This window comes from Procambarus clarkii, chromosome 69 (genome assembly GCF_040958095.1).
Source record: "Procambarus clarkii isolate CNS0578487 chromosome 69, FALCON_Pclarkii_2.0, whole genome shotgun sequence".
Classification (NCBI taxonomy): domain Eukaryota; kingdom Metazoa; phylum Arthropoda; class Malacostraca; order Decapoda; family Cambaridae; genus Procambarus; species Procambarus clarkii.
The window spans coordinates 5948168-6020256 of NC_091218.1; the positions used below are offsets into that span (position 1 = coordinate 5948168).

Sequence of the window (72089 nt, forward strand, 5' to 3'; positions counted from 1 at the left end):
AAATGTGATGAGGACCCTAGGAGTCCTTAAAGTGTTTCAAGCATTGAGGAGATTTCAATGATCAACATGGACCAGGACCAGGTGAGGCTAGTCTGAGAAGAGATCCTCAAGGACTCTAACTCGACCTTGCTCCCAGGCCTTGTACAGTTGCTCTCGTATTTTCTCTGATTCCGACAGCTTCGTGAAGCGTCTGCCACATGTACATTGGCGACGTCCGCATTGCATTCGGGAAAGCAAAATAGAAAAGATTTTTCATCAAATGGGCCCCACATTGTGACTGTCTCCTCTGTATTTGAGGTGAACCTTTGGTCAAAACTGTACATATATCTTATGTACGTGATCATTTGATGTATCAAATGTGGTGATCTCACAGATGTTAACAACTACAGACCTATATCAATCCTGCCTAATTTGTCAAAAATATTTGAAAAACTAATCTACAAGCAGCTTTACTCTTTTCTAGCCAAACACAATATACTTAGCTCTTGTCAATATGGCTTCAGACCCCCAAAAAGCACTAACGATGCACTTATTAGTATGATTAACTTGATTCACGCAGCTCTTGATAAAAAGGAGTTCCCTGTTGGGTTATTTGTGGACCTGCGTAAGGCTTTTGACACTGTCAACCACCAAAACCTTCTTCTTAAATTACATCATTATGAAGTCAGAGGACACTCCCTGCAATACCTCAAATCTTACCTTACTGACAGGCTCCAGTATGTTTCTGTGAATAATACAATTTCTCCCACCCTACCCATCAACATTGGTGTTCCTCAGGGCAGCATACTTGGCCCTCTCCTCTTTCTCATCTACATTAATGACCTTCCAAATGCCTCCCAACACCTCAAACCAATTCTGTTTGCTGACGACACAACCTTCATTTTCTCCAGTCCTGACCCCCTTGCCCTAAATGCCACAGTAAATACTGAGCTAAATAAAGTCCATCTTTGGCTAACTGCCAACAAACTCACCCTTAACATTGACAAAACGTTCTATATTCTGTTTGGCAATAAATCCTCTAATCAAATAAATCTCAAAATAAACAATACCCAAATTTGTAACAAATTAGATGGCAAATTCCCTGGCGTTCTCATCGACCACAAGCTGAATTTCCAGGGACACATTCTAAATATATCAAAAAAAGTTTCAAAAACTGTTGGCATTCTTTCTAAGATCAGATATTATGTACCCCGCCCTGCCCTGGTGACTCTCTATTACTCCCTCATCTATCCATATCTCAACTATGGTATTTGCGCTTGGGGCTCTACTACCCAAAATCATTTACGTCCTCTAATTACTCAACACAAAGCTGCTATTAGGACAATATCCAACTCTGACCCCAGACATCACTCGGTACCCCTACTCAAATCTCAGAATATGTTAGATATTAAGTCACTGCACATTCTCTCATGTGTATTATACATATATAAAACGCTGAACTGTAATGCCAATCCTGACCTCAAAAGATTCATTGAAGGTTGTAACAGAACCCATGAGCTCCACACCAGAAATAAATACAGTTTTGATATTCCAAGAGTACGACTTAATCAAACTAGAAATGCTCTACAAATCAAGGGACCCAGAATGTGGAATGACCTTCCCAACCATGTTAAAGACTGTACCTCTCTCAACCAGTTTAAGATAAAAACGAAGCACTACCTAATAAATTCCCTGTAACCTACCTTACCCCTCTGTTGTCAACCCATGTCTCTTTTGTTTTTTTTCAAAACAACGCTGTTTGAATGTAATTGTCTGTAATAATTTGTAATTGTATTTGTGCTGCATTTTCAGCCATGTTCCCCCCTCTTTTACCTCTATTTTTATTTGTTCTCAACACATTTTATTCTTTATACCCATTAGTATTAAGCTTTAGTCATTAATGTTTTTCCTGCCCGAAACGCTTTGCGTAATAGTAGCTTTGGGCATTGTATGTACTAGCTCTATCTATAAATCCATCATTCTTTGTAAAATCTCTTGTATGTATGTGCCTTACCTAAATAAACATTTATTATTTATTATTATTATTATTATTATTATTATTATTATTATTATGTGTTCAATATCTTCACCATATGATATTCACTACCTGGCCAAAACTGTACATACAACTAATGTCCCCATGAGCTCAATATCTTCACCACATAACCTTCACTTCCTGGGCAAAAATAGTTACCAATAAATCAACATATGGTCAAACACTCCACATAATGTACAACAATAAATGGGTACACTAACTTGCACATATATGTCTAATATTGGTAAGTCCCTTGACGATTGTTCATCAATAACATTCCCTGAGGTAATTATGATCAGTCATTCTCGACACCAAGACAAAAGAATATTACATGCATGGAAAGGTATGAGCAGTTGGTCATAGGAGACACTGCTAACGACCCGTTGAGTGCCTTAAACACTCCACTGGGATGTTGGGGCAATGTTTACACTGATGCATCTGGCAGCGTGGCGCCTCCCTTGCTGGTTGAGACCCAGTAACAGTCTGGGCTTCACACTCTCCTCCAAATATATCAACCCAGTCTCTTGTTTACACACTGCTTTTGTAACTGTGTGCACCTGTGTACTGCTTTTGTAACTGTGCACATGTGTACTGCTGTGTAACTGTGTGCACCTGTGTACTGCTGTGTAACTATGTGCACCTGTGTACTGCTGTGTAACTATGTGCACCTGTGTACTGCTTTTGTAACTATGTGCACCTGTGTACTGCTGTGTAACTATGTGCACCTGTGTACTGCTGTGTAACTATATGCACCTGTGTACTGCCGTGTAACTATGTGCACCTGTGTACTGCTGTGTAACTATGTTCACCTGTGTACTGCTGTGTAACTATGTGCACCTGTGTACTGCTGTGTAACTATGTGCACCTGTGTACTGCTGTGTAACTATGTGCACCTGTGTACTGCTGTGTAACTATGTGCACCTGTGTACTGCTGTGGGAGTGGACGGGATTATAGGGAAAGACCCAGCTTAAAAAAGGTGAAACGTATAAGAGTCAATATCTTCACTAGTTTATAATCACATCTCCACCATTCTAGTTCTCTTCACACAATGTGACTTTCCACCTGCAGAGTTCAGTATGGTCATCCCATGCAATTGGTGTTTGCCAGAGATGAAGTTATAATAATCTGACCCCATTAACACTCCTATATCTTTGATACGGTCGGATTTGTTTTATGGGTCAGCTAATTTGACTCGCTGCTGTTTTAAATGTTTAATTGTGATCCCTAGACCTGGTATATGTAGGTCAGATGGGATTGTGTCCACGACTATAGAGAATACAGGTCTGAGGTAACCACCCAAGGGAGTGTAGGGTTTGACTACATTTAGATCCACTGTTGGATAAAAACCCAAGTATATTCAGGGTGACCTGCATGACTGGTTTGAATTCCATTTGTTCTGCCGCCCTCTGTGTGACAAAGGTTTTCTGGGAACCCTCATAAAACAGCCCCTGACTAGTAGTTTCCTTTTCCCCTGAGACAGAGTTAACATGGCTGTTGATAGGGTTGCAGCAGTGTTGGTTTGGGTCAGCATAGCCCCTGTACTGCCTTCCACTTGACAGTCGTTGTCTGCTGCAGTAGTTTAGGGTTTAACGCCGGGTGACGATGGAGTTGGTCTCCTACCGTCACCCCTTCACATTCCTGCCCGTTGTTGACGTGAGGAGGCTTGGTGGGCTGCTGTCAGAGTGTGATGCTCCATGGGACAGCATTTCCTCTGTCCTTTAGTAGCCTTATGCTTCTAAAGGACATTTCCCATTGTCCTTTCGTGATAGGGGCTTAGTGGGCAGCAGTCAGGGTGTGATGCTCCATGGGACAGTCCTCTACCGTCTTCACTAATCATGCTGGATGCTATTTCCTCTTCCTTATGTTTCGTTTTGCCTTCCCTCTCTTTTTCTTTCTAATTTTCATTTCCCGCCGATCTTTTGCATGCTTCATTATTCTTTCGAACATCTGTTTTGACGCCTGGATGTTTGGGGAGGCACACTTTCACCCGTAGAACTGTGGTACCCGACGTTGTGAGAGAGGAGACGCTTTTATTGTCAATCCTCGCCTGCGTTGCTGAACCCGATTTTGACGGACTGACGGTTCTTAAGGTGATGATTGCGGGGAGTATACTCATGATACACCCCTGGAATAGGGGGGGGGGGGTGGGGGGCCATCTTGCCGGGTGTTCTATCTTCTAATTGTGGCTCCATGGTGGGTATGGGAGTTTATTCGTAAATTAAATTATTTCCTGCTCATTCCTGTGCCACTGAATGATCCTCTTATAACTTCCCCAGGCTTGTGGGGTGGACGACCAAGCCCCCGAGGCGGACTGTGTTGGAAGATTGGGCTCTTTAGCCCCCGCTACATTGGGCCCAGACCAAGCTACTCCTTTGACCCTCATGATTAACCCCCTCCGGTCCCCTCCCACCTCTGTGGTAGGGTTGAGCTCTACGACCTCAGGGATGACCACCTCATCACTTTTAACCCCCCCTCTCTTACTTGGGGTATTTCGTTCAACCCCCCCCCCCCCCCCCCCACAGCTGCATTTTGCATGATTCCTGCCAGTGCTAATATGTTCCACACCTTGTTAGGCCCTGCTACGTGGACTAAATACTTTCATCTTAACCATCTGGATTCTACACAGCCTGATGATTTCTTCCTCCATAAGCACCTCGTTGATTCAGTGGATACCTCTGTTTCTTTTAACCTCACCCGTACTGGTTCATGTGTCATTGCTGCTCCTTCTCAGGAAGCAGCTGCCCACTTAGCCATATTGTCCAGCATTGGGGAGACCCCTGTTGGGATCTCCAAAAATGCCAGGTTAAATATCAGTATTGGCACTGTTATCCGCCCGCACTATGTTGCGGCTGGTGTTAGGGACCTGAAAGACTGCCACGAAGATATTAAACATATCCTTGCAGCCCAAGACCATTCTGTCCTCAAGGTTGATACGTTCACCCAATCCTTTCGTGGTCGTCACCAGCCTCTTCGCAACCATGCAAACCATGCTCTGAAACTCTCCCTGAACAGATGTAATAGGACCCATTATCACCACACCAGAAACAAATATCTCTTTGATATCCCCAGGGTCAAACTTAATCTGTGTAAACACTCTATGCAAATTAAGGGACCTAGTCTATGGAACCCACTCCCTAGTGAATTGAAAAGCTGTAAAACTTTTGCGTCATTTAAAAACAAAAACAAAAAGTACCTAATTTCATCTTCGTAGTTTCCTACATTGAGCTTTAAATTTGCTCTGTATCTAGTGTTACCCAATCTCCCAATCTTTATGTACTTAATCCAAACAACTTTATAATTGTGTTCATTGCTGTCTTCTTTTATGTGCTAGCCATTGGCTGTATTGTGCCTGCTAAGTTTTGTTAATCTACCATTCAAGCTGTCATTGCAGTCAATCTGAGCTACCTATGTGCCTTAATATGCCTACAATTTTCTCTCAATTTTTATTTTTTTTCTTGCTATGTAACTGTTATAATTTTTATAATTTTTGCAAATATTTACCTACTTAAAATTTTCTTAGATTAAGGACCTGCCCGAAACGCTGCGCGTACTAGTGGCTTTACAAGAATGTAATTACTATGCTATGTATCCGCACAATCCCAATGTACCTTCTTGTATATATATAAATAAATAAATAAATAAATAAATAAATAAATAAATAAATAATTTGTGAAGATCACTTTTGATAGTAGGACCCTTCTGCTTTCTATAATTCTTGCTGATGCCAGATGCCAGATACTCCATTCAGGAGTACATTCCCTCTCCTAGACTTTACAATAGGTTATCTTGAGGTTATTTTGAGATGATTTCGAGGCTTAGCGTCCTCGTAGCCCAGTCCTCGACCAGGCCTCCTTATTGTTCCACACCCCCAGGAAGCAACCTGTAGCAGCTGTCTAACTCCCAAGTACTTATTTACTGCTAGGTAACAGGGGCATTAGGGTGAAAGAAACATTTTGCCCATTTGTCTCCTTCTATCTTCTATTCCAACTTCTACCCAGTTATTCATTCCTCAATCCTTGCCCGTTGGCAGGGTCGTTTGTCTTCTGTTACCGGTAAAATAAGTAAAGTAAAGTAAATTTTATTCAGGAAAGTACATAAATAGTTGATTTACAAACATAATGTTGGATTTATAAATAGAGCTAGTACATACAATACCTAAAGCCACTAGTACGCATAGCGCTTCAAGCAAGGTATGGGAAAAAAACTTAGAATAAAACTTAATAGTAATTGGGATTTGGTATAAATTATGTTGAAAAAAGGAATAAAAAATACAAAAAAGGGGGGGGGGGGAACATGGCAGAAATCAGAAATTGTACAAGTTCGTGAACAAACAGCATTGTTCAAAAAAAAAATAGCAAGACATGGGGTTGACATATAGGGGTTAAGGTAGGTTACATGGAGTTAATTAGGTAGTACTTGCTTTTACTCTTAAACTGGTTGAGGGAGGTACAGTCTTTGACATGATTGGGAAGGTCATTCCACGTTCTGGGTCCCTTGAATTGTAGAGCATTTCTAGTTTGGTTAAGTCGCACTCTTGGAATATCAAATAGGTATTTGTTTCTGATGCGATGCCCATGAGTTCTGTTACAACCTTCTAGGAAGCTTCTAAGGTCAGGATTAACATTGCAGTTCAGAGTTTTAAATATATTGAGTACACATGAGAGGATGTGCAGTGACTTATTATCTAACATATTTAAAGATTTGAGTAAGGGTACCGAGTGCTGTCTGGGGCCAGAGTTAGATATTGTTCTAATAGCAGCTTCTTGTTGAGTAATTAGAGGACGTAAATGATTTTGTGTAGTAGAACCCCAAGCACAAATACCATAGTTGAGATATGGATAGATGAGGGAGTAATAGAGAGTCACCAGGGCAGGGCGGGGTACATAATATCTGATATTAGAAAGAATGCCAACAGTTTTTGAAACTTTTTTTAATATATTTAGAATGTGACCCTGGAAATTCAGCTTTGTTTCTATGAGAACACCAAGGAATTTGCCATCTACTTTGTTACAAATTTGGATACTGTTTATCCTGAGATTAATTTGATTTGAGGATTTATTGCCAAACAAAATATAGAAAGTTTTGTCAATGTTGAGGGTGAGTTTGTTGGCAGTTAGCCAGAGATGGACTTTATTTAGTTCAGTATTCACTGTGACATTTAGAGTAAGAGGGTCAGGACTGGAGAAAATGAAGGTTGTGTCGTCAGCAAATAGAATTGGTTTGAGGTGTTGGGAGGCATTTGGAAGGTCATTAATGTAGATGAGAAAGAGGAGAGGGCCAAGTATGCTGCCCTGAGGAACACCAATGTTGATGGGTAGGGTGGGAGAAATTGAATTATTCACAGAAACATACTGAAGCCTGTCAGTAAGGTAAGATTGAAGGTATTACAGGAAGTGACCTCTGACTTCATAATGATGTAATTTAAGAAGAAGGTTTTGGTGGTTGACATTGTCAAAAGCCTTATGCAGGTCCACAAACAACCCAACAGGGAGCTTATTTTTATCAAGAGCTGCATATATCAAGTTTTATCAAGAGCCGCATGTATCAAGTTAAGTGCATCGTTAATACTTTTTTGGGGGGTCTGAAGCCATATTAACAAGAGCTAAGTATATTGTGTTTGGCTAGATAAGAGTAAAGCTGCTTGTAGATTAGTTTTTCAAATACTTTTGACAAGCTTGGCAGAATTGATATAGGTCTGAAGTTGTTGACAGCAGTGAGATCACCACATTTATGGACTGGGGTTACTCTCGCTTTTTTTTAGAATATCTGGAAAAGTTTGGAGTTCAAGTGACTTGTAGAGCAATGCAATGGCATGGGCTAAAGATCTGGAGTTTTTTTTGTAGATTAGAGTTGGTATCTCAGCAAGGGCACTAGATTTGGTCTTAAGGGAAATGATTATGTCAGTAACATCAGTGTAATTAGCGGGCGTTAGGTACAGAGACTGTGGGTAGTTACCTGTAAGATAGTCCTGAACATCAGTACTGGAAGATGGAATATCATTTGCAAGGTTGACCCAATGGATGAGAAGAATCAATTGAATTCAATAGCAGTATCAGAGGCTGAAAGCAGATCATCGTTATTGGACAGGATTATTGGTACAGTGTTCTGTATATTGTACGGGGTGCTGTATAGTGTACAGGGCTCTGTATACTGTACACTGTTCTGTATACTGCACGAGGTTCTGTATACTCTACTGTTTTGTATACTGTACGAGGTTCTGTATACTGTACACTGTTCTGTATACTGTAAGCTGTTCTGTATACTGTACGCTGTTCTGTATACTGTATGGGGTTCTGTATATTGTATTCTGTTCTGTATACTGTACACTGTTCTGTATACTGTATACTGTACACTGTTCTGTATACTTACACTGTTCTGTATACTGTACACTGTTCTGTATACTTACACTGTTCTGTATACTGTACACTGTTCTGTAAACTGTACACTGTTCTGTATACTTACACTGTTCTGTATACTGTACACTGTTCTGTATACTGTACACTGTTCTGTATACTTACACTGTTCTGTATACTGTACACTGTTCTGTATACTTACACTGTTCTGTATACTGTACACTGTTCTGTAAACTGTACACTGTTCTGTATACTTACACTGTTCTGTATACTGTACACTGTTCTGTATACTGTACACTGTTCTGTATACTTACACTGTTCTGTATACTGTACACTGTTCTGTATACTTACACTGTTCTGTATACTGTACACTGTTCTGTATACTTACACTGTTCTGTATACTGTACACTGTTCTGTATACTGTACACTGTTCTGTATACTTACACTGTTCTGTATACTGTACACTGTTCTGTATACCTACACTGTTCTGTATACTGTACACTGTTCTGTATACTGTACACTGTTCTGTATACTGTACACTGTTCTGTATATTTACACTGTTCTGTATACTTACACTGTTCTGTATACTGTACACTGTTCTGTATACTGTACACTGTTCTGTATACTTACACTGTTCTGTATACTGTACACTGTTCTGAATACTGTACACTGTTCTGTATACTTACACTGTTCTGTATACTGTACACTGTTCTGTATACTTACACTGTTCTGTATACTTACACTGTTCTGTATACTTTACACTGTTCTGTATACTGTACACTGTTCTGTATACTTACACTGTTCTGTATACTTACACTGTTCTGTATACTTACACTGTTCTGTATATTGTACACTGTTCTGTATACTTACACTGTTCTGTATACTGTACACTGTTCTGTATACTGTACACTGTTCTGTATACTTACACTGTTGTGTATACTTACACTATTCTGTATACTGTACACTGTTCTGTATACTTACACTGTTCTGTATACTGTACACTGTTCTGTATACTGTACACTGTTCTGTATGCTGTACATTGTTCTGTATACTGTACACTGTTCTGTATACTGTACGCTGTTCTGTATACTTACACTGTTCTGTATACTGTATGCTGTTATGTATACTGTACGGAGTTCTGTATAATTTACACTGCTCTGTATACTCTACACTGTTCTGTATACTGTACACTGTTCTGTATACTGTACACTGCTCTGTATACTGTACACTGCTCTGTATACTGTACACTGTTCTGTATACTCTACACTGTTCTGTATACTCTACACTGTTCTGTGTACTGTATGCTGTTATGTATACTGTACGGAGTTCTGTATACTGTACACTGCTCTGTATACTGTACACTGCTCTGTATACTGTACACTGTTCTGTATACTCTACACTGTTCTGTATACTGTACAGGGTTCTGTATACTGTATGCTGTTCTGTATACTGTACACTGTTCTGTACACTGTACACTGTTCTGTATACTGTTCTGTATACTGTACACTGTTCTGTATACTTTACGCTGTTCTGTATACTGTACAGAGCTCTGTATACTGTACACTGTTCTGTATACTGTACACTGTTCTGTATACTGTACACTGTTCTGTATACTGTACACTGTTCTGTATACTGTATGCTGTTCTGTATACTGTACACTGTTCTGTACACTGTACACTGTTCTGTATACTGTTCTGTATACTGTACACTGTTCTGTATACTTTACGCTGTTCTGTATACTGTACAGAGCTCTGTATACTGTACACTGTTCTGTATACTGTACACTGTTCTGTATACTGTACACTGTTCTGTATACTGTACACTGTTCTGTATCCTGTACAGGGTTCTGTATACTGTACACTGTTCTGTATACTGTACACTGTTCTGTATACTGTATACTGTACACTGTTCTGTATACTGTACACTGTTCTGTATACTGTACACTCTTCTGTATACTGTACGGGGTTCTGTATACTGTATGCTGTTCTGTATACTGTATACTGTTCTGTACACTGTAATCTGTTCTGTATACTGTACCCTGTTCCATACACTGTATGCTGTTCTGTATACTGTACTGCTGTTCTGTATACTGTACACTCTTCTGTATACTGTTCGGGGCTCTTTATTATGTACACTGTTCTGTATACTCTGGCTTGCTGTGTTAGTCCTGGGGCCCTCAACCGTTCCTGGTATGGGAGCCGCCATGCCCCGTCTGGCTTGCTGTGTTAGTCCTGGGGCCCTCAACCGTTCCTGGTATGGGAGCCACCATGCCCCGTCTGGCTTGCTGTGTTAGTCCTGGGGCCCTCAACCGTTCCTGGTATGGGAGCCACCATGCCCCGTCTGGCTTGCTGTGTTAGTCCTGGGGCCCTCAACCGTTCCTGGTATGGGAGCCACCATGCCCCTTCTGGCTTGCTGTGTTAGTCCTGGGGCCCTCAACCGTTCCTGGTATGGGAGCCACCATGCCCCGTCTGGCTTGCTGTGTTAGTCCTGGGGCCCTCAACCGTTCCTGGTATGGGAGCCACCATGCCCCGTCTGGCTTGCTGTGTTAGTCCTGGGGCCCTCAACCGTTCCTGGTATGGGAGCCGATTTACTTCTGAGATGCTTTTTGTCGCTCTGTGTTGTACTCTCTCTAAAGCAGATATGTTCTGAAGCTGAGGCCTCTATGCTTGATACAGCAGTCCAAATGTGGCCGCACCAGAGATGTTTACAGTTCAATAACTTTATTTTCCTTGAAAATAAAGTTGACTTTCTTACTTGAGTTCCCAATTGTTGTGCAACTTTCAATGACTGGTCCCCGTGCATGCAGTCCCCGTGGCGCAGTGGTGAAACCCTAGCCCCAGCACTTCGCGAACAGTATAGTCTGGGTTCGTATCCTGGCCGGGGAGGATTGACTGGGTTCCAATCCTTAACAATACGCCTCTCTTCACCCTGCAGTGAAACGAGTTGACGGGTCGTATTCAGGAGTTATTAATTAAGATTAATATTAATCTTAGGAATTAGTCATATTAGGATAAAGGACCTGCCCGAAACGCTATGCGTGCTAGTGGCTTTACAAGAATGTAAAAACTGGTGGACCATCCAAGTAGTAGGCGTCCATCTGTCTCAGGAGACTATGGAGTTGCGCTCTGGTTGTCGGTCTGGAGTGGCCTCTCCAGGGCGTAAAGCCAGGGTAGGTTGATAAGGGGGAGAAGCTGTCACCCATGCAGCAGGTCCCCCTCTCCACAGCACCGAACGTCTCAATTGGAAAGGCAAACGCCAATAAGATTGGTTCCAGCGCCGTCGCAGGAACTGTCAGAACGAGGTTGAAGGCAACAAGGAACTGCCCCCCAGGGGGCTCCAGCTCCGGAGTTAACCTCGAAGTTGGTACAAGAAGGCACAGGGACTCCAACCCCAGAGTCATTTTTGTTGTTGTTACTCTTTTTTGTGGGGGGAAAGGAGGATAATTAGGGAATAAAAAAAATGGAGGAAACTTAAGAAAAATGGGGGAACCATTGACAAGCTGCCGGCTTCCCGTCTCCGTCGTGACCACTAGACACAAGGTTACCTTAGGTATTAGGACACTATAGGAATTATCATCATCAGGAAAAGATCATCAAGGCAAATGGGGGGACCTTCGACAAACCACCGGCCTCCTGTCCCGATCGAGGCCACTATAAGTAACTCTCAAGTAAACTCAGATAATTATTACACTTCGATATCTAAGTAATTCCGCCTTATTACAAATTTGTTTAGTACGTTCCTCGAGCCTCCGTGGCACAATTGGTTAGCGCGTTCGGCTGTTAACCGAAAGGTTGGTGGTTCGAGCCCACCCGGGGGCGATTATTTAGGCCAACTCTAGGGGTTGACCTCAGACAAGACCGACATAACACACTTGACAGCGATGTCACACTTGGCCCCGTGATCCAGCCCGTCCTCCTCAAGTCTCCCAACGTCAACAAACTCTCGCGCGTAAGTGACCTTATCCTAACACAACAGAGAACGGCACAGTATGTCAACGTCGCGACCCATCCTCCTGTTTACACAGTAGTTGTTGTATATGCTCCATAGTACAAACGTTGACGTACTAAGTCATTACATAATAGAACTTACTGATCACTTTATAGTCTGAAGTCTTAATTATAGTCTTAATTATAGACTGTCTTTATTGTCTGAAGTGAAGTATATAGTTCTTATCACTTTATAGTCTGAACAAAAAAGGCTAAAAAAAATATATATATTCCAAGGTCTAGTATAGCACACATATATGTACGATATTAGGCCTCAGATAGAGTGTATTAGGCCTAGGAAGGTTCAGTTAGTTAAGGTTGTCTTTGCAATATAAATTCAAAACCTTTTCCGGTTTGTCTAAATTCAATAGTTCAGATTTCTACTTTGTAATAGCGTTGTACGTCGATATGTGTACTTTGGTCCTCATCGTTACTATAAGTACTACCAACACAAGAGGATGGGCTGCAGTTTCACGAGCCGCTACCATTTTCTAGTACGACAATTAATTGTTGGTCTCGGGAAGAGTATTCGTCAAAATGCCCGAAACGCTTTAGTGCCCGAAACGCTTTGCGTAATAGTGGCTTTAGGCATTGTATGTACTAGCTCTACCTATAAGTCTACCAATCCTTGTAAAAATTTATTGTATGTATGTACCTTACCTAAATAAAATTGTATTGTATTGTATAAAAGGCGCCGTTCTATTAGGAGGACGGGTTGAACATCTACATACCGAGTTTTGGCGGCATAACATAACAATTTAGAAAATAATATATAATTATAAACAGCCTCCCAGTCCTTCGGAGCTCATCAACTGTTTAATATGTGTAAAGTCGCCAAAGATTGAGATAACATGTTCGTAAGTACTTGCGTAACTGACTGATGAATCCAGGTCCAGACACTAAATATAATTCTTATGCTTGGAATGTTTACATGCAAGAAGAGTTGCTATAGACCTCAACAAACACGACAGATCAGCCTCAAGGGCTGAGTGGATCCTATACTTATCCTGTAGACCCCATGTATACCTATCCTGTGAGCGTTAGTGCCTCCAATACTTGTCCTGTTCATGAGTGGTAGTGAACCCATACCCATCGTGTGCAGCAGTGATCACATACCCATGCTATGATGTATGTCATACACAGCTGGCTGTGGCCAGTAACCATGATGTGCGCATCCCATGCGTAAGATCAGTACGTACTGGTGCGTTACTGCGCAGAAACACTGATACTTTTATTTATGAAGAAAATATTACCAATTATAATATTATAAAAGATCTATAAAATGTATCATCCAAATAACACCAGCAGCAGAGTGGCGCAGTGGAAGCGTGCTGGGCCCATAACCCAGAGGTCCGTAGATCGAAACTACGCTCTGCTACAGTCTAATTTTCTCCTACCATAACAAACCAAAAGAAATGTTTATATCTTTAATGAATACAATCCATCCTCCTGTACATTTTGTAACTATGTAGAACATCGTACATATAAATTAAATATTGACGTAATGGACAATTACATAGTAGAACTTGGTACTATTCACCTTATAGTCTGGAAAAAATACAGCTAAAACCAAACATATATATTCCTAGGCCTAGTATAACATATATATGTACTATATTTGGCCTCAGTTAGCATGTATTAGACCTTGGATGGAAAGTTAGGTTAGGTTTTATGAGAAACAAATACAAAGGTTCGGGCCAACCTTGCCCGAAACGCTTGGCGTAATAGTGGCTTTAGACACTGTATGTACAAGCTCTATCTATAAATCCCACAACATGTTTGTATCTCACCATGTATGTATGTACTTTACCTGAATAAACATTTGATTTGATTTGACAAAACCTTTGCCGGTTTATACAAATTCAATAATACCAAATTCTACTATCCCATTGTCCATTACATCAATATATGCACAATGGAGGATGGATGTGTTGCTTATAGGCACTGCTATTAATATATCATAAGCTCCTACATAGATTACACACAGAAATCACAATAGCGTGATGCATCAAATGAACAAATCCACAAGGGCCGTGACGAGGGTTCAAACCTACGTCCGAGAGGATCCCAGACGCTGCCTTAATCGACTGAGCTACGACATGGTAAAAGAATTGCAACCAGAAGTTCTTCTGACTTTACTTGGATCCTGCAGCCTCTCCGAGACACATACCAGGATTTTACACAATTCCCCCCATGCACCCGAGCTCTGTCAATAAGCCGTTCTACCTCTTCGCCCTTATTTTATTTTGTAATGAAGTAAGGGAAGTAATATAAATGCCGATATTTCTTAAAGTATTACAATTCGGCGGACACCGACTAGGCTATGACGCTCCCCTACCCAACATTACTCATCTTGGAAAGCTGGGCGAGGCTAGTCCCACCAAGTGTCTGGTCACCAACCTCGGATAAACATATTCTATTTTATAGATATAGGTTATATAAATATATAGGGGGTACCATCTTTGGTTGAGTTTGTAGGGACCCTAATTCTAAATGTAGTTATTGTCCTTGTATATAAGTCACCGGAGGCAAACCCTCAGCAGTTTAAAGACCAACTAATGAAAATAGAACACTGCTTGGAAAACCTCACAAATCCAGCTCCGAACATCATCCTGCTTGGGGACTTCAACCTACGGCACCTGAAATGGAAGCAACTGGCTAATACAGTAATATCAGAAAGAATACCAGGAAGTAGCCTAAATGAACAGGCACATGCAAATGACCTGCTACGGATGCGCGACAGGTTTGCCTTAAACCAGCAAATAGTAGAACCAACTAGGAAGGAGAACACGCTGGACCTCATTTTCACTAATAATGATGAATTGATCAGGAACATAATGATTACAAATACCTGTTACTCAGATCACAACTTAATTGAAGTTATGACAACCATGGGGAGTAGACCTTCAAAACCAGTCCAGATTCCCGGTGGAGATTTCAGCAAATTCAACTTCAATAATAAACAGATAAACTGGGAGCGAATAAACCAGGACTTCACAGAAATAAACTGGGAAGAACAGCTAGGAAATGCAAACCTGAACCAGTGCCTGGAAAAAATAAGCTCAGTAGCACTAGAAATATGATCAAACCGCATACCTCTAAGAAAAAAGTGGAAGAGATGCAGATTGGAACGGGAACGTCGTTCCCTATATAGGCGAAGAAAACGAATCGCGGAACAACTTGAGAGTCGCACCCTATCTCAAGAACGGCGAAGAAGGTTAGGTAGAGAAATAGAAACAATTGAACGGAAGCTACAAGAATCATGCAGAACCCAGGAGAGGCAAAGAGAGCAAAAGGCCATCAGTGAAATAGAAAGAAATCCGATATATTTTTTCTCCTATGCAAAATCAAGATAAAAAAACACATCTAGTATCGGGCCCCTGCGAAAGGGAGATGGAACTTTCACCGATGACAACAAAGAAATGAGCGAGCTACTGAGGACGCAGTACGACTCTGTTTTCAGCGAGCCATTAAACACACTAAAGATTGATAACCCAAATGAATTTTTCATGGATACGATACCAACATCAAATCATATATCAGACGTCACCCTATCCCCACTGGATTTTGAAGAAGCCATAAACAGTATGCCTATGCACTCTGCACCAGGCCCGGATTCTTGGAACTCCATATTCATAAAGAACTGTAAAAAACCACTATCGCAGGCCCTCCACATTCTGTGGAGACAAAGCCTAGATACTGGCGTTATTCCTGATATACTAAAAACAGCAGAGATAGCACCACTTCATAAAGGAGGAAATAAGGCAGAGGCAAAAAATTACAGACCGATAGCGCTAACATCGCACATCATAAAAAATTTTGAGAGAGTGCTAAGAAGTAAAATCACAAAATACATGGAATCACAGCAACTCCATAACCCCGGACAACATGGTTCCAGAACAGGGCGCTCTTGCCTGTCGCAGTTGCTGGACCACTATGATATGGCATTAGATGCTATGGAAGACAAACATAACGCGGATGTAATTTACACAGATTTCGCAAAAGCTTTTGATAAATGTGACCATGGTGTTATTGCACATAAAATGCGTTCAAAAGGAATTACCGGAAAAATAGGCAGATGGATCTACAATTTCCTGACCAACAGAACCCAATGTGTAATAGTCAACAAAATAAAATCCAGCCCATCAACCGTGAAGAGCTCAGTCCCCCAGGGTACTGTGCTTGCTCCAGTACTTTTTCTCATCCTCATTTCGGACATAGACAAGAACACAACCTATAGCACTGTATCATCCTTTGCAGATGACACTAGGATCTTCATGAGAGTTGGCAACATAGAGGACACGGCGAACCTCCAGTCAGATGTAGATCAGGTCTTTCTATGGGCTACAGAAATTATATGGTGTTTAACGAAGATAAGTTCCAGCTCATGCGCTATGGAAAAAATGAAAATATAAAAACGGAAACCACGTACAAAACTCAGGCAAATCATAACATAGAACGAAAAGGCAATGTAAAGGATCTGGGTGTACTCATGTCGGAAGACCTTACCTTTAAAGAACACAATACAGTAGCCGTCACAACTGCAAGAAAAATGACATGTTGGATAACAAGAACTTTTCACACTAGAGATGCTATACCGATGATGATACTTTTCAAAACGCTTGTGCTCTCTAGAGTGGAGTACTGCTGCACAATGACAGCACCTTTCAAAGCTGGAGAAATTACTGACCTGGAGAGCGTGCAGAGATCCTTTACTGCTAGAATCCACTCAGTAAAACGTCTAAACTATTGGGACCGACTAAAGAGCCTAAAACTGTACTCCCTTGAGCGCAGGCGGGAGAGGTACATAATAATTTACACGTGGAAAATATTAGAGGGGCTGGTCCCAAACCTGCACACAGAAATAACATCACATGAGACCAGAAGACATGGCAGGATGTGCAGAATACCCCCGTTGAAAAACAGAGGTGCAACTGGTACTCTGAGAGAGAACTCTGTCAACATCAGAGGTCCGAGACTGTTCAACACGCTTCCACTACACATAAGGGGCATAACTGGCCGACCCCTCACAGTGTTCAAGAGAGAACTGAATAAGCACCTCCAAAGGATACCTGATCAACCAGGCTGTGATTCGTACGTCAGGCTGCGAGCAGCCGCGTCCAACAGCCTGGTTGATCAGTCCGGCAACCAGGAGGCCTGGTCGACGACCGGGCCGCGGGGACGCTAAGCCCCGGAAGCACCTCAAGGTAACCTCAAGGTAACCCTCGACCTCGAAGAAGACGACATGCAGCATCCAGGGAAGCCTTGTGGGGCACCCGCGTACACAAATTGTCTTTTCATACCATCCCCTATATTTCTTATTTTGTCATTTTATTTTATTTAAAATTTCATTACACAAAAAGTTACAACATTTGTTACATTCAAAGTACAAGACTTCTTATTACAGGTTGTAGAGTTCCTCCAATATATAGTTTTGTGTTAACTAATACTATTACATATATATTATTACCTATATCTTCTAGTCGTAGTAGTAGCAGACATTCATCAGTCTCAGGAGACTATGGAGTTGCGCTCTGGTTGTCGGTCTGGAGTGGCCTCTCCAGGGCACAAAGCCAGGGTAGGTTGATACGGGGAAGAAGCTGTCAACCATGCAGCAGGTCCCCCCTCTCCACGGCGCCGAAAGTCTCCAATGGAAAGGCAAACGCCAATACGATTGGTTCCAGCGCCGTCGCAGGAACTGTGAGCTCTAGAGGTGACCTCGAAGCTGGTGAAGGGACTCATAACCCGGAGACCGTCGTGGTCGGGGCCGGAGAAGAACCACCCCAGCAAGTGCAAGAACGACCCCAGCCTCCTGAAGCAGAGCCTGGGGCTGCTATAGCCCTCAAAAATTTTTTGAGAGAGTGCTAAGAAGTAAAATCACAAAATACATGGAATCACAGCATCTGCATAACCCCGGTCAACATGGTTTCAGAACAGGGCGCTCTTGCCTGTCGCAGTTGCTGGACCACTATGATATGGCATTAGATGCTATGGAAGACAAACATAACGCGGATGTAATTTACACAGATTTCGCAAAAGCTTTTGATAAATGTGACCATGGTGTTATTGCACATAAAATGCGTTCAAAAGGAATTACCGGAAAAATAGGCAGATGGATCTACAATTTCCTGACCAACAAAACCCAATGTGTAATAGTCAACAAAATAAAATCCAGCCCATCAACCGTGAAGAACTCAATCCCCCAGGGTACTATGCTTGCTCCAGTACTTTTTCTCATCCTCATTTCGGACATAGACAAGAACACAACCTATAGCACTGTATCATCCTTTGCAGATGACACTAGGATCTTCATGAGAGTAGGCAACATAGAGGACACGGCGAACCTCCAGTCAGATGTAGATCAGGTCTTTCTATGGGCTACAGAAAATAATATGGTGTTTAACGAAGATAAGTTCCAGCTCATGCGCTATGGAAAAAATGAAAATATAAAAACGGAAGCCACGTACAAAACTCAGGCAAATCATAACATAGAACGAAAAGGCAATGTAAAGGATCTGGGTGTACTCATGTCGGAAGACCTTACCTTTAAAGAACACAATAAAGTAGCCGTCACAGCTGCAAGAAAAATGACAGGTTGGATAACAAGAACATTTCACACTAGAGATGCTATACCGATGATGATACTTTTCAAAACGCTTGTGCTCTCTAGAGTGGAGTACTGCTGCATAATGACAGCACCTTTCAAAGCTGGAGAAATTACTGACCTGGAGAGCGTGCAGAGATCCTTTACTGCTAGAATCCACTCAGTAAAACATCTAAACTATTGGGACCGACTAAAGAGCCTAAAACTGTATTGAGCGAAGGCGGGAGAGGTACATAATAATTTACATATGGAAAATATTAGAAGGGCTGGTCCCAAACTTGCACACAGAAATAACATCACATGAGACCAGAAGACATGGCAGGATGTGCAGAATACCCCCGTTGAAAAACAGAGGTGCAACTGGTACTCTGAGAGAGTACTCTATCAACATCAGAGGTCCGAGACTGTTCAACACGCTTTCTCTACACATAAGGGGCATAACTGGCCGACCCCTCACAGTGTTCAAGAGAGAACTGGATAAGCACCTCCAAAGGATACCTGATCAACCAGGCTGTGACTCGTACGTCAGGCTGCGAGCAGCCGCGTCCAACAACCTGGTTGATCAGTCCGGCAACCAGGAGGCCTGGTCGACGACCGGGCCGCGGGGACGCTAAGCCCCGGAAGCACCTCAAGGTAACCTCAAGGTAGGAACCCAAGGAGGAGGACTACAGAGTCCCGCACCTACGGGTTCCAGGCGTAGTTCAATAACTGATAAACATAACTTTAATACTGATTCATTAACTAAGTTCAATAACTAATTGATAAACCTTAAAGAACTGGTGAGAACAACTGTGTACACTTCAGTTTGCTGAAATTTATTAGAACTGTGCTGCTTATAAAATACGTTTGTGTTCGATCCCCGATGGTCCCAGTGCTTGATGGGCACCGTTACTCCACTCCGTCCTCTCGCTTCTTGCAAGGTTCACGTTCGATCCCCGATGACCCAAGTGTTAGCTTTCCATTCCTTCACTTCGTCCTTATATATCCCAGATGATCTTAATATCCCTTCCAAGTGCTATATAATCATACTGGCCTAGTACTTTCACCTCATAATTACCTTACCTTACCTCGCTTCCTCAGATACTTTTCCTTCCCGACTTTCTCCTTCACACGCCTCAGTTGTCCGTTGATGATGTATGATGAAGTGGATGAATGTATGACTGTTGAGTTCTTCATTAAGCAGGAAGAGTCGTGGCCAGACTGGGAGGTCGGACCCGGTGTTCACGCGGTCACCAGTTGGACCCGGTGTTCACGCGGTCACCAGTTGGACCCGGTGTTCACGGTGTTAACACCGGGGTGTTCAGGATGTTAACACCGGGGTGTTCAGTGTGTTAACACCGGGGTGTTCAGGGTGTTAACACCGGGGTGTTCAGGGTGTTAACACCGGGGTGTTCAGAGTGTTAACACCGGGGTGTTCAGGGTGTTAACACCGGGGTGTTAACACCGGGGTGCTCAGGGTGTTAACACCGGGGTGTTCGGGGTGTTAACACCGGGGTGTTCAGGGTGTTAACACCGGGGTGTTCAGGGTGTTAACACCGGGGTGTTCAGGGTGTCAACACCGGGGTGTTAACTGCCGACAGTTCGAACTCCCGGTTTAATCTTCATTTTCCCATATATTGGCTACAAGATACTTTAGTGTTAGTTCAATAATATTTGTCATCTATTTAATCATATTTTATATTTTCAATCACGTTTTATATATCGATTCTTGCAACTTTCATATATTATAATATTTATTATTATTATAATATTATAAAACAGTAATAATATGTTGTGAGTGTTGCAATACAACAATAACATTGTGAGTGTTGCAATACAACAATAACATTGTGAGTGTTGCAATACAACAATAACATTGTGAGTGTTGCAGTACAACAGTAACATTGTGAGTGTTGCAATACAACAATAACATTGTGAGTGTTGCAATACAACAATAACATTGTGAGTGTTGCAATACAACAATAACATTGTGAGTGTTGCAATACAACAATAACATTGTGAGTGTTGCAATCCAACAATAACATTGTGAGTGTTGCAATACAACAATAACATTGTGAGTGTTGCAATCCAACAATAACATTGTATGTTGCAAAACATAAATAACTTGTTGTCTGCGTTACAACTAAGAAATAATGTATAGCAAGTATTTCAGGACAGAAATAACGTGTTGTGAGTTTTGCATCACAGAAAAAATATGATGCAACACTCACTCACAACACGGTAATTATGTGTTACAATAAATTATTCCATACTGGTGCAACACTCACAACACGTTATTCTTGTGTTGCAACGTTGTGACACCTACAACATGTTATTACTGTGTTGCAGTACTCACAATACATTATTCTGGGTTATAACTCTCAAAATACGTTATTTTCTTTGTTGCAAAACAAAGATTTGTTATTTCTGCAGTTGAACAATCACAATATTTTATTTCTGTGTTGCATCACTCACAACACGTTATTTATATTTTGCAACACTCACAATTTGATATTTCTGTGTTGCAACACTCACAACACTTCATTCCTGTGATGTAACACTCACAACACTTCATTCCTGTGATGTAACACTCACAACACTTCATTCCTGTGATGTATCACTCACAACACTTCATTCCTGTGATGTATCACTCATAACACGGTATTCCTTTACGTTGCAACACTTATATTTGCATTCGTGTTATGTCTGTATTTTTCCTTCTCTATATATGGACTGTCATTTACAGCAAGGTTGTCATTCAGGATTCTTTCCTCTCTAACATCAGTAAAGAAATATAACGAAAAATATGTTAAAAGCCGTAACATATTGAAAGGAATTTACCATAATTACCTTAACTATAACATCTTATTCCTGTGTTGCAACACCCAAAACATGCCGTTCCTGAGCGTTGCAACACTAACAACATGTCTGTGTGCATTCGTTTTAAATCTGTGTATTTTGGATATGAATATGACAAGTTTTAACTTCAGTCCTGTTTTCATTCACGATTCTTTAATTTCTTGGGTCAATAAAGTTATGTAATCAAAAACATTTTAACTGTCGTAAGATATTGACAGCAACAGGATAATTACCTTCACGAATACTATAATACTACCATAATTACCTGAACTATTACTATAATATTACCATAATTACCTGAACTATTACTATAATATTACCATAATTACCTGAACTATTACTATAATATTACCATAATTACCTGAACTATTACTATAATATTACCATAATTACCTGAACTATTACTATAATATTACCATAATTACCTGAACTATTACTATAATATTACCATAATTATCTGAACTATTACTATAATATTACCATAATTACCTGAACTATTACTATAATATTACCATAATTACCTGAACTATTACTATAATATTACCATAATTACCTGAACTATTACTATAATATTACCATAATTACCTGAACTATTACTATAATATTACCATAATTACTTGTATGTCCATAAACAACCAATGTAAACATAATATTTGTTAATTAAATAAATACAAAGTAGAATATCTCCTGGTTGAATATTTATTTACCTTAATAAATGTGAGAAAATAACTTCGAATAGTTCGCTTTGTTTAACTTTATTGAGATCTATGATGTCTATAAAATATGTTTTCTGTTCGATCCCCGATGGTCAAAGTGATTAGGCACCGTTTTTCCTCTCCATACTTTTGCTTCTTGCAGGGTCGGCGTTCGATCCCGATGGTGCAAGTGGTTGAGCACCGTTTCTTCACTCCGTCCTCACATCCCAGCCCATCCTAATGTCCCTTCCAAGTGTTATATATTCATACTGGCCTGGCGCTTTCACCTCATCATTTCCTTACCTTACATCCTCTTCTCATAAAGATTAATTTTCCTTCCCGACTTTCTCCTTCACACGCCTCAATTGTCAGTTGATGATGTATGATGAAGTGGATGAATGTATGACTGTTGAGTTCTTCATTAAGCAGGAAGAGTCGTGGCCAGACTTGGAGGTCGGACCCGGTGTTCACGCGGTCACCAGTTGGACCCGGTGTTCACGCGGTCACCAGTTGGACCCGGTGTCCACGCGGTCACCAGTTGGACCCGGTGTTCACGCGGTCACCAGTTGGACCCGGTGTTCACGCGGTCAATAGTTGGACCTGGTGTTCACGCGGTCACCAGTTGGACCCGGTGTTCACGCGGTCACCAGTTGGACCCGGTGTTCACGCGGTCACCAGTTGGACCCGGTGTTCACGCGGTCACCAGTTGGACCCGGTGTTCACGCGGTCACCAGTTGGACCCGGTGTTCACGCGGTCACCAGTTCCAACTCCATGAATCCTTTCTTCCTTTTTTCATATATTGCCTAAAAAATACTTTAATTGGAATTATTGGGTTCTATTTTTTTCATCTATTTAATCTCCTTTAATATTTATTCACTTTTTATAGATCTATTCCAGCACCTTTTACATATCTATTTATCACATTTAAATTAATTCTTTAATCATCATGTACTTATTATTCCATTCACATTTTTACATACCTAATCACTTGTATTTATACACTTAACCATCTTCAATAACTATTTATTTGCATATATTTAATTTATTCTTTCATGTTTTATTTGTTTAATTATTTAATATTTATCTATTTATAACTTTGTTATTTTTCAATCACCTTTTTTCTATCTTTTCAATCTCTTATCATTTGTAATTTACATATTAGCAATGAACAATTAATATGGTGCAAGAATACAACGTTTAACGCTTGATGGGAAAACGAGTTGAGTGTTGCATCACATTGCTAACGTCTTATGAGTGTTGAAACACAGCAATAACATGTTATGAGTGATGCAGCGATGCAACACAGGAATAACGTGTTGTGAGTGTTACAACACATAAATGACATTTTGTGAGTACTGCAACACTGAAATGACGTTCTGTAAGTGTTGCACGCATACATTATAGATTGGGAGTGTTGCGTTACATCATTGCAACACAAGATTAGCGTGTTGTGAGAGTTTCAACGCACAAATAATCCGTTGTGAGTGTTACAACTCAGGGGTGATATGTTGTGAGTGTTGCACCCCAGAACAGAAGTGCTGTGAATAATGCAACGCAGAAATAAAGTATTATGAACGCTGCAACACAGTAATAATGTGTTGTGAATGTTGCAATGTTGTAATACAAGAATAACGTATCGTGAATGTTGCAGCGGACAGGAATAACGTGTTTTGAATGTTACGTGCAACGGACAGGAATGTTGCGTGCAATAACGTGTTGCAACACAGAAATAATGGGGTGTGAATGATGCAAAACAGGGATATTATGCGGTGAGTGTTGCACCATTCCAACACAGGGATTTTATGCGGTGAGTGTTGCACCATTCCAACACAGGGATATTATGTGGTGAGTGTTGCACCATTGCAACAGTTATATTTTGTGGTGAGCGTTGCACCATTGCAACAGTGATATTTTGTGGTGAGCGTTGCACCATTGCAACAATGATATTATGTGGTGAGTGTTGCACCATTGCAACACAGAGATATTATGTGGTGAGTGTTGCACCATTGCAACACAGAGATATTATGTGGTGAGTGTTGCACCATTGCAACAATGATATTATGTGGTGAGCGTTGCACCAATGCAACGCAGAAATAACGTGATGCTACTCTCACAGTATATTATTTTATGTTGCAATGTTCACAACAAATATGTTAGTCATGTGTTGCAACACTCACAACACATTATTTCTGTGTTGCAACAATAACAACTCACTCCTGTATTGCAACGCTCACAACACTCTATTCCGTTGCTGTTGTGAAGCTCACAACATGTGTGAATGTCTCAATATATGTTGTTTGTGTGCAAGTAGATTTTCGTTCATAGTTTTCGATAATATTTAACACTGATAACTAGGGTGAGTACATCTAGGTGAGCACATCTAGGTGAGAACACCTAGGTGAGCACATCTAGGAAAGTACATCTAGGTGAGCACATCTAGGTGAGCACATCTAGGAAAGTACATCTAGGTGAACACATCTAGGTGAGCACAACGAGGTGAGCACATCTAGGTGAGCACACCTAGGTGAGCACATCTAGGTGAGCACGCCTAGGTGAGCACATCTAGGTGAGCACATCTAGGAAAGTACATCTAGGTGAGTACATCTAGGTGAGCACATCTAGGTGAGCACATCTAGGTGAGCACATCTAGGTGAGCACATCTAGGTGAGCACATCTAGGTGAGCACACCTAGGTGAGCACATCTAGGTGAGCACATCTAGGAAAGTACATCTAGGTAAGCACATCTAGGTGAGCACATCTAGGAAAGTACATCTAGGTGAGCACATCTAGGTGAGCACATCTAGGAAAGTACATCTAGGTGAGCACATCTAGGTGAGCACGCCTAGGTGAGCACATCTAGGTGAGCACATCTAGGAAAGTACATCTAGGTGAGCACACCTAGGTGAGCACATCTAGGTGAGCACAACGAGGTGAGCACATCTAGGTGAGCACACCTAGGTGAACACATCTAGGTGAGCACAACGAGGTGAGCACATCTAGGTGAGCACACCTAGGTGAGCACATCTAGGTGAGCACGCCTAGGTGAGCACATCTAGGTGAGCACATCTAGGAAAGTACATCTAGGTGAGTACATCTAGGTGAGCACATCTAGGTGAGCACATCTAGGTGAGCACATCTAGGTGAGCACATCTAGGTGAGCACATCTAGGTGAGCACACCTAGGTGAGCACACCTAGGTGAGCACATCTAGGTGAGCACATCTAGGTGAGCACATCTAGGAAAGTACATCTAGGTAAGCACATCTAGGTGAGCACATCTAGGAAAGTACATCTAGGTGAGCACATCTAGGTGAGCACATCTAGGAAAGTACATCTAGGTGAGCACATCTAGGTGAGCACGCCTAGGTGAGCACATCTAGGTGAGCACATCTAGGAAAGTACATCTAGGTGAGCACACCTAGGTGAGCACATCTAGGTGAGCACATCTAGGTGAGCACATCTAGGTGAGCACATCTAGGTGAGCACACCTAGGTGAGCAAACCTAGGTGAGCACATCTAGGTGAGCACATCTAGGTGAGCACACCTAGGTGAGCACACCTAGGTGAGCACATCTAGGTGAGCACATCTAGGTGAGTACATCTAGGTGAGCACATCTAGGAAAGTACATCTAGGTGAGCACATCTAGGTGAGCACATCTAGGTGAGCACATCTAGGAAAGTACATCTAGGTGAGCACATCTAGGTGAGCACATCTAGGTGAGCACATCTAGGCGAGTACATCTAGGTGAGCACATCTAGGAAAGTACATCTAGGTGAGCACATCTAGGTGAGCACATCTAGGTGAGCAGATCTAGGTGAGCACATCTAGGAAAGTACATCTAGGTGAGCACATCTAGGTGAGCACATCAATGCCATTAAACAACCTGTCCTGATATTTTTATATTTATTAAGTACTAAGTATATACCTTGATATACCTTATAGAATTACAGAGAACAACTGTGTAGAGTTTCCTTCGATTAAATATATTCAGATCCTTGATGTTTATAAAATATGTTTTTGTTCGATTCCCGAAGTGGAAGTAGTTGGGCAGCGTTCCTTCACTCCGTCCTCACATCTCAGCTCATCTTAATGATCCTTCCAAGTGATATATAAGCATACTGGCCTAGCGCTTTCACCTCATAATTACCTTGCCTTACCTTATATATTTTTCTTATAGTTTTTCCTCATGGATTTTTGCTTCTCAGGCCTCAACTGTCAACTGATGATGTATGATGAAGTGGATGAACATATGAGTGTTGAGTTCTTCATTAGGCAGGAAGAGTCGTGGCCAGACTGGGAGGTCGGACCCGGTGTTCACGCGGTCACGAGTTCCAACTCTATATATGACATGTTAGCTGCCGTTTTTTCCATATATTACGCAGATAAAACTTTAGTTTTAATCTAAAACTTTTTTCATCTATTTAATCAAATTTTACAAATTCAATCACGTTATATTTACGAATTCCAGTAACTTTTATATATATTATAAAATCTGTTATTATTATAGCATTACGAAACACTTAAACTTGGGGTGAGTGTTGCAACACAGTAACAACGTAGTGTGAGTGTTGCAACACAGTAACAACGTAGTGTGAGTGTTGCAACACAGTAACAACGTAGTGTGAGTGTTGCAACACAGTAACAACGTGTTGTGAGTGTTGCAACACAGTAACAACGTGTTGTGGGTGTTGCAACACAGTAACAACGTAGTGTGAGTGTTGCAACACAGTAACAACGTAGTGTGAGTGTTGCAACACAGCAACAACGTAGTGTGAGTGTTGCAACACAGCAACAACGCAGTGTGAGTGTTGCAACACAGCAACAACGTAGTGTGAGTGTTGCAACACACCAACAACGTAGTGTGAGTGTTGCAACACAGTAACAACGTAGTGTGAGTGTTGCAACACAGTAACAACGTAGTGTGAGTGTTGCAACACAGCAACAACGTAGTGTGAGTGTTGCAACACACCAACAACGTAGTGTGAGTGTTGCAACACAGCAACAACGTATTGTGAGTGTTGCAACACAGCAACAACGTGTTGTGGGTGTTGCAACACAGCAACAACGTGTTGAGAGTGTTGCAACACAGCAACAACGTGTTGTGGGTGTTGCAACACAGTAACAACGTAGTGTGAGTGTTGCAACACAGCAACAACGTAGTGTGAGTGTTGCAACACACCAACAACGTAGTGTGAGTGTTGCAACACAGCAACAACGTATTGTGAGTGTTGCAACACAGCAACAACGTGTTGTGGGTGTTGCAACACAGCAACAACGTATTGTGAGTGTTGCAACACAGCAACAACGTGTTGTGGGTGTTGCAACACAGCAACAACGTAGTGTGAGTGTTGCAACACAGCAACAACGTAGTGTGAGTGTTGCAACAACGTAGTGTGAGTGTTGCAACACAGCAACAACGTAGTGTGAGTGTTGCAACACAGCAACAACGTAGTGTGAGTGTTGCAACACAGCAACAACGTGTTGAGAGTGTTGCAACACAGCAACAACGTAGTGTGAGTGTTGCAACACAGCAACAACGTAGTGTGAGTGTTGCAACACAGCAACAACGTGTTGTGAGTGTTGCAACACAGCAACAACGTAGTGTGAGTGTTGCAACACAGCAACAACGTGTTGTGAGTGTTGCAACACAGCAACAACGTAGTGTGAGTGTTGCAACACAGCAACAACGTGTTGTGAGTGTTGCAACACAGCAACAACGTGTTGTGAGTGTTGCAACACAGCAACAACGTAGTGTGAGTGTTGCAACACAACAACAACGTGTTGTGAGTGTTGCAACACAGCAACAACGTAGTGTAAGTGTTGCAACACAGCAACAACGTAGTGTGAGTGTTGCAACACAGCAACAACGTGTTGTGAGTGTTGCAACACAGCAACAACGTAGTGTAAGTGTTGCAACACAGCAACAACGTGTTGTGAGTGTTGCAACACAGCAACAACGTGTTGTGAGTGTTGCAACACAGCAACAACGTAGTGTGAGTGTTGCAACACAGCAACAACGTGTTGTGAGTGTTGCAACACAGCAACAACGTGTTGTGAGTGTTGCAACACAGCAACAACGTAGTGTGAGTGTTGCAACACAGCAACAACGTAGTGTGAGTGTTGCAACACAGCAACAACGTGTTGTGAGTGTTGCAACACAGCAACAACGTAGTGTGAGTGTTGCAACACAGCAACAACGTAGTGTGAGTGTTGCAACACACCAACAACGTAGTGTGAGTGATGCGAAAATAAATAGCGTGTTGTGAGCCTTGCAACTCAAAAATGACATACTGTGAATATGTCAAAAAAATACCATATTGCGATTGTTATAACGCAGAACAATGTGTTGTGAGTACTGCAACATACTAATAACATGTTATAGGTGTTATAGGTATATGTGCAACGTTACAACACAGGAATAACGTGTTGTGAGTGTTTCACCAGTCAGGAATACCTTATTGCAACCACAGAATTTCCATAATATCAGAGAGTGTTCCAAAATGTTTTTTTCTGTGTTACAACACTCACAACTCCTCATTTCTGTGTTGCAACACTCACAACTCCTCATTTCTGTGTTACAACACTCACAACTCCTCATTTCTGTGTTGCAACACTCACAACTCCTCATTTCTGTGTTACAACACTCACAACTCCTCATTTCTGTGTTACAACACTCACAACTCCTCATTTCTGTGTTACAACACTCACAACTCCTCATTTCTGTGTTGCAACACTCACAGAACGCCATTCACATATGTTGCAAAACTCACAACATGTGCGTATGCATTCGTGTATGCTAAATAAAAGAAAAATCTTAACCTAATCTATTAGTCATATATACTGATGTATACCAGTCTTCTCTCATCTTTCAACTGGGGTTCCTACCTTGCGATCATTACTAAAACAAACATGAACATTTCAAAATCAGCTTAAGGTATCAGTAATACTTAAGTAATAAACAAGATGAAAGACTGATAATTAGAGTGAGAACAACTAAATGAGCACATGAAGGTACTCATCTATTTGTGCTTGCGGTAGTGTACAGGTGCCTGAGCCTATTGAGCTCTATCATATCTACACTTGAAACTGTGTATGGAGTCTGCCTCCACCAAATTACTTCCTAATGCATTCCAGTTGTCAACCACTCTGACACAAAATAATCACTACACACGACCGTGGTATGATATGTGATCACGTCTAGGTGACCACATCTAGGTGAGCACATCTAGGTGACCACATCTAGGGGATCATCTATACCTATAAACAGTAAGATTATAGGCATAGTTTATGTGTTCACCTAGATGTGCTCACCTAGATGTGCTCACCTAGATGTGCTCACATAGATGTGTTCACCTAGATGTGCTCACCTAGATGTGCTCACATAGATGTGCTCACCTAGATGTGCTCACATAGATGTGCTCACATAGATGTGTTCACCTTGATGTGCTCACCTGGATGTGCTCACATAGATGTGTTCACCTTGATGTGCTCACCTAGATGTGCTCACCTAGATGTGCTCACCTAGATGTGTTCACCTAGATGTGCTCACCTAGATGTGCTCACCTTGATGTGCTCACTTGGATGTGCTCACATAGATGTGCTCACCTAGATGTGTTCACCTTGATGTGCTCACCTAGATGTGTTCACCTAGATGTGCTCACCTAGATGTGCTCACCTTGATGTGCTCACCTTGATGTGCTCACCTAGATGTGCTCACCTAGATGTGCTCACCGTGATGTGCTCACCTGGATGTGCTCACATAGATGTTCTCACATAGATGTGTTCACCTTGATGTGCTCACCTAGATGTGCTCACCTAGATGTGCTCACCTAGATGTGCTCACCTAGATGGGCTCACCTAGATGTGTTCACCTAGATGTGTTCACCTGGATGTGCTCACATAGATGTGCTCACATAGATGTGTTCACCTTGATGTGCTCACCTAGATGTGTTCACCTAGATGTGCTCACCTAGATGTGCTCACCTTGATGTGCTCACCTAGATGTGCTCACATAGATGTGCTCACATAGATGTGTTAACCTAGATGTGCTCACCTAGATGTGCTCACCTAGATGTGTTCACCTTCATGTGCTCACCAGTAAGACACATGGTGGTGATGTACCATGGGAGAGTGTGCCTGTAAGACACATGGTGGTGATGTACCATGGGAGAGTGTGCCTGTAAGACACATAGTGGTGATGTACCATGGGAGAGTGTGCCTGTAAGACACATGGTGGTGATGTACCATGGGAGAGTGTGCCTGTAAGACACATGGTGGTGATGTACCATGGGAGAGTGTGCCTGTAAGACACATGGTAGTGATGTACCATGGGAGAGTGTGCCTGTAAGACACATGGTGGTGATGTACCATGGGAGAGTGTACCTGTAAGACACATATGGTAGTGATGTACCATGGGAGAGTGTGCCTGTAAGTCACATGGTGGGGATGTACCATGGGAGAGTGTGCCTGTAAGATACATGGTGGTGATGTACCATGGGAGAGTGTGCCTGTAAGACATTGTGGTGATGTACCATGGGAGAGTGTGCCTGTAAGACACATGGTGGTGATGTACCATGGGAGAGTGTGCCTGTAAGACACATTGTGGTGATGTACCATGGGAGTGAGAGCCTGTAAGACACATGGTGGTGATGTACCATGGGAGAGTGTGCCTGTAAGACACATGGTGGTGATGTACCATGGGAGAGTGTGCCTGTAAGACATTGTGGTGATGTACCATGGGAGAGAGAGCTTGTAAGACACATGGTGGTGATGTACCATGGGAGAGTGTGCCTGTAAGACACATGGTGGTGATGTACCATGGGAGAGTGTGCCTGTAACACACATGGTGGTGATGTACCACGGGAGAGTGTGCCTGTAAGACGCGTGGTGGTGATGTACCATGGGAGAGTGTGCCTGTAAGACACATGGTGGTGATGTACCATGGGAGAGTGTGCCTGTAAGACACATGGTGGTGATGTACCATGGGAGAGTGTGCCTGTAAGACACATGGTGGTGATGTACCATGGGAGAGTGTGCCTGTAAGACACATGGTGGTGATGTACCATGGGAGAGAGAGCCTGTAAGACACATGGTGGTGATGTACCATGGGAGAGTGTGCCTGTAAGACACATGGTGGTGATGTACCATGGGAGAGTGTGCCTGTAAGACACATGGTGGTGATGTACCATGGGAGAGTGTACCTGTAAGACACATGGTAGTGATGTACCATGGGAGAGTGTGCCTGTAAGACACATGGTGGGGATGTACCATGGGAGAGTGTGCCTGTAAGATACATGGTGGTGATGTACCATGGGAGAGTGTGCCTGTAAGACATTGTGGTGATGTACCATGGGAGAGTGTGCCTGTAAGACACATGGTGGTGATGTACCATGGGAGAGTGTGCCTGAAAGACATTGTGGTGATGTACCATGGGAGAGAGAGCCTGTAAGACATATGGTGGTGATGTACCATGAGAGAGTGTGCCTGTAAGACACATGGTGGTGATGTACCATGGGAGAGTGTGCCTGTAAGACACATGGTGGTGATGTACCATGGGAGAGTGTGCCTGTAAGACACATGGTGGTGATGTACCATGGGAGAGTGTACCTGTAAGACACATGGTGGTGATGTACCATGGGAGAGTGTGCCTGTAAGACACATGGTAGTGATGTACCATGGGAGAGTGTGCCTGTAAGACACATGGTAGTGATGTACCATGGGAGAGTGTGCCTGTAAGACACATGGTGGGGATGTACCATGGGAGAGTGTGCCTGTAAGACACATGGTGGTGATATACCATGGGAGAGTGTGCCTGTAAGACATTGTGGTGATGTACCATGGGAGAGTGTGCCTGTAAGACACATGGTGGTGATGTACCATGGGAGAGTGTGCCTATAAGACACATGGTGGTGATGTACCATGGGAGAGTGTGCCTGTAAGACACATGGTGGTGATGTACCATGGGAGAGTGTGCCTGTAAGACACATGGTGGTGATGTACCATGGGAGAGTGTGCCTGTAAGACACATGGTGGTGATGTACCATGGGAGAGAGAGCCTGTAAGACACATGGTGGTGATGTACCATGGGAGAGTGTGCCTGTAAGACACATGGTGGTGATGTACCATGGGAGAGTGTGCCTGTAAGACACATGGTGGTGATGTACCATGGGAGAGTGTACCTGTAAGACACATGGTAGTGATGTACCATGGGAGAGTGTGCCTGTAAGACACATGGTGGGGATGTACCATGGGAGAGTGTGCCTGTAAGATACATGGTGGTGATGTACCATGGGAGAGTGTGCCTGTAAGACATTGTGGTGATGTACCATGGGAGAGTGTGCCTGTAAGACACATGGTGGTGATGTACCATGGGAGAGTGTGCCTGAAAGACATTGTGGTGATGTACCATGGGAGAGAGAGCCTGTAAGACATATGGTGGTGATGTACCATGAGAGAGTGTGCCTGTAAGACACATGGTGGTGATGTACCATGGGAGAGTGTGCCTGTAAGACACATGGTGGTGATGTACCATGGGAGAGTGTGCCTGTAAGACACATGGTGGTGATGTACCATGGGAGAGTGTGCCTGTAAGACACATGGTGGTGATGTACCATGGGAGAGTGTGCCTGTAAGACACATGGTAGTGATGTACCATGGGAGAGTGTGCCTGTAAGACACATGGTAGTGATGTACCATGGGAGAGTGTGCCTGTAAGACACATGGTGGGGATGTACCATGGGAGAGTGTGCCTGTAAGACACATGGTGGTGATATACCATGGGAGAGTGTGCCTGTAAGACATTGTGGTGATGTACCATGGGAGAGTGTGCCTGTAAGACACATGGTGGTGATGTACCATGGGAGAGTGTGCCTATAAGACACATGGTGGTGATGTACCATGGGAGAGTGTGCCTGTAAGACATTGTGGTGATGTACCATGGGAGAGAGAGCCTGTAAGACACATGGTGGTGATGTACCATGGGAGAGTGTGCCTGTAAGACATATGGTGGTGATGTACCATGGGAGAGTGTGCCTGTAAGACACATGGTGGTGATGTACCATGGGAGAGTGTGCCTGTAAGACACATGGTGGTGATGTACCATGGGAGAGTGTGCCTGTAAGACACATGGTGGTGATGTACCATGGGAGAGTGTGCCTGTAAGACACGTGGTGATGATGTACCATGGGAGAGTGTGCCTGTAAGACACATGGTGGTGATGGACCATGGGAGAGTGTGCATGTAAGACACATGGTGGTGATGTACCATGGGAGAGTGTGCCTGTAAGACACATGGTGGTGATGTACCATGGGAGAGTGTGTCTGTAAGACACATGGTGGTGATGTACCATGGGAGAGTGTGCCTGTAAGACACATGGTGGTGATGTACCATGGGAGAGAGAGCCTGTAAGACACATGGTGGTGATGTACCATGGGAGAGAGAGCCTGTAAGACACATGGTGGTGATGTACCATGGGAGAGTGTGCCTGTAAGACACATGGTGGTGATGTACCATGGGAGAGTGTGCCTGTAAGACACATGGTGGTGATGTACCATGGGAGAGTGTACATGTAAGACACATTGTGGTGATGTACCATGGGAGAGTGTGCCTGTAAGACACATGGTGGTGATGTACCATGGGAGAGTGTGCCTGAAAGACATTGTGGTGATGTACCATGGGAGAGAGAGCCTGTAAGACATATGGTGGTGATGTACCATGAGAGAGTGTGCCTGTAAGACACATGGTGGTGATGTACCATGGGAGAGTGTGCCTGTAAGACACATGGTGGTGATGTACCATGGGAGAGTGTGCCTGTAAGACACATGGTGGTGATGTACCATGGGAGAGTGTGCCTGTAAGACACATGGTGGTGATGTACCATGGGAGAGTGTGCCTGTAAGACACATGGTAGTGATGTACCATGGGAGAGTGTGCCTGTAAGACACATGGTAGTGATGTACCATGGGAGAGTGTGCCTGTAAGACACATGGTGGGGATGTACCATGGGAGAGTGTGCCTGTAAGACACATGGTGGTGATATACCATGGGAGAGTGTGCCTGTAAGACATTGTGGTGATGTACCATGGGAGAGTGTGCCTGTAAGACACATGGTGGTGATGTACCATGGGAGAGTGTGCCTATAAGACACATGGTGGTGATGTACCATGGGAGAGTGTGCCTGTAAGACATTGTGGTGATGTACCATGGGAGAGAGAGCCTGTAAGACACATGGTGGTGATGTACCATGGGAGAGTGTGCCTGTAAGACATATGGTGGTGATGTACCATGGGAGAGTGTGCCTGTAAGACACATGGTGGTGATGTACCATGGGAGAGTGTGCCTGTAAGACACATGGTGGTGATGTACCATGGGAGAGTGTGCCTGTAAGACACATGGTGGTGATGTACCATGGGAGAGTGTGCCTGTAAGACACGTGGTGATGATGTACCATGGGAGAGTGTGCCTGTAAGACACATGGTGGTGATGGACCATGGGAGAGTGTGCATGTAAGACACATGGTGGTGATGTACCATGGGAGAGTGTGCCTGTAAGACACATGGTGGTGATGTACCATGGGAGAGTGTGTCTGTAAGACACATGGTGGTGATGTACCATGGGAGAGTGTGCCTGTAAGACACATGGTGGTGATGTACCATGGGAGAGAGAGCCTGTAAGACACATGGTGGTGATGTACCATGGGAGAGAGAGCCTGTAAGACACATGGTGGTGATGTACCATGGGAGAGTGTGCCTGTAAGACACATGGTGGTGATGTACCATGGGAGAGTGTGCCTGTAAGACACATGGTGGTGATGTACCATGGGAGAGTGTACATGTAAGACACATGGTGGTGATGTACCATGGGAGAGTGTGCCTGTAAGATACGTGGTGGTGATGTACCATGGGAGAGTGTGCGGGTAAGACACATGGTGGTGATGTACCATGGGAGAGTGTGCCTGTAAGACACATGGTGGTGATGTACCATGGGAGAGTGTGCCTGTAAGACACATGGTGGTGATGTACCATGGGAGAGTGTGCCTGTAAGACACATGGTGGTGATGTACCATGGGAGAGTGTGCCTGTAAGACACATGGTGGTGATGTACCATGGGAGAGTGTTCCTGTAAGACACATGGTGGTGATGTACCATGGGGGAGAGAGCCTGTAAGACACATGGTGGTGATGTACCATGGGAGAGAGAGCCTGTAAGACACATGGTGGTGATGTACCATGGGAGAGTGTGCCTGTAAGACACATGGTGGTGATGTACCATGGGAGAGTGTGCCTGTAAGACACATGGTGGTGATGTACCATGGGAGAGTGTGCCTGTAAGACATTGTGGTGATGTACCATGGGAGAGAGAGCCTGTAAGACACATGGTGGTGATGTACCATGGGAGAGTGTGCCTGTAAGACACATGGTGGTGATGTACCATGGGAGAGTGTGCCTGTAAGACACATAGTGGTGATGTACCATGGGAGAGTGTGCCTGTAAGACACATGGTGGTGATGTACCATGGGAGAGTGTGCCTGTAAGACACATGGTGGTGATGTACCATGGGAGAGTGTGCCTGTAAGACACGTGGTGGTGATGTACCTTGGGAGAGTGTGCCTGTAAGACACATGGTGGTGATGTACCATGGGAGAGTGTGTCTGTAAGACACATGGTGGTGATGTACCGTGGGAGAGTGTGCCTGTAAGACACATGGTGGTGATGTACCATGGGAGAGAGAGCCTGTAAGACACATGGTGGTGATGTACCATGGGAGAGAGAGCCTGTAAGACACATGGTGGTGATGTACCATGGGAGAGTGTGCCTGTAAGACACATGGTGGTGATGTACCATGGGAGAGTGTACATGTAAGACACTTGGTGGTGATGTACCATGGGAGAGTGTGCCTGTAAGATACGTGGTGGTGATGTACCATGGGAGAGTGTGCGGGTAAGACACATGGTGGTGATGTACCATGGGAGAGTGTGCCTGTAAGACACATGGTGGTGATGTACCATGGGAGAGTGTGCCTGTAAGACACATGGTGGTGATGTACCATGGGAGAGTGTGCCTGTAAGACACATGGTGGTGATGTACCATGGGAGAGTGTGCCTGTAAGACACATGGTGGTGATGTACCATGGGAGAGTGTGCCTGTAAGACACTTAGTGGTGATGTACCATGGGAGAGTGTGCCTGTAAGACACGTGGTGGTGATGTACCATGGGAGTGTGCCTGTAAGACACGTGGTGGTGATGTACCATGGGAGAGTGTGTCTGTAAGACACGTGGTGGTGATGTACCATGGGAGAGTGTGCCAGTAAGACACATGGTGGTGATGTACCATGGGAGAGTGTGCCTGTAAGACACATGGTGGTGATGTACCATGGGAGAGTGTGCCTGTAAGACCCAGGGTGGTGATGTACCTTGGGAGAGTGTGCCTGTAAGACACATGGTGGTGATGTACCATGGGAGAGTGTGTCTGTAAGACACATGGTGGTGATGTACCGTGGGAGAGTGTGCCTGTAAGACACATGGTGGTGATGTACCATGGGAGAGAGAGCCTGTAAGACACATGGTGGTGATGTACCATGGGAGAGAGAGCCTGTAAGACACATGGTGGTGATGTACCATGGGAGAGTGTGCCTGTAAGACACATGGTGGTGATGTACCATGGGAGAGTGTACATGTAAGACACTTGGTGGTGATGTACCATGGGAGAGTGTGCCTGTAAGATACGTGGTGGTGATGTACCATGGGAGAGTGTGCGGGTAAGACACATGGTGGTGATGTACCATGGGAGAGTGTGCCTGTAAGACACATGGTGGTGATGTACCATGGGAGAGTGTGCCTGTAAGACACATGGTGGTGATGTACCATGGGAGAGTGTGCCTGTAAGACACATGGTGGTGATGTACCATGGGAGAGTGTGCCTGTAAGACACATGGTGGTGATGTACCATGGGAGAGTGTGCCTGTAAGACACTTAGTGGTGATGTACCATGGGAGAGTGTGCCTGTAAGACACGTGGTGGTGATGTACCATGGGAGAGTGTGCCTGTAAGACACGTGGTGGTGATGTACCATGGGAGAGTGTGTCTGTAAGACACGTGGTGGTGATGTACCATGGGAGAGTGTGCCAGTAAGACACATGGTGGTGATGTACCATGGGAGAGTGTGCCTGTAAGACACATGGTGGTGATGTACCATGGGAGAGTGTGCCTGTAAGACCCAGGGTGGTGATGTACCATGGGAGAGTGTGCCTGTAAGACACATGGTGGTGATGTACCATGGGAGAGTGTGCCTGTAAGACACATGGTGGTGATGTACCATGGGAGAGTGTGCCTGTAAGACACATGGTGGTGATGTACCATGGGAGAGTGTGCCTGTAAGACACATGGTGGTGATGTACCATGGGAGAGTGTGCCTGTAAGACACATGGTGGTGATGTACCATGGGAGAGTGTGCCTGTAAGACACATGGTGGTGATGTACCATGGGAGAGTGTGCCTGTAAGACACGTGGTGGTGATGTACCATGGGTGAGTGTGCCTGTAAAACACGTGGTGGTGATGTACCATGGGAGAGTGTGCCTGTAAGACACATGGTGGTGAAGTACCATGGGAGAGTGTGCCTGTAAGACACATGGTGGTGATGTACCATGGGAGAGTGTGCCTGTAAGACACATGGTGGTGATGTACCATGGGAGAGTGTGCCTGTAAGACACATGGTGGTGATGTACCATGGGAGAGTGTGCCTGTAAGACACATGGTGGTGATGTACCATGGGAGAGAGAGCCTGTAAGACACATGGTGGTGATGTACCATGGGAGAGAGAGCCTGTAAGACACATGGTGGTGATGTACCATGGGAGAGTGTGCCTGTAAGACACATAGTGGTGATGTACCATGGGAGAGTGTGCCTGTAAGACACATGGTGGTGATGTACCATGGGAGAGTGTGCCTGTAAGACATTGTAGTGATGTACCATGGGAGAGAGAGCCTGTAAGACACATGGTGATGATGTACCATGGGAGAGTGTGCCTGTAAGACACATGGTGGTGATGTACCATGGGAGAGTGTGCCTGTAAGACACATAGTGGTGATGTACCATGGGAGAGTGTGCCTGTAAGACACATGGTGGTGATGTACTATGGGAGAGTGTGCCTGTAAGACACATGGTGGTGATGTACCATGGGAGAGTGTGCCTGTAAGACACGTGGTGGTGATGTACCTTGGGAGAGTGTGCCTGTAAGACACATGGTGGTGATGTACCATGGGAGAGTGTGTCTGTAAGACACATGGTGGTGATGTACCGTGGGAGAGTGTGCCTGTAAGACACATGGTGGTGATGTACCATGGGAGAGATGAGCCTGTAAGACACATGGTGGTGATGTACCATGGGAGAGAGAGCCTGTAAGACACATGGTGGTGATGTACCATGGGAGAGTGTGCCTGTAAGACACATGGTGGTGATGTACCATGGGAGAGTGTACATGTAAGACACATGGTGGTGATGTACCATGGGAGAGTGTGCCTGTAAGATACATGGTGGTGATGTACCATGGGAGAGTGTGCTGGTAAGACACATGGTGGTGATGTACCATGGGAGAGTGTGCCTGTAAGACACATGGTGGTGATGTACCATGGGAGAGTGTGCCTGTAAGACACATGGTGGTGATGTACCATGGGAGAGTGTGCCTGTAAGACACATGGTGGTGATGTACCATGGGAGAGTGTGCCTGTAAGACACATGGTGGTGATGTACCATGGGAGAGTGTGCCTGTAAGACACATGGTGGTGATGTACCATGGGAGAGTGTGCCTGTAAGACACATGGTGGTGATGTACCATGGGAGAGTGTGCCTGTAAGACACATGGTGGTGATGTACCATGGGAGAGTGTGCCTGTAAGACACATGGTGGTGATGTACCATGGGAGAGTGTGCCTGTAAGACACAGTGGTGGATGATGTACCATGGGAGAGTGTGCCTGTAAGACACATGGTGGTGATGTACCATGGGAGAGTGTGCCTGTAAGACACATGGTGGTGATGTACCATGGGAGAGTATGCCTGTAAGACACATGGTGGTGATGTACCATGGGAGAGTGTAGCCTGTAAGACACATGGTGGTGATGTACCATGGGAGAGTGTGCCTGTAAGACACATGGTGGTGATGTACCATGGGAGAGTGTAGCATGTAAGACACATGGTGGTGATGTACCATGGGAGAGTGTGCCTGTAAGACACATGGTGGTGATGTACCATGGGAGAGTGTGCCTGGTAAGACACATGGTGGTGATGTACCATGGGAGAGTGTGCCTGTAAGACACATGGTGGTGATGTACCATGGGAGAGTGTGCCTGTAAGACACATGGTGGTGATGTACCATGGGAGAGTGTGCCTGTAAGACACATGGTGGTGATGTACCATGGGAGAGTGTGCCTGTAAGACACATGGTGGTGATGTACCATGGGAGAGTGTGCCTGTAAGACACTTAGTGGTGATGTACCATGGGAGAGTGTGCCTGTAAGACACGTGGTGGTGATGTACCATGGGAGAGTGTGCCTGTAAGACACGTGGTGGTGATGTACCATGGGAGAGTGTGTCCTGTAAGACACGTGGTGGTGATGTACCATGGGAGAGTGTGCCTGTAAGACACATGGTGGTGATGTACCATGGGAGAGTGTGCCTGTAAGACACATGGTGGTGATGTACCATGGGAGAGTGTGCCTGTAAGACCCATGGTGGTGATGTACCATGGGAGAGTGTGCCTGTAAGACACATGGTGGTGATGTACCATGGGAGAGTGTGCCTGTAAGACACATGGTGGTGATGTACCATGGGAGAGTGTGCCTGTAAGACACATGGTGGTGATGTACCATGGGAGAGTGTGCCTGTAAGACACATGGTGGTGATGTACCATGGGAGAGTGTGCCTGTAAGACACATGGGGGTGATGTACCATGGGAGAGTGTGCCTGTAAGACACGTGGTGGTGATGTACCATGGGAGAGTGTGCCTGTAAGACACGTGGTGGTGATGTACCATGGGTGAGTGTGCCTGTAAGACACGTGGTGGTGATGTACCATGGGAGAGTGTGCCTGTAAGACACATGGTGGTGAAGTACCATGGGAGAGTGTGCCTGTAAGACACATGGTGGTGATGTACCATGGGAGAGTGTGCCTGTAAGACACATGGTGGTGATGTACCATGGGAGAGTGTGCCTGTAAGACACATGGTGGTGATGTACCATGGGAGAGTGTGCCTGTAAGACACATGGTGGTGATGTACCATGGGAGAGAGAGCCTGTAAGACACATGGTGGTGATGTACCATGGGAGAGAGAGCCTGTAACACACATGGTGGTGATGTACCATGGGAGAGTGTGCCTGTAAGACACATGGTGGTGATGTACCATGGGAGAGTGTGCCTGTAAGACACATGGTGGTGATGTACCATAGGAGAGTGTGCCTGTAAGACATTGTAGTGATGTACCATGGGAGAGAGAGCCTGTAAGACACATGGTGGTGATGTACCATGGGAGAGTGTGCCTGTAAGACACATGGTGGTGATGTACCATGGGAGAGTGTGCCTGTAAGACACATAGTGGTGATGTACCATGGGAGACTGTGCCTGTAAGACACATGGTGGTGATGTACCATGGGAGAGTGTGCCTGTAAGACACATGGTGGTGATGTACCATGGGAGAGTGTGCCTGTAAGACACGTGGTGGTGATGTACCTTGGGAGAGTGTGCCTGTAAGACACATGGTGGTGATGTACCATGGGAGAGTGTGTCTGTAAGACACATGGTGGTGATGTACCGTGGGAGAGTGTGCCTGTAAGACACATGGTGGTGATGTACCATGGGAGAGAGAGCCTGTAAGACACATGGTGGTGATGTACCATGGGAGAGAGAGCCTGTAAGACACATGGTGGTGATGTACCATGGGAGAGTGTGCCTGTAAGACACATGGTGGTGATGTACCATGGGAGAGTGTACATGTAAGACACATGGTGGTGATGTACCATGGGAGAGTGTGCCTGTAAGATACGTGGTGGTGATGTACCATGGGAGAGTGTGCGGGTATGACACATGGTGGTGATGTACCATGGGAGAGTGTGCCTGTAAGACACATGGTGGTGATGTTCCATGGGAGATTGTGCCTGTAAGACACATGGTGGTGATGTACCATGGGAGAGTGTGCCTGTAAGACACATGGTGGTGATGTACCATGGGAGAGTGTGCCTGTAAGACACATGGTGGTGATGTACCATGGGAGAGTGTGCCTGTAAGACACTTGGTGGTGATGTACCATGGGAGAGTGTGCCTGTAAGACACGTGGTGGTGATGTACCATGGGAGAGTGTGCCTGTAAGACACGTGGTGGTGATGTACCATGGGAGAGTGTGTCTGTAAGACACGTGGTGGTGATGTACCATGGGAGAGTGTGCCAGTAAGACACATGGTGGTGATGTACCATGGGAGAGTGTGCCTGTAAGACACATGGTGGTGATGTACCATGGGAGAGTGTGCCTGTAAGACACATGGTGGTGATGTACCATGGGAGAGTGTGCCTGTAAGACACATGGTGGTGATGTACCATGGGAGAGTGTGCCTGTAAGACACATGGTGGTGATGTACCATGGGAGAGTGTGCCTGTAAGACACATGGTCGTGATGTACCATGGGAGAGTGTGCCTGTAAGACACATGGTGGTGATGTACCACGGGAGAGTGTGCCTGTAAGACACATGGTGGTGGTGATGTACCATGGGAGAGTGTGCCTGTAAGACACGTGGTGGTGATGTACCATGGGAGAGTGTGCCTGTAAGACACGTGGTGGCGATGTACCATGGGTGAGTGTGACTGTAAGACACGTGGTGGTGATGTACCATGGGAGAGTGTGCCTGTAAGACACATGGTGGTGAAGTACCATGGGAGAGTGTGCCTGTAAGACACATGGTGGTGATGTACCATGGGAGAGTGTGCCTGTAAGACACATGGTGGTGATGTACCATGGGAGAGTGTGCCTGTAAGACACATGGTGGTGATTTACCATGGGAGAGTGTGCCTGTAAGACACATGGTGGTGATGTACCATGGGAGAGTTTGCCTGTAAGACACACGGTGGTGATGTACCATGGGAGAGTGTGCCTGTAAGACACATGGTAGTGATGTACCATGGGATAGTGGGCCTGTAAGACACATGGTGGTGATGTACCATGGGAGAGTGTGCCTGTAAGACACATGGTGGGGATGTACCATGGGAGAGTGTGCCTGTAAGACACATGGTGGGGATGTACCATGGGAGAGTGTGCCTGTAAGACACATGGTAGTGATGTACCATGGGAGAGTGTGCCTGTAAGACATTGTGGTGATGTACCATGGGAGAGTGTGCCTGTAAGACACATGGTAGTGATGTACCATGGGAGAGTGTGCCTGTAAGACATTGTGGTGATGTACCATGGGAGAGAGAGCCTGTAAGACACATGGTGGTGATGTACCATGGGAGAGTGTGCCTTTAAGACACATGGTGGTGATGTACCATGGGAGAGTGTGCCTGTAAGACACATGGTGGTGATGTACCATGGGAGAGTGTGCCTGTAAGACACATGGTGGCGATGTACCATGGGAGAGTGTGCCTGTAAGACACATGGTGGTGATGTACCATGGGAGAGTGTGCCTGTAAGACACATGGTGGTGATGTACCATGGGAGAGTGTGCCTATAAGACACATGGTGGTGATGTACCATGGGAGAGTGTGCGGGTAAGACACGTGGTGGTGATATACCATGGGAGAGTGTGCCTGTAAGACACATGGTGGTGATGTACCATGGGAGAGTGTGCCTGTAAGACACATGGTGGTGATGTACCATGGGAGAGTGTGCCTGTAAGACACGTGGTGGTGATGTACCATGGGAGAGTGTGCCTGTAAGACACGTGGTGGTGATGTACCATGGGAGAGTGTGCCTGTAAGACACATGGTGGTGATGTACCATGGGAGAGTGTGCCTGTAAGACACGTGGTGGTGATGTACCATGGGAGAGTGTGACTGTAAGATACATGGTGGTGATGTACCATGGGAGAGTGTGCCTGTAAGACACGTGGTGGTGATGTACCATGGGAGAGTGTGCCTGTAAGACACGTGGTGGTGATGTACCATGGGAGAGTGTGCCTGTAAAACACATGGTGGTGATGTACCATGGGAGAGTGTGCCTGTAAGTCACATGGTGGTGATGTACCATGGGAGAGTGTGCCTGTAAGACACATGGTGGTGATGTACCATGGGAGAGTGTGCCTGTAAGACACACAGACTTTCACCCATAACGCTATGCGTGCTACTGGCTGTACTGGAATGTAAGAACCCTTGTATACAAAAATAATAAATAAAGTACAGTAATATATCATAATATATTACTGTATTATATCATAATTGTGTAAAATATCGTAATTCCTATTGATTAGCTTTCTAAGTTTTCTCAACCATTACATGGATTACTGTGTGCAGGTGTTTAACATTGAGGGGGGGGCAGGGTCCATGCAGGTTTCACATGCAGCTGTAATTAGGTCAGTTTCAGTCTCATCTGTCCTGCACCTCGCAGTGTTCTACAATGTTAAAGATTTTTCTTTTAATCCATTTCATATATTAATGTGCCCCAGAGACATCATCTATAACTTTTGTTACTCCTCTGTATGAACCTTTTTTTCTAATTTCACCCAAAAAATCATAAAACTTTTTCCTTGAAAGATTATCAGCAACTTTTAATCTCACAATATTATCTTTCTCTTTCTTAATCCTCTTTCTTGAAGATTTTGAGCCCTGGTGCCACACCTTAGCTGGGGCCACCAACCATCTCTGGGGCCACCTGCAACTTTACGTAGGTAATGCTAGAAGGTCTGCCCCCCCCCCTGCACCCTTCCGTAGATTATGCCAAAAGGAATGGGGCTCCCCCTGCTTCTTTCCATAGGCTATGCCAAAAGGCATTCCTGCCTCTTTCCGTAGGTCATGCCAAGAGGTCTGCGGTACCCTGCATCTTTTTGTGGGTTAGGCCAAAAGGTCTGGGACACTCTGCATCTTTCCATAGGTTATGCCAAATGGTCTGGAGCACCTTGCAACTTTCCGTAGGGTTTTCCAAAAGGTAGATCTATTTTGAAATTCCCTAACATGATTATTCCAACCAGGCATACTACTTCTTTTACTGGTTATAAGATAAATACTCTCTTCCCCTGCCCTATCTAGCACTGAAACGACAGATGTGAAAAAGTCCTTGAGATTGTTCTGATGCAAATTGCACTGAATAATATTGCAAGCAATTGCATCACTTGTTATTTGAGTATTCGTTAAGCAGGCATTTACACTTATCCAGGTCAGCAAGAGTGGCCTTCCTACGTTTAGGTGTGTTCTAGGGAGGTTTATGTTATCTTTGGCAGCAGCAACTTGTGAGTGAGGTATATTGGAGGTGGCCATGGCAGGATGATACCAGGACAGGTTGTCATCACTGACAGCCTTATACTTAAAGGTGTGACCAGTTATATCATCAATAAGAAAATGATCAATATGAGACCTTCCATTCCTATCTCATGACATAAAGCTATAGTAATAGTAAATAAATCATTAATAGCAGCATTATGTAAATTTTCAGCATTCATGAATGCATTAAACAAATTTAAGTATACATCTTGGCAGGTAAAATCAGTGTTAAAAATCACCTACCACCCCATGAGTTCAGCATTATGATACAAATTACTCAACTGATATATTTCTGATCATATATTTCCATACTCATCTGCACAGTTGATATTGCTTGTGAAACCATGCATATACACACACACACACAATGAAGTACTGCTGAGCACCTTTCAAGCTCATGACAACTGAGTGGACAGCGCATTGGATTCATAAACCTGAGGTTCCGGGTTCGATTCTTGGTGGAGGCGGAAACAAATGGGCAGAGTTTCTTTCATCCTGATGCGTCGTTTCACCTAGCACTAAATATGTACCTGAGAGATAGACAGCTGCTACAGGCTGCTTCCTTGGGATTGTGTAACAAAAAGGAGGCCTGGTCGAGGACCGGGCCGTGGGGACGATAAGCCCCGAAATCATCTCCAGATAACTATAGGACACAAGTATAGCAGGAGTGAGCCCTGATACAATATTGACAACCTCAACTTTACATTGCATATTGTTATGCCCAGGATAGCAGCAGCACCATAGGGTCTTCCAGGACCTGACCAGTCAATATACATGTCAATACTAGCAGTGGAAAAAGAACTATCAATAAATTTGAAGTGGTTTTGAAATTCATAAGATGTAAGCCAGTGTTCTTGCAAAACAAGAATATTTTGCACTTACCAAAATGCTTTTAACGTTCATATATTCAGGGTTTGTTATTTCTCTAAATACCTTAATAACTGGGAATTATAACTTTACAAATACTGAAGCATTGTCATGGGGTAAATAAACCATGTTAAGTGAAGATCATTTATGTGCTAATTAAAACAACACTTATAGTAAGAGGACAGTAAATTGGAATGTTGAGACAATTGTCAAGTAATAATAATATAATATATAACAGGTTTTAAGAGCCATCTATTGCACATTATTCTATCTATAAATAATTTGAACTAATAATAGAGCCTAAATAAATAATAATTAAACATCATTCACATCCATCAAGACAAGAAATTAAACGACCAATCAAAACCATACAGGTTACTCCTACACCTCATAATATAGGCCAATAATGATCATAAATATACCTATCAATTAAACAATATTCAAACTAAGGACTTTACATCAATTTTTTTAAATCACTAATTTAAAAGCAGACATCCTTTTATATTAATAAATTGTCAGATTAAGGCATCTGTAAACAAATGAAATATTAAGTAATATTAGTAATTAAGCCTTCGATGAAATACTCCACATTATAATAAAAATTCTGGAGTCACTCATATAAATGCAAAGTTTTGGTTTATAAAATACCAGATACAAGATAATACAAATATCAGAATCAGGCTAATATTATTGCCAGATTCATATACAGTACTGTATATATATATATATATATATATATATATATATATATATATATATATATATATATATATATATATATATATATATATATATATATATATATATATATATATATATATATATATATATATATAGAATTGCTTGCTACTTATATATATAGAATTGCTTGCTACTTATATATATATATAATTGCCAGATTCATATATACATATATCGAATTGCTAGATCCATATAAATATAAAACTGCCCGATTCAAGATAATGTAATTAACATATTTATGCTATTTATGCTATTTATATATATATATATATATATATATATATATATATATATATATATATATATATATATATATATATATATATATATATATATATATATATATATATATATATATATATATATACAGGTATATGAGTTTTATAATTGCCAGTCTCAGGGTAATATAACTGCCAGATTCAGGTTAATATAATTGACAGTCAGGCTTTGATACTGTGAGCCATACCTACCTTTTACTTAAACTTAATCATTACAGAATCTGAGGCCTTCCTGATAACTATATTCTATCATATCTTAATGATAGACACCAATATGTAGCCATTAAAGACATAACCCCCCCCCCCACATCTCTACTGTAACCGTAGGAGTGCCCACAGGGCAGCACCTTAGAACCTCTCCTATTGCTTATATACATCAATGATTTACCAAATGTCTCTAACATCCTTAAACCAATACTATTTGCTGGCGATACTACCTTCATCTATTCAAACCGCAATGCATCACACAATAAGTAATATTGTAAACAACAAATTGAAACACTCTGAATGTGGTTGGATGTCAACCAACAAACTAAATATAGAGAATACCTATTACATTGTATTTGGAAGTAAATTATCAAATGAAATTCACCTTCAAATAGATAATGTCAACATTACCATTAAAAAAGATGAAAAAGTTCCTTGGCCTATACATAAACAAGAGACTAAATTTGAACACTCGCATACAGTACACAGGCAAAGTCTCAAACTGTTGGTATATTCTCAAAAATCACATATTATATTCCCCACTCTTCTGTCCTTTCACTATACTATTCCCTAAGCTATCCCTGTTTAACATAATGATAATGCTAAAGATGATAATGTTTTTTTGAGAAACGTACATAGAAAATGGGTTACAAGCACAATGTTGGATTTCAAGATAAAGCAAGAATATACTATGCCTAAAGCCACTAATATGCACAGTGTTTCAGACATGCTGTGGATAAACACTTAAAATTAATTGCTAAAAATAATTGAGATGAAAAGCAAAAGTTAAACAAAAGTAGAAAAAATAAAAAGAATGACAATAATTACATGTTGAACGGAACAGCAAAACTGCAACAGAACAGCCGATGGTAATTTTAACTAAATAAACATGGTAACTTTTTTTGTTTACTTGGCATATAGCAGTATTACAAGTTCAGTCATTATTCATTATTGTTTAATAATAGCAAGACATAGGTTGACAATCAGTAGGTAAGGTAGGTTACATGGCATTTATTAGGTAGTACTTAGTTTCTCTCTTAAACTGGTTGAGAGAGGGACAGTTTTTGATGTTATTGGGAAGAACATTTTACATTTTGGGACTCTTGATTTGTGGAATATTTCCACTTTGGCTAAGTCGCACTCTTGGAGTATCAAATAAATATTTGTTTCTAGTGTGGATTTCAAAGATTCTGTTACAGCCCCTTACCATAATTTAAGAACAGGTTTAGCATTGCAGTTCAGTGTTTCATATTATATTAAGGTATATAATACATATATATATATATATATATATATATATATATATATATATATATATATATATATATATATATATATATATATATATATATGCAAACAAGCCTGAATGGTCCCCAGGACTATATGCGAATGAAAACTCACACCCCAGAAGTGACTTGAACCCATACTCCCAGGAGCAACGCAACTGGTAACTACAGGGCGCCTTAATCCACTTGACCATCACGGCCGTCAAAAGGAAGTGATAGCCAAGGCTATTTGAGCAACTTCCCCGACGGCAACTCGGATGGTAATCTTGGGCATAGTATTTCACCAAATCACCTCATTCTTTGGGGCACACGTGAGGAACACAAATGCAAACAAGCCTGAATGGTCCCCAGGTCAGGTCTTTGTGATGGTCAAGTGGATTAAGGCGCCCTGTAGCTACCAGTTGCGTTGCTCCTGGGAGTATGGGTTCGAGTCACTTCTGGGGTGTGAGTTTTCATTCATATATATATATATATATCTATATATTAGTATATTTTGGTAGCAGTCTTTCCTGTAGACATATATTATTAAATATGACCGAAAAAGTAAGATTAATAATTCTAACACGAATTTTCTCAATCTTTCGTACATTACGCTTCACTATTGGAGGTAAATCAAAAATCACTTCTCCAAAATTCATTTTTATTTCTAGTCTGACGCGACACGGGCGCGTTTCATAAAACTTATTACATTTTCAAAGACTTCACAAAAACACAACTGATTAGAACTTACGTATCTCTGATTTTATATCTACATTTGAGTGAGGTGGGAGGGGTGATGTGGCATTAACACAAGACAGAACAAGAGGGGATATTAATAGGGTATTAAAAGTATCAACACAAGACAGAACAGAAACAATGGGTATTGAATAGAAGTGTTTGTAGAAAGCCTATTGGTCCATATTTCTTGATGCTTCTATATTGGAGCGGAGTCTTGAGGTGGGTAGAATATAGTTGTGCAATAATTGGCTGTTGATTGCTGGTGTTGACTTCTTGATGTGTAGTGCCTCGCAAACGTCAAGCCGCCTGCTATCGCTGTATCTATCGATGATTTCTGTGTTGTTTACTAGGATTTCTCTGGCGATGGTTTGGTTATGGGAAGAGATTATATGTTCCTTAATGGAGCCCTGTTGCTTATGCATCGTTAAACGCCTAGAAAGAGATGTTGTTGTCTTGCCTATATACTGGGTTTTTTGGAGCTTACAGTCCCCAAGTGGGCATTTGAAGGCATAGACGACGTTAGTCTCTTTTAAAGCGTTCTGTTTTGTGTCTGGAGAGTTTCTCATGAGTAGGCTGGCCGTTTTTCTGGTTTTATAGTAAATCGTCAGTTGTATCCTCTGATTTTTGTCTGTAGGGATAACGTTTCTATTAACAATATCTTTCAGGACCCTTTCCTCTGTTTTATGAGCTGTGGAAAAGAAGTTCCTGTAAAATAGTCTAATAGGGGGTATAGGTGTTGTGTTAGTTGTCTCTTCAGAAGTTGCATGGCTTTTCACTTTCCTTCTTATGATGTCTTCGATGAAACCATTGGAGAAGCCGTTATTGACTAGGACCTGCCTTACCCTACAGAGTTCTTCGTCGACTTGCTTCCATTCTGAGCTGTGGCTGAGAGCACGGTCGACGTATGCGTTAACAACACTCCTCTTGTACCTGTCAGGGCAGTCGCTGTTGGCATTTAGGCACATTCCTATGTTTGTTTCCTTAGTGTAGACTGCAGTGTGGAAACCTCCGCCCTTTTCCATGACTGTTACATCTAGAAAAGGCAGCTTCCCATCCTTTTCCGTCTCGTAAGTGAAACGCAGCACGGAACTCTGCTCAAATGCCTCCTTCAGCTCCTGCAGATGTCTGACATCAGGTACCTGTGTAAAAATGTCGTCAACATACCTGCAGTATATGGCCGGTTTCAAGTTCATGTCGACTAAGACTTTTTGCTCGATGGTACCCATGTAGAAGTTTGCAAACAGGACACCTAGGGGAGAACCCATGGCGACCCCATCTACTTGCTTATACATGTGCCCATCCGGGCTCAAGAAGGGTGCCTCTTTAGTACAAGCTTGGAGTAGTTTCCTCAGAATATTTTCTGGCATGTCAAGAGGAGTACAGGCTGGATCACGATACACTCTGTCGGCTATCATTCCGATTGTCTCGTCCACAGGTACGTTGGTGAACAGCGATTCTACGTCCAACGAGGCTCTTATCCCTGTGGCCCGTGTGCCCCGCAGTAAGTCAACAAATTCCTTTGGAGACTTCAGGCTGTTGGACGACATATTCGACCTCGAGACACAAAAGAAGGTCACTACCAAAGTTACCTTACAAGCAGAACTTATTGCAGAAGGAGGAAAGAATCGAGGCAACTACAGAAGCACCATACTGTCCCCCGAGCTTAAAGCGGCAGCTAAAAGCCTTCGTGAGAACAAGGAGATAGTTGTCAGGAGAGGTGACAAGTCGCCAATATATGTCATTCTTAAAAAAGACGAATATCTGGCGAAAATGAACATCATACTCTCTGACCAAACTAAGTTCCAAAGGGTAACGAAGGACACTACAGCCGAATTAAAAGCAAAGGTCAACAAACTGATCGAAACTGTGAACGCCAAGAAATCCGGACTCCACCTGCCAAAGATCATTGGGGAATATAAACCTGGATATGCGTATGGAAATGTCAAGACGCACAAGCCTGGAAACCCACTTCGGCCAATCATTAGCCAGATACCCACACCCACGTACAGACTGGCGAAGCGACTCAACGGCCTGCTGACTCCTTATGTTCCTTGCGCCTTCAGCTTGAAGTCTCCAAAGGAATTTGTTGACTTACTGCGGGGCACACGGGCCACAGGGATAACAGCCTCGTTGGACGTAGAATCGCTGTTCACCAGCGTACCTATGGACGAGACAATCGGAATGATAGCCGACAGAGTGTATCGTGATCCAGCCTGTACTCCTCTTGACATGCCAGAAAATATTCTGAGGAAACTATTCCAAGCTTGTACTAAAGAGGCACCCTTCTTGAGCCCGGATGGGCACATGTATAAGCAAGTAGATGGGGTCGCCATGGGTTCTCCCCTAGGTGTCCTGTTTGCAAACTTCTACATGGGTACCATCGAGCAAAAAGTCTTAGTCGACATGAACTTGAAACCGGCCATATACTGCAGGTATGTTGACGACATTTTTACACAGGTACCTGATGTCAGACATCTGCAGGAGCTGAAGGAGGCATTTGAGCAGAGTTCCGTGCTGCGTTTCACTTACGAGATGGAAAAGGATGGGAAGCTGCCCTTTCTAGATGTAACAGTCATGGAAAAGGGCGGAGGTTTCCACACTGCAGTCTACACTAAGGAAACAAACATAGGAATGTGCCTAAATGCCAACAGCGACTGCCCTGACAGGTACACATGGAAGCAAGTCGACGAAGAACTCTGTAGGGTAAGGCAGGTCCTAGTCAATAACGGCTTCTCCAATGGTTTCATCGAAGACATCATAAGAAGGAAAGTGAAAAGCCATGCAACCTCTGAAGAGACAACTAACACAACACCTATACCCCCTATTAGACTATTTTACAGGAACTTCTTTTCCACAGCTCATAAAACGGAGGAAAGGGTCCTGAAAGATATTGTTAATAGAAACGTTATCCCTACAGACAAAAATCAGAGGATACAACTGACGATTTACTATAAAACCAGAAAAACGGCCAGCCTTCTCATGAGAAACTCTCCAGACACAAAACAGAACGCTTTAAAAGAGACTAACGTCGTCTATGCCTTCAAATGCCCACTTGGGGACTGTAAGCTCCAAAAAACCCAGTAGATAGGCAAGACAACAACATCTCTTTCTAGGCGTTTAACGATGCAGGACATATAATCTCTTCCCACAACCAAACCATCGCCAGAGAAATCCTAGTAAACAACACAGAAATCATCGATAGATACAGCGATAGCAGGCGGCTTGACGTTTGCGAGGCACTACACATCAAGAAGTCAACACCAGCAATCAACAGCCAATTATTGCACAACTATATTCTACCCACCTCAAGACTCCGCTCCAATATAGAAGCATCAAGAAATATGGACCAATAGGCTTTCTACAAACACTTCTATTCAATACCCATTGTTTGTGTTCTGTCTTGTGTTGATACTTTTAATACCCTATTAATATCCCCTCTTGTTCTGTCTTGTGTTAATGCCACATCACCCCTCCCACCTCACTCAAATGTAGATATAAAATCAGGAGATACGTAAGTTCTAATCAGTTGTGTATTTGTGAACTAAAGTCTTTGAAAATGTAATAAGTTTTACGAAACGCGCCCGTGTCGCGTCAGACTAGAAATAAAAATGAATTTTGGAGAATTGATTTTTGATTTACCTCCAACAGTGAAGCGTAATGTACGAAAGATTGAGAAAATTCGTGTTAGAATTATTAATCTTACTTTTTCGGTCATATATAATAATACATATATATATATATATATATATATATATATATATATATATATATATATATATATATATATATATATATATATATATATATATATATATATATATATATATATATATATTATATATATATATATGCAACAATGATCACAAAAACACTGATCCAAGTATGCAGAATAACCACATATGAAAAATAGAAAATGATTAACGCGTTTTCGGCTAATTCGCCTTCTTCAGAGCAAAGTAGAATCAAAATAGAATCGTTCTAATTTGCTCTGATGAAGGCGAATTAGCCGAAAACGCGTTAAGCATTTTCTATTTTTCATATGTGGTTATTCTGCATATATATATATATATATATATATATATATATATATATATATATATATATATATATATATATATATATATATATATATGTCGTACCTTGTAGCCAGAACTCACTTTTTGGCCTACTATTCAAAGCCCGATTTGCCTAATAAGCCAAGTTTTCCTGAATTAATATATTTTTTCTAATTTTTTTCTTATGAAATGATAAAGCTACCCATTTCATTATGTATGAGGTCATTTTTTTTTTATTGGAGTTAAAAGTAACGTAGATATATGACCGAACCTAACCAACCCTACCTAACCTAACCTAACCTATCTTTATAGGTTAGGTTTGGTTAGGTAGCCGAAAAAGTTAGGTTAGGTTAGGTTAGGTAGGTTAGGTAGTCGAAAAACAATTTATTCATGAAAACTTGGCTTATTAGGCAAATCGGGCCTTGCATAGTAGGCTGAGAAGTGCATTCTGGCTATTAGGTACGACATATATATATATATATATATATATATATATATATATATATATATATATATATATATATATATATATATATATATATATATATATATATATATATATATATATATATATATATATATATATATATATTAGTATATTTTGGTACCAGTCTTTCCTGTAGACATATATTATTAAATATGACCGAAAAAGTAAGATTAATAATTCTAACACGAATTTTCTCAATCTTTCGTACATTACGCTTCACTGTTGGAGGTAAATCAAAAATCACTTCTCCAAAATTCATTTTTATTTCTAGTCTGACGCGACACGGGCGCGTTTCGTAAAACTTATTACATTTTCAAAGACTTCACAAATACACGACTGATTAGAACTTACGTATCTCTGCTATTATATCTACATTTGAGTGAGGTGGGAGGGGTGATGTGGCATTAACACAAGACAGAACATGAGGGGATATTAATAGGGTATTAAAAGTATCAACACAAGACAGAACAGAAACAATGGGTATTGAATAGAAGTGTTTGTAGAAAGCCTATTGGTCCATATTTCTTGATGCTTCTATATTGGAGCGGAGTCTTGAGGTGGGTAGAATATAGTTGTGCAATAATTGGCTGTTGATTGCTGGTGTTGACTTCTTGATGTGTAGTGCCTCGCAAACGTCAAGCCGCCTGCTATCGCTGTATCTATCGATGATTTCTGTGTTGTTTACTAGGATTTCTCTGGCGATGGTTTGGTTATGGGAAGAGATTATATGTTCCTTAATGGAGCCCTGTTGCTTATGCATCGTTAAACGCCTAGAAAGAGATGCTGTTGTCTTGCCTATATATTGGGTTTTTTGGAGCTTACAGTCCCCAAGTGGGCATTTGAAGGCATAGACGACGTTAGTCTCTTTTAAAGCGTTCTGTTTTGTGTCTGGAGAGTTTCTCATGAGTAGGCTGGCCGTTTTTCTGGTTTTATAGTAAATCGTCAGTTGTATCCTCTGATTTTTGTCTGTAGGGATAACGTTTCTATTAACAATATCTTTCAGGACCCTTTCCTCTGTTTTATGAGCTGTGGAAAAGAAGTTCCTGTAAAATAGTCTAATAGGGGGTATAGGTGTTGTGTTAGTTGTCTCTTCAGAGGTTGCATGGCTTTTCACTTTCCTTCTTATGATGTCTTCGATGAAACCATTGGAGAAGCCGTTATTGACTAGAACCTGCCTTACCCTACAGAGTTCTTCGTCGACTTGCTTCCATTCTGAGCTGTGGCTGAGAGCACGGTCGACGTATGCGTTAACAACACTCCTCTTGTACCTGTCAGGGCAGTCGCTGTTGGCATTTAGGCACATTCCTATGTTTGTTTCCTTAGTGTAGACTGCAGTGTGGAAACCTCCGCCCTTTTCCATGACTGTTACATCTAGAAAAGGCAGCTTCCCATCCTTTTCCGTCTCGTAAGTGAAACGCAGCACGGAACTCTGCTCAAATGCCTCCTTCAGCTCCTGCAGATGTCTGACATCAGGTACCTGTGTAAAAATGTCGTCAACATACCTGCAGTATATGGCCGGTTTCAAGTTCATGTCGACTAAGACTTTTTGCTCGATGGTACCCATGTAGAAGTTTGCAAACAGGACACCTAGGGGAGAACCCATGGCGACCCCATCTACTTGCTTATACATGTGCCCATCCGGGCTCAAGAAGGGTGCCTCTTTAGTACAAGCTTGGAGTAGTTTCCTCAGAATACTTTCTGGCATGTCAAGAGGAGTACATAGGTTTGGTTAGGTAGCCGAAAAAGTTAGGTTAGGTTAGGTTAGGTAGGTTAGGTAGTCGAAAAACAATTTATTCATGAAAACTTGGCTTATTAGGCAAATCGGGCCTTGCATAGTAGGCTGAGAAGTGCGTTCTGGCTATTAGGCTATGGGTTCTCCCCTAGGTGTCCTGTTTGCAAACTTCTACATGGGTACCATCGAGCAAAAAGTCTTAGTCGACATGAACTTGAAACCGGCCATATACTGCAGGTATGTTGACGACATTTTTACACAGGTACCTGATGTCAGACATCTGCAGGAGCTGAAGGAGGCATTTGAGCAGAGTTCCGTGCTGCGTTTCACTTACGAGACGGAAAAGGATGGGAAGCTGCCTTTTCTAGATGTAACAGTCATGGAAAAGGGCGGAGGTTTCCACACTGCAGTCTACACTAAGGAAACAAACATAGGAATGTGCCTAAATGCCAACAGCGACTGCCCTGACAGGTACAAGAGGAGTGTTGTTAACGCATACGTCGACCGTGCTCTCAGCCACAGCTCAGAATGGAAGCAAGTCGACGAAGAACTCTGTAGGGTAAGGCAGGTTCTAGTCAATAACGGCTTCTCCAATGGTTTCATCGAAGACATCATAAGAAGGAAAGTGAAAAGCCATGCAACCTCTGAAGAGACAACTAACACAACACCTATACCCCCTATTAGACTATTTTACAGGAACTTCTTTTCCACAGCTCATAAAACGGAGGAAAGGGTCCTGAAAGATATTGTTAATAGAAACGTTATCCCTACAGACAAAAATCAGAGGATACAACTGACGATTTACTATAAAACCAGAAAAACGGCCAGCCTTCTCATGAGAAACTCTCCAGACACAAAACAGAACGCTTTAAAAGAGACTAACGTCGTCTATGCCTTCAAATGCCCACTTGGGGACTGTAAGCTCCAAAAAACCCAGTATATAGGCAAGACAACAACATCTCTTTCTAGGCGTTTAACGATGCATAAGCAACAAGGCTCCATTAAGGAACATATAATCTCTTCCCACAACCAAACCATCGCCAGAGAAATCCTAGTAAACAACACAGAAATCATCGATAGATACAGCGATAGCAGGCGGCTTGACGTTTGCGAGGCACTACACATCAAGAAGTCAACACCAGCAATCAACAGCCAATTATTGCACAACTATATTCTACCCACCTCAAGACTCCGCTCCAATATAGAAGCATCAAGAAATATGGACCAATAGGCTTTCTACAAACACTTCTATTCAATACCCATTGTTTGTGTTCTGTCTTGTGTTGATACTTTTAATACCCTATTAATATCCCCTCTTGTTCTGTCTTGTGTTAATGCCACATCACCCCTCCCACCTCACTCAAATGTAGATATAAAATCAGGAGATACGTAAGTTCTAATCAGTTGTGTATTTGTGAACTAAAGTCTTTGAAAATGTAATAAGTTTTACGAAACGCGCCCGTGTCCCGTCAGACTAGAAATAAAAATGAATTTTGGAGAATTGATTTTTGATTTACCTCCAACAGTGAAGCGTAATGTACGAAAGATTGAGAAAATTCGTGTTAGAATTATTAATCTTACTTTTTCGGTCATATTTAATAATATATATATATATATATATATATATATATATATATATATATATATATATATATATATATATATATATATATATATATATATATATATATATATATATATATATATATATATATATATATATATATATATATATATATATATATATATGCAACAATGATCACAAAAACACTGATCCAAGTATGCAGAATAACCACATATGAAAAATAGAAAATGATTAACGCGTTTTCGGCTAATTCGCCTTCATCAGAGCAAAGTAGAATCAAAATAGAATCGTTCTAATTTGCTCTGATGAAGGCGAATTAGCCGAAAACGCGTTAAGCATTTTCTATTTTTCATATGTGGTTATTCTGCATATATATATATATATATATATATATATATATATATATATATATATATATATATATATATATATATATATATATATATATGTCGTACCTAGTAGCCAGAACTCACTTTTTGGCCTACTATTCAAAGCCCGATTTGCCTAATAAGCCAAGTTTTCCTGAATTAATATATTTTTTCTAATTTTTTTCTTATGAAATGATAAAGCTACCCATTTCATTATGTATGAGGTCATTTTTTTTTTATTGGAGTTAAAATTAACGTAGATATATGACCGAACCTAACCAACCCTACCTAACCTAACCTAACCTATCTTTATAGGTTAGGTTTGGTTAGGTAGCTCGATGGTACATGGGTACCATCGAGCAAAAAGTCTTAGTCGACATGAACTTGAAACCGGCCATATACTGCAGGTATGTTGACGACATTTTTACACAGGTACCTGATGTCAGACATCTGCAGGAGCTGAAGGAGGCATTTGAGCAGAGTTCCGTGCTGCGTTTCACTTACGAGACGGAAAAGGATGGGAAGCTGCTTTTTCTAGATGTAACAGTCATGGAAAAGGGCGGAGGTTTCCACACTGCAGTCTACACTAAGGAAACAAACATAGGAATGTGCCTAAATGCCAACAGCGACTGCCCTGACAGGTACAAGAGGAGTGTTGTTAACGCATACGTCGACCGTGCTCTCAGCCACAGCTCAGAATGGAAGCAAGTCGACGAAGAACTCTGTAGGGTAAGGCAGGTTCTAGTCAATAACGGCTTCTCCAATGGTTTCATCGAAGACATCATAAGAAGGAAAGTGAAAAGCCATGCAACCTCTGAAGAGACAACTAACACAACACCTATACCCCCTATTAGACTATTTTACAGGAACTTCTTTTCCACAGCTCATAAAACAGAGGAAAGGGTCCTGAAAGATATTGTTAATAGAAACGTTATCCCTACAGACAAAAATCAGAGGATACAACTGACGATTTACTATAAAACCAGAAAAACGGCCAGCCTACTCATGAGAAACTCTCCAGACACAAAACAGAACGCTTTAAAAGAGACTAACGTCGTCTATGCCTTCAAATGCCCACTTGGGGACTGTAAGCTCCAAAAAACCCAGTATATAGGCAAGACAACAACATCTCTTTCTAGGCGTTTAACGATGCATAAGCAACAGGGCTCCATTAAGGAACATATAATCTCTTCCCATAACCAAACCATCGCCAGAGAAATCCTAGTAAACAACACAGAAATCATCGATAGATACAGCGATAGCAGGCGGCTTGACGTTTGCGAGGCACTACACATCAAGAAGTCAACACCAGCAATCAACAGCCAATTATTGCACAACTATATTCTACCCACCTCAAGACTCCGCTCCAATATAGAAGCATCAAGAAATATGGACCAATAGGCTTTCTACAAACACTTCTATTCAATACCCATTGTTTCTGTTCTGTCTTGTGTTGATACTTTTAATACCCTATTAATATCCCCTCATGTTCTGTCTTGTGTTAATGCCACATCACCCCTCCCACCTCACTCAAATGTAGATATAATAGCAGAGATACGTAAGTTCTAATCAGTTGTGTATTTGTGAAGTCTTTGAAAATGTAATAAGTTTTACGAAACGCGCCCGTGTCGCGTCAGACTAGAAATAAAAATGAATTTTGGAGAAGTGATTTTTGATTTACCTCCAACAGTGAAGCGTAATGTACGAAAGATTGAGAAAATTCGTGTTAGAATTATTAATCTTACTTTTTCGGTCATATTTAATAATATATATATATATATATATATATATATATATATATATATATATATATATATATATGTCGTACCTAGTAGCCAGAACTCACTTCTCAGCCTACTATTCAAGGCCCGATTTGGCTAATAAGCCAAGTTTTCCTGAATTAATATATTTACTATAATTTTTTTCTTATGAAATGATAAAGCAACCCTTTTCTCTATGTACGAGGTCAATTTTTTTTTATTGGAGTTAAAATTAACGTAGATATATGACCAAACCTAACCAACCCTACCTAACCTAACCTAGCCTATATTTATAGGTAAGGTTAGGTTAGGTAGCCAAAAAAAGCTAGGTTAGGTTAGGTTAGGTAGGTTAGGTAGACGAAAAAACATTAATTCATGAAAACTTGGCTTATTAGGCAAATCGGGCCTTGAATAGTAGGCTGAGAAGTGCGTTCTGGCTATTAGGTACGACATATATATATATATATATATATATATATATATATATATATATATATATATATATATATATATATATATATATATATATATATATATATATATATATATATATATATATATATATATATATATATATATATATATATATATATATATATATATATATATATATATATATATATATATATATATATATATATATATATATATATATATATATATATATATATATATATTATATAGTGCACTTGACAGGGTGTGAAGTGACTTAGACTTAATATCTAAAATATTCAATGATTTAGATTTAAGAAAGGGGGGGAGGGCAGAATGCAATGCTGTCTGTGGCTTCAGTTTGTTATTGTTCTAATTGATGATTTGTCTTGAGTAATTAGAGATCATAAATAATTTAGGGAGAACCCCAGGCAATGATACCAAAATTGTGATAAGGAAAGACGAGAGGCCAATAAAGCTTAACCAAGGTAGAGGGTGACGTACATAATATCTGATTTAGAAAAGAATGCCAAGTGATTTTAAAATATTTTTTAGCTATAATTTGTATGTGACACTGGAAATTCAGCTTTTTATCAATGAGAACATCATGGAATAAACTATCTACTTTATTACCAATCTGGATATTGCCAATTCTTAGGATTGGAGAAAATGAGGGTTGTGTAAACAGCAAATAAAACTGGCTTGAGGTATTGAGAGGCATTCGGAATGTCATTAATGTAGATGAGAAAGAGTACGCAAGTAATTATCAAAAGAGGGCACCAAGCCCGGAAGGCTACGAAGCACCATCAACTGTGTGGGATATAAAAAAAACGGTAAATATCACTAAGGATGCCAATTCGTGAACAAAAGTGCATAAGGCAAACAATATCAAAGGTATCTGATTCATCAAGGAACAAGTGACCACGAGGGACTGTCAGAAAACAAGACACACACACCTCCTGGAAGTCAGGACATTCTACAAGGATATGCACGACCGTAAGAGGGACAATGCAGTTTGGAAAATAAAGAGCAGGGCGGCGCTCCATTAAGTGCCTATGAATTAAACATTTATGGCTAATACGTAATCTCATCAGAGCCATTTCTCACCACCACTTATGGTGATGGGAGGAGGGCCATGGGGACACACTACCTTCAAGAGTATGCAGTTTGTCACGAGTAACAGAAGACCAACAATCCTGCCAATGGGTAAGGATGGAGGAATGAATAACTGGGTAGAAGTCAGAATAAGGAACACCTTTAAGGGAGATGGGGCAAGTGCAGATAGCCTCCTTAGTGACAGAGTCCGCTCGCTCATTTAAGGACACACAAATATGGCTGGGAAACTGGCAAAATTCCACTGTCCTAAATCTATTGGAGATAAGAAACAGCCAATGTTGAATTTCGACTACAACCGAATGAACTGGATTAAAGGGCTGCAGAGCCATGAGGGCACTGTGAGAGTCAACTACAACAATAAAGGAAAATTGATAACAAGAAAGCTGTTGACAAAGAGCATACAAAATAGCACAAAGTTCTGCTGTGGAGATGCTAGTCTCTGGATGCAGGTGACACATAGGTGTGGTCAGGAAAAACATCAGAGCAGGCTACACCATCTGCAGACTTTGACCCCATCTGTCAAGACGGAAATGGAGCGGAAGTGTGAAGAAAAGTGTGCAAGGAAAAGTACGACATAAGCGAGAGTGAGGAGGGTGTTGTAGGGACTGTGCAATGTAGCAAAGACAGTAGCGATCATGGCGATCCTGTAGATACAGTATGCCTGTTTCATCATACCGGCTTAGGGTAGGAGTCAAACGCAAGGCACCAGAGCTGAGGTATAACCCATTATGATGCAGAGCATCAAGACAGCATAGAGTAGAAGGAGAGGCAGACGAGTAAGCAAGACAACCATACTTGAGTTTAGACAGCACGAAGGTGAAGCGTGCTCGTATCAGCTCCCCAGGAAGTATAACTTACCTTAAGGGGTCATCTACATGGAAATTGAAAGTTGTTGTAGGGCATTGAAAATTTATTATCCTGATACATGTGAAAGGTGCTGCAACTGGGCCAAGTTTCAGCATCGCAGCCTAAATAGAGAGGGAGAAAAAAAATAAAAAAGTTTTTTTAGACAATTTTTCAACAATGTTCAAATCATTTCACAGGCCACAATTGTGAACCGAAATCAGTTCTATGAAACTTAGCTATGACCTTACTATATAATAAAGATTTGTGTGGTGGATTTTTATCCCAGATGTATTTAGTGCAATAATACAGATTTTGTAAATTTCCCAAAAATCCTATGCACTAATATGATATTTATAAATATTTATAAAATCAATAAATCTACGTAGAAAGAAAAGCCACCACAATGTTTTAGAGGCATAAACTTTACATATAATGTGCAAGTTTCATGTAAATTGAATAATAAATAAAGTCTGTGAAATCAGATAAAATTGTAAAATATTTACCTGCACAAACGGAGTTTAAAGTTCAGCCACCTTTAGCTGAGGTTGATGTTGACCGATATCATTCAAAATTTGCACCCTTGTAGATAGGCATGGGTTCAGTAAGGTGTGCAAGTTCCATGCAGATCGCCTGATAAATAAAAAAAAAAAAAAAAAAAAAAAAAAAAAAAAAAATTAACAATATATATATATATATATATATATATATATATATATATATATATATATATATATATTTGCCACCAGTTTTATATGTACAAATATATATGAAGTAATATCACAATATAACACTAAAACATACTAACCTAATATAATTGGTCAGAAATATGGGTCCTCAAGGTGGCACTGGAGTGGCACTAGTAGGCACCTGCGCCATAGCCGGGGTCAGCTCCCTCAGGGGCCTTTCTTGGTTTGGTTGTGGGTCTCGTTGGTCTCTGCATATCCTTGTCCTTTTTGTTCAAGTACCAGTCCCGTACGTCACTTTGTGGTAGACCGAGGAGGTTGTTCAGTGATCCCATCACATACCCAGCGTTATAGTTGACAGCTGTCATTGCCATGGCAAATTCTACCATTACACGACTGCAACAGCACTTGAGGTGCTGGGCCCTGCAACATCAAGAGCGAGAACGTCTGGAGTAGCAGGTGGAACGTCTGGAGTAGCAGGTGGAACGTCTGGAGTAGCAGGTGGAACATCTGGAGTAGCAGGTGGAACGTCTAGAGTAGCAGGTGGAACGTCTAGAGTAGCAGGTGGAACATCTGGAGTAGCAGGTGGAAGACCTGGAGTAGCAGGTGGAAGACCTGGAGTAGCAGGTGGAACATCTGGAGTAGCAGGTGCAAGACCTGGAGTAGAAGGTGGAGAATGTGCAGTGGCAGAGGGTGGGATTGTGGGGGGGGGGGGGGGGGGGGGTAGCGGGCTGCAACAAGTTCCTCACACTCGCGGCTGAGAGGCCTCCACGATCTTCACTCATCAAAGTGCGTAATCCATGGATTCTAGCCAGCTCGCACCTTCTACGGGCAGCTAGCATTCTTTTAGCTTTCAGAGTTTTCCTCATATTCGTTTTGTACGTCATTTTGCAGTAAAAATAGCACAAATACTGATAATTCTGGGAGATATTGTGAGCGCGCGTCCACGATAGATCCGCTAGCTATCGGACACAGAGAGTGACTGACTTATGTTAGCAATCCCATCCCTCCCTCACTCGCGACTGTTGCCAATAAGTGAGTTTATATTTGTTTTATGCATCACACGTTATTTTCAACGCTATTGCGAAATATTAGACAGCTACAACGTAAGACACAATACCCCACGGCGCACCCAGGCCGCGAGAACCGGAATGGGGAAACTTGCAGCGGGAATTTTGACTCTAATTACGTTATTTTTCAAGATAACATGAAACGGTTTTCACCACAGTGTTGCCAGAACGTTGTAGTATTTTTCAGAATTTTTTGTAAATTTTCGAAATTTTTCGGATTTGAGCAGAGATGCCCCCTTAAGTAAGTTAAGGACCTTAGAGCATCCAACTCAGAGGTTAGAGATATGGGGAGACCAAAACAAACGAGTTTCAAAGATTAACTCCATAAGTTTAGCAAAATCTTTGCACAAAAGGGGATTACCATAAAGCGACAAAGGGGGATGAAGAACGACCTACTTCCGAGTAAAAGTCACCGCAAAAGTTTTAGTTGTAGAGAACTTGATGCCATGATTGGTGGCCCAGGATGACACGGCATCAATCGCAAGTTGAAGTCGCCGTTGAAGGAAAGGCAAGTCATCACCTTGACAGCAATGGGTAAGATTGTCAACATAGAGAGCTGATGAGATTCCAGAGGGAAGGGAGTAAAGAAGACCACTGAGGGCAACCAGGAAAATTAGTAAGTGCTCAGAACACTACTGTGAGGTACACCTTCATATTGCCGTAAAGAGGCAGAATGGTACAAACCATCACTAAAGGAACGATTAGAGCGGAAGCTTCGTAGGAAGAGGAAGAGATTACCACGAATGGAGTTGGGACAAAATATGGTATCTCCAGGTGGTGTCATATGCCTTTTCCAGGTCAAAAAAAAGGACAGCACCAACAGAGGTCTTTGCAGCAAAAGCAGTAAATATATAGACCATGTTCACCAAGACATCAGTCATGACACTTGTAAAAGCCAAATTGAGAAGGTAAGTGGTGGCGATAGTGTTCTAAGAACAACATCATAAGGACATTGAACATAAGTTCAAAGAGTTTGCAGACGCAACTCGTGAGGGCAATGGGGCAGATGTCCTTAGCAGCTATCCCTAGAGACCCTGGTTTCTGAATAGGAAAAACCACCACCTGAAGCCAGTTCTCAGGGACAGATGATGACTGCCAGATAAGGTTAAACAGATTCAGTATATACTGAAACCATGCATTGAGAGAGGTGACATTCATTAGGAGATGTTTCGCTTTCTGAGCCCGCTGCCATAGAACCGCAGAGAGTCAGGGCAGACTGGTGTTCGGAGAGAGAGATCATTATAGAGAAGCTGGAGACGCATGCAAAAATCTATAGGACAAGATTCATGAAGGTGCTTATGAATAAGGAAAGATGAAGGAAGACTAGAACTGGAGCCACCAGTCGAAAAAGGGGAACACAGTTTGGTAGCGACTGACACAGGATCCGCCACAATAGAATCATGGAAGTGAAGGACTGGTGAGACATCTGGAACAAACTTACCCACAATCTTATGGGTTTTCTTCCAGATCTGGGGCAGAGGAATATCAGACGTAATGGTGGAGACAAAAGATTTCCAACTCTCAAGTTTAACCGTACGGACCGCAGTCACCTTATAAAACAAAAGAAAACAGCCGTCTGTCTGCATCTGTCTTTCTTCCAGGCTGCACTCTTACAGAGGACAGTGGAAACACCCAGCATTCCACCTGGAAACGCATTTCCGCATGCCCCTGAAGGTAGAGCAAGGAATAGAGTGGAGGGCAGCATCTAATATGGTGTGATGAAAAAGGAGTAGGGCTCGACGGTGAGGCAGATAGGAGAGGTCAGAAAGAGTAGCATGTAGAGTGAATAGATTCCAGTCAGCCTTGGCAAACTGCCACCTAGGGAAGGAGAGAGAAGGGTGAAAAGAGAAAAAGGTGACAAGGATGGGGAAATGGTCACTGTTATGGAGTCACGAAAAACCCACCACGTGAAATCTAAATAAAGAGAAGACGAAAAAGAGGGAGGTGGTGATGAAGAAGAGGAACTAAAGGAGGGGTAAAAGTCAAAGCATGACATGAGGCGAGAGGAAGGATGTTGCAAGGACCGCGCAAGATATCAAAGACAGTAGTGATCACGGCGATCCTGGAAAGATAGGAAGGCAGTATCAACATATAAGTTGAGGGTGGGAGTTGAACGAAAGGCACCAGAGCTGAGGCGCAACCCAGTACGGTGCAAAGCATCAAGATGACAAAGAGTAGAAGGAGACGAGTAAGCAGGGCAACCATAATCGAGTTTAGACAGGACGAGAGACGAATGTAAAGAGAGGAGTGTACGGCTATCAGCTCCCCAAGAAGTATGGGACAAAACCTTAAGAATGGTAAGGGTCTTGGAGCATTCAACTCGGAGGTAAGAGATATGAGGCGACCAAGACAAACGAGTGTCAAAGATTAACCCCAAAAGCTTAGTGGACTCCCTGAACACAAGGGGATGACCATAAAGCGAAAGAGGGACAAAGAACGACATGCTTCTGAGTAAAAGTCATAGCACAAGTCTTAGACATAGAGAACTTGAAGCCATGATCAGTTGCCCAAGATGACATGGCATCAATCGCAAGTTGAAGCCACCGTTGAAGGAGAGGCGAATCATCATCCCGACAGGAAAGGGTAAGATTGTCGACATAGAGAGCGAAGAAAACGCCTGAAGGGAGGAAAAAAGACCATTGAGGGCAACTAGAAAAAGAGTAGTGCTCAGAACACTACCTTGGGGTACACCCTCATATTGCCTAAAAGGGGCAGAGAGAGTGGCACTAAGCCTAACTCGAAAGAAACGAGAGATAAAGCTTTGGAGGAAGAGAGGGAGATTACCACGAAGGCAAGATGAATGAAGTTGTGACAGAATATGATATCTCCAGGTGGTGTCGTAAGCCTTTTCCAGGTCAAAGAAGACGGCAACAACAGAGGTCTTCGCAGCAACAGCAGTACAAATATAGACCTCCAAGTTTGCCAGGACATCTGTTGTGCTGCGGCACTTGCGAAAACCAAATTAAGAAGGGAAGAGGTGGTGAGTGTTCTAAAAACCACATCAGACAAACGTTAACCATACATTCAAAGAGTTTGTAAACAACTCATGAGGGCAATAGGGTGGAAGTCCTTAGGGAATGTTCCGAGAGACCCTGGAAACATAACAGGGAGGACGGGGAGGACAACGGCATCGAGCCAGTCCTCAGGTACTGAAGACGACTCTCAGACCCGATTATACAGACTCGGTATATACCGAGACATGCACAGAGGGAGATGGCGAAGCATCTCATAATGAATGCCATCGGAACCCACTGCCATAGAACCACAGAGAGACCGGGCAGACTTAAGTTCAGAGAGAGAGAAGGGATCGTTATAAGGAAGGCTGAGATGAGTGCAGAAACCTAAAGGACGAGATTCAAGAACAGGGTTACGAAGAAGGAAAGATTGAGGAAGATGAGAACCAGAGCTAACAGACAAAAAGTGGGAACCCAGTTTGGTCGCAACATGCAACGGGTCCACCACAAGAGTATCACGGAGGTGGAGGACCGGCGAGACATCAGAAGCAAACTTACCCACTATCTTGCGGATACCCCTCCAGATCTGCAGCAGAGTATTTTCGGACGTAATGGTGGAAACATAAGACCTCCAACACTCACGTTTACCTGTACAGATGGTCCTACGGACCACTGAACTTGCCTTCCGAAACAAAAGACAAGAATCAGCCATCTGCCGGCGGCGGTGTCTCTTCCGGGCTGCACGCTTATAGCAGACAGCCCAAGCACAGTCCACATTCCACCAGGGAACGCACTTCCATGTTTCCTGAGAGGTAGAGCGAGGAATAGAGTGGAGGGCAGCATTGAAGATGGTTTCATGAAAAAGGAGGAGGGCGCGAGGGAGAAGCAAAATGGAGAGGTCGGAGAGTAGCACAGAGGGTAAATTGATGCCAGTCAGCCTCGGCAAACCGCCACCTAGGGAAGGAGAGGGGAGGGTGAAAAGAAAAAAGGTAACAAGGATGGGGAAATGGTCACTGCCATGGAAGTCATCAAGAACCCGAAATGTGAAATTCAAGTAAAGAGACGACGAGCAAAGAAAAAAAATCAAGACAGGAAAGGGTGCAGTCCAAGAGTCCAAATGAGTGGACTCATCAGAATTCAGAAGAGACAGGGAAGAAGAGAGGATGAACGGTTCGAGAAGGCGACCCCGGCTGTTTGTCAGAACATCACCCCAGAGGGTATGTTGACAATTGAAATCACCCAGCAGGAGCACAGACTCTGGCAAGGAGTCAACTAGGTATTTAAGATCGGGAAGAGAAAGCGGCACATTTGGGAGGAGATAAATGGAACAAACTGTGTACCATTTACGCACAAATACACGGGCAACAGAACATTGGAGAGGTGATGGAAAAAGTAAGGGGATGAAGGGAACATCAGAACGAATCAAAAGCAGAAAAGTTATTGGCCCCAGCAAAAGCTGAAGGGGGGGGGCCATGGGGGGAGAGAAAGGAATAATCACGGAAGCGACCAGGATGAGCACCAAGCATCGGCTCCTGGAGACGGACACAAAGGAGTGAAAACTGTGAAATCAAAAGTTGGAATTCATGGAAATTGGCGTAATATCCATGAATATTCCATTGAAGAATAGACATCGACAAAAAGAGAAAGGACAGGAACAGAGAACAATGAAGAAACAAAGGTTAAAAAGGAACACAACATGTCAAAGAAGTGCAGGATCAGGATCAGGGTCAGCGAAGTCAGGGATAGTGGGCATGGGTAAACTGAGTAAAGATGGAGGGAAGGGAGTGGGAGGACAGACCACAGGCAGATGAGCAGGGTCCAGAGGAGGAGACAACCGAGAGGGACTGTCAAGGACAGCAGGAGGGGCAGAAACCAGGAAGCACACTTCAGCAAGGGCAGGAACTGAGAGCGTAGCGGGGGCCAAAGAAACCTCCAAAGCAGGAACAGGGGGCTCGACCACCGAAATGGGAGAGGTGGAGCGATAGAGTCAGAGGTAGGGGGGCGAGGATGAAAGTGAAGCTTTCTTACCAGCCAGGGAGGAGGAAGGAGATAAGCCAGGCTTTTGCTTCTGATTCAGAGAGACAGGTGTTCCAGCAGCAACGTACTGGGCAATAGACTCAAGCGTCTCAACAGAAGAAGAACGAGAGCAAACAACACGATGATCGCTAGGAGAAGGATGGATTTCAGCCCACTCAGAGAGGCAGCATGGAGAGCTAAGAGATGGAAGAGAAGGATAGGAAGGAGGATCAAAGGGAGTTGAGAAAGAAGACACAGGAGACATGACAGACTGGGTAGAAAGAAGGGGAATCCCAGACAGAGAACCAGGAGGTGGATCCTTCGGGTCAGAATGTAAAGGAACAGGGGAGCAGGCGATGGGCGTATCTGGGTCTAAGGCCTGGAAACTGTTGTGAGACTGAGGAAGGTGGGAAGGACGAGGAGAGGAAGAGTGCAACACGTGAGCGTAAGAAACCCCAGCGAAAGCGGAAGGAGGGGGATGGTGAACTTGGCGCCTCGCCTCAGGAAAAGACAAACGTTCCCAGTGCTTCAAGTTGAGGACAGCTGCCTCATGTTTGTAATGGATACACGTGCGAGAGAAGGTAGGGTGGGCATCACCATAATAGAGGCAGCGAGCCTGGGGAGAAGTGCACTCCGACTTAAAGTGACCTTCGTTCCCACACGTTGGGCAGAGAGAGAAAGAATACTGGAGCATTTGAGGGCACCATGTCCGAACTTCCAGCACTTATTACAAAGCCGAGAAGAGGGTATGTACTCCTGAATGGAGCATCTGGCACCAGCAAGAATAACAGAGGGCGGAAGTGTCCGACCATCAAAGGTAATTTTCACAAGCCGAAGGGACAGACGGCGACGGCCACGAGGGGGGTCGTGAACGTGTAAACCTGGAGAACAGAATGGTCTTGGGCCTCGAGGACATGTTTAATATCCTCGTGGCAGTCCTTGAGGTTCCTAATACCGGTTGTAACATGGGAGGAGGAGAACAGTTCCAAAACTGGCACTTAACTGAGCATTCTTGGAGACCCCAACAGGGGGTCACCTCAATGTAGGACAAAGTCGCCAAGTGGACAGCTGCATCCCGAGAAGAAGCAGCAACAACATGCGTACCGAGATGGGTGGGGTTAAAAGTAACAGAGGCATCTACTGAACCAACAAGGTCCCTATGGAGGGAGAAATTGTCAGGAGTAGAATCTAAATGATGGAGGTCAAAGTACTTAGTCCATGTAGCAAGATCAAACAAGGCATGGTACGAATTGGTATGGGAAGGAAGCATGCGAGAGCAGCCATGGCGGGGACGGTGGTGAGAACCCCCTAGAGAGAGAGAGAGAGGGGGGGTCATAGGATGCAGTAGTCACAATGAGAGATGGAGTCGTACTAGGGGACGAGGTAGTCACCACAGGGGGCTTGGGGCTCGACCCAACCACAGAAGAGGAAGGGGAGCGGGGGAGTAGTCCAGTCTGGGCCCAATGTAGCGGGGGCTACAGAGCCCAGTCTTCCAGCACAGTCCGACTCGGGGGCCTGGTCACCCACCCCCATGAGCCTGGGAAAGAGAAGTCGTTTCATTATCCATGCAGCAGTCTTTCTAAAAGTTTGGGGATTGGATCCAAGGGATACCACCTACCAGGGCAGCCAGGGAGGCCGAGCGTGGGCCAGTGCAGGAAGGGTGCATCGTCCCCAGCGGTGCCCCCCCCCCCTCTATTTTTAACAAGGAGTCCTACTGCATAGTTCATTCTCCCACACTGATGCAAAGACCCCACTCCCCCTATTGCCCCAGCCTGGACACCCAGCCATCCACTCAGGGCTAACCCTCCAGCGGGCGGTCCGATGGCTTACAAGGCCCCTACGTGGTGCCCATCTGCATGTACAGCACACAAAGAGGGGACAGGAGAGCGGGTAAAGGCAACCCTCACTAGTCCCAGGGTGGTGTACGTGAGCCCCTCACCACGACAAGGTGACACCACAGAGGGAAGAGGCGAGAAGAGCAGAAATACTCCTGAATAGAGCATCTGGCACCAAGAGTTACAGAAGACGGAAGGGACCTATCAAAAGTAATTTTCATTACACAAAGAGACTGGCCATGACGACCACGAGGGAGGGCGAGTAACATATTAATATGGAGGATAGAATGGCCTTAGGCCTTAAGGATATGTTTAATATCCTTATGGTAGTCTTTAAGTTCCTTATCACCAGTCGCTACATGGTATGGAAGAATAACTGTGCCAATCCTGGCATTTATTTAATCAGGCATTTTTTGATATTCGAACCGGTGTCTCCCCAATGCAGGACAACGAGGCTAAGTGGACAGCTGCTTCCCGAGAAGGAGCTGCAACAACACGTGTACCAGTATGGGTGGAGTTAAAAGTGACAAAGGTATCCACCAAATCAACTAGAGTAAGAGTAATTAGGTCAAGTGGAAGAGTAGGTCTGTATATTAAAGAGGAGCTGGCATGCACAGAGCTCCTGAATTTGACCAATGAGGTGGTAGAGGTACTTGGAATCATGGTAGAGAATATAGATCTAATTATTATTTTAATATACAAACCGCCAGATGCAACAGTTGAGGAATTCACTGAGCAGATCCACAAAATAGAAAATAGCCTTGATAACCTAGCAAACCCAGTACCAGATTTTATCTTCCTTGGAGACGTCAATCTACCCAGTTTACAATGGAGAATAGTAAACAATAATACTATAGCATGAAATCAACTTGGAAATAATGAATCACAGGTCAAAGAACTACTGAGATTCTGTGACAAATTCTCTCTCAGTCAGCAGATTACAGAACCGACTAGGAATGAGAACACACTAGACCTCATATTCACCAACAATGATGATAGCTAATCAGAGACATTACTGTCTCGGACACTACGTACTCGGACCACAAGCTCACTGAAGTGCAAACTAACATTAATAACGGTAGTAGGCCCAAGAGAAACAACAAGCGAGAAGGGCTATTCAATAAATTAAATTTTAATAATAAAAGGATAGACTCGGAGAAAATAAACAAGGAACTTACAACATTCAATGGGAAAATGTCTAAGTAATAAAAATCCTACACAAGGTCCAACGTTTAAAGAGATGCAGACGACATTACAGAAGAAGAAAAAATTTAACAGAAATGCTGAAGCAGACACGACTTTCCATACAAAGAAGGAATAATTTAAACAGGGAGATTGAAGAAATCGAACAGAGACTGAAGCATTCATATCAGATTGAAGAACGGCAACTAAAACAGAAAGCAATTCAAGAAATAAAGAAAAACACAAAATAATTCTTCACATATGCTAAATCAAAAGCAAAAACCACTGCCAGTATTGGACCTATTCATACTAGTGAAGGTTCATACACTGAGGATGACAAAGAAATTAGTGAAATCCTTAAAAGCAATATGAGGACATGTTTAGCACCCCGATACACAGCATGAAAGTGGAAGATCCGGACACCTTCTTTATGTGTGATATACAAACCCCTGTAAATATAACTGATATCAACACGAGCGTGGCAGGTTTTGAAAGAGAAATTGACAATATGCCCATGCACTCAGCCTTGGGTTCAGACTCATGGAATTCAATATTTATAATGAAATTCAAAGTGCCAGTAGCACAGGCATTCAGTATAGTGTGGAGGAAGAGCTTGGACACTGGGGAGATACCAGATGCGCTTAAAGCAGCAGACATAGCCCCTCCACACAAGGGAGGTAGTAAAGCATTGGCAAAGAATTATAGACCAGTTGCACTAACGTCCCACATAATAAAAGTACTGTATTTGAGAGTGACCAGGAGTCAGGTCACTAGTTTCATGGAGAACAATGACATCCACAATCCAGGCCAACATGGATTTAGAGCAGGAAGGTCATGCCTCTCACAGCTACTTGACCATTACGACAAAATCACTGAGGCATTAAAAGAAAAACAGAGTTCAGATGTAGTATACATGGATTTTGCAAAGGCATTCGA

General features: G+C 42.9%; 1 long non-coding RNA gene and 2 other non-coding genes across 3 annotated transcripts; 2 read left to right on the forward strand and 1 right to left on the reverse strand.

Annotated features, from left to right (window-relative positions):
• Positions 1 to 12112: 12112 nt before the first annotated feature.
• TRNAN-GUU (transfer RNA asparagine (anticodon GUU)) lies at positions 12113 to 12186 on the forward strand. The gene has a single exon. It is a non-coding gene; the product is annotated as a tRNA-Asn (tRNA).
• Positions 12187 to 13660: 1474 nt separating this feature from the next.
• On the forward strand, positions 13661 to 13732 carry TRNAM-CAU (transfer RNA methionine (anticodon CAU)). The gene has a single exon. It is a non-coding gene; the product is annotated as a tRNA-Met (tRNA).
• A 47700-nt stretch (positions 13733 to 61432) lies between these two features.
• Positions 61433 to 62760, reverse strand: LOC138355923 (uncharacterized). Its single transcript, XR_011224064.1, has 3 exons — positions 62219 to 62760; positions 61917 to 62043; positions 61433 to 61535 (listed from the first exon to the last, which is right to left on the reverse strand). It is a non-coding gene; the product is annotated as an uncharacterized lncRNA (long non-coding RNA).
• Between the last annotated feature and the right edge of the window lie 9329 nt (positions 62761 to 72089).